The sequence below is a fragment of the Oncorhynchus nerka genome, linkage group LG20, assembly GCF_034236695.1.
Source record: "Oncorhynchus nerka isolate Pitt River linkage group LG20, Oner_Uvic_2.0, whole genome shotgun sequence".
NCBI lineage: Eukaryota > Metazoa > Chordata > Actinopteri > Salmoniformes > Salmonidae > Oncorhynchus > Oncorhynchus nerka.
The window spans coordinates 87632464-87704552 of NC_088415.1; the positions used below are offsets into that span (position 1 = coordinate 87632464).

General features: G+C 43.5%; 3 protein-coding genes across 4 annotated transcripts in view; 1 reads left to right on the plus strand and 2 right to left on the minus strand.

The window, feature by feature from the left end:
* Positions 1-1552, minus strand: part of anxa13l (annexin A13, like) — a 10320-nt gene extending 8768 nt beyond the window's left edge. For both annotated transcript variants that reach the window (XM_029643776.1, XM_029643777.2), the window contains exons 1-3: positions 1440-1552; positions 564-639; positions 1-52 (exon numbers count right to left, since the gene is read on the minus strand). The exon at positions 1-52 is cut by the window's left edge and continues 43 nt beyond it. In XM_029643776.1, coding sequence (XP_029499636.1) covers positions 1-52; positions 564-639; positions 1440-1454 — 143 coding nt within the window. In that variant the 5' untranslated portion in view covers positions 1455-1552. The remainder of the gene's footprint in view (positions 53-563; positions 640-1439) is intronic.
* A 4205-nt stretch (positions 1553-5757) lies between these two features.
* On the minus strand, positions 5758-53695 carry LOC115115260 (metabotropic glycine receptor-like). The gene is made up of 6 exons (XM_065006096.1): positions 53676-53695; positions 42499-42737; positions 28364-28502; positions 11332-11437; positions 10858-11004; positions 5758-9735 (listed from the first exon to the last, which is right to left on the minus strand). Exons 1-6 carry the CDS (start codon positions 53693-53695, stop codon positions 7936-7938), a joined length of 2451 nt encoding a protein of 816 aa, XP_064862168.1. The 3' UTR covers positions 5758-7935.
* LOC115115273 (macrophage mannose receptor 1-like) lies at positions 12152-15763 on the plus strand. Its single transcript, XM_029643779.2, has 2 exons — positions 12152-13507; positions 14040-15763. Exons 1-2 carry the CDS (start codon positions 12244-12246, stop codon positions 14429-14431), a joined length of 1656 nt encoding a protein of 551 aa, XP_029499639.1. The 5' UTR covers positions 12152-12243; the 3' UTR covers positions 14432-15763.
* Positions 53696-72089: the final 18394 nt, after the last annotated feature.

The following is a 72089-nucleotide window of genomic DNA, read 5'->3' on the forward strand; positions in this document are numbered from 1 at the left end:
TGTGCTGATGAACGATTGGCCAGGATCTCAATGATGGCCTCCTCATCCGTCCCTGTGGAGAGGAATCAGAAAGACAATTAAAATCATATAAGGTTACAAACAGTTGATCCGTGAATGCTCAAAACTATCCATTGATGGAGTGTCAATAAATAAAATGTATATTGTTCATTATCATTGTATAATCCGTTGATCATTACAACCCTGCATAACTGACTCATATTGGTGGATACATAGTGATCAGGTCACTTTATTTCTAATCAGATGGATGATGTCATGAATCTATCTGATGTGCAAGAAAAAAAACACATCCATGACCCTATGCAAGGGACTACAGACACTAATGACAAGTTCCTGTACTGATCCTCAGTACTGCTAGTCTACATTCTGGCCCTTCTAATCAGGAACGGATTCAGACCTAGACGTAGCTCTGACCAATCACTGACATGGATTAATCAATTCATTAGGGAGACAAGAAAAACGATCCTTACTATCAACCTCAAGGCTCGGATTTGAGAATCCTATAGCCTTCGGCCTAAATTAATGCTTGAATGGAATACACTTACCCAAACCTTTGCAGGATTTGCGAATGGCCTTGATATCAGCCACAACATCAAAATCCTCATAGGGGGTAATAGTTGGCTATGGGAAAACATTCAGAATCAGGACACCCAAATGACACTAATATAACATACAGAAATATGCTCTCCCATGATATCATATCTGTCTCAAATAATCATAGGTCTATGGCACATACTTCATCCTAAAAATGAAACAGTCTTTTCGGTATAGATCATGCGAGAAAGACTTCTCCTTCATGGTTGAGTACAGTAGACTAGATTCCCCTCCGTCCCTAGTCTAGCAAAAGGGTGCAGTCTCTGTGCGCTGAGTCATGGGGCAATTGCATATTGCTACAAAGCTACTTAGGCGGCAGCCTCCCTCCTCCTCGCTCAGCCTCCCCAAAGACAATGCAACCGTATTGATCATTGAGTGGGGAGCATTTCTGAGAAATTCCAGAGAGAAGCAGCCTACTCAAGCTGCCACGCTCCTAACACGCATTTGATATACAGTCGGGTTGACATATGAATGGTCCTGCTGCATAGCTTACGTTTATAACAGGCTATGATAAACAGCAGGCAATTTAATGGATACATACATTTTCTAAAAACGGACATTTTAAAAGCTTTAAAATGATTTGATAAACAATAGCAGTGTGATGGGCCATTTAGCTTAATTGTTCTTACATTGTAACATAATATAAATAACTATATCTTTGACATGTAGATTGAGTCAGTCGAGTGGTACCTAGACGCATTTAAAATGAGCGTTTATTTTCGTTTACTTTCCGGCTACAGTAGCATCAAATAGGCTACTAGGCATAGAAAGTCAACAAAAGCTGATAACGCACTTAAAAAGAAAATTGTCCAAAACTTGACACTCACTTGGACGTTGCCCATGTTGCAGATCTTGTTTTCAACCCAGCGAAGATGATGTACAGTGTCGGGTCAGTCAACGCCCTCCTCGCTAGTCACCCTTTAAAGAAGTCGCTTCTGCACACGAAGGACCAGCCCTGCCAGTATAGCTGACGTCACCAGCCTGTATCAATTTGGTAGGCTAATTACGACACTGCTGAAAGCGTTTAGTGATCATCCTATCTAGCTACTCAATTTGAATCATTTCGGTTTGTGTACTATGATTTAGTGAATTAAAACCATTGATTTAAACTGTATAACATAAGAAGTATAGGCTACTACTTTTATATTGAATTGAAATCAACTAATGGTGTTAAGAATGAACAAAAATTCAGGCGATAGGACAAGACTTGAACGCTGTTCCCTACTAACTCAACTAGCACAGCTGCAACACATTGCTAATCAGCCTCCACACCTGTCCTCACTCTCCTTAATCACCACTGCCACCCTACTTAAACCTGGTCAAACTAACGTTCCCCCTCTGTGTTCTGTAATGCACGTCACTGTGTGTTACTAGCATGAGCAAGTTTTGCATGACCCCTTCTGTCTAAAATATCTTAGGTTCCTCCAAGGATTTAGGCTTCATCTGACCCAATTCTCATTCCCTTCCTGAATCCTTCTGACATCCATTACATTTCTTCATATTAATATTCTAAACCCATTTCAATCTATGGTCCTTAAACTTGTCAAATCAAAAAATAATCACAGCTGAATTGGATTTATTTTATATTTCTTAATGTGCTTTCAGGTTACTCCAGACAGACTAGAATCTATATAATCTATCTTCAGACTATGGCATTATTTGGAATGTTTCATGAGTTGAAATAAATAATCACAAATGTTCCATATGCACGAGAAAATTTCTCTCAGATGTTGTGCACACATTTGTTTATATCCCTGTTATTTCTCCTTTGCCAAGATAATCCATCCACTTTACAGGTGTGGCATATCAAGTTGATATCAACAAGCTGATTAAACAGCATGATCATTACACAGGTGCACCTTGTGCTTGGGGAAAATAAAAGGCCATTTTAAAAATGTGCAGTTTTGTCAAACAACACAATGCCGTAGATGTCTCAAGTTTTGAGGGAGCAATTGGCATGCTGACATTAGGAATGTCCACTAGAGCTGTTGCCCGATAATTAAATCTTCATTTCTCTATCATCAACGTAGTTTAAGATCATTTGTCAGTACGTCTCCAACCAGTCTCACAGCCACAGACCATGTGTAACCACACCAGCCCGGGACCTCCACATCCGGCTTCTTCACCTGCGGGATCATCTGAGGGGGGGAGGGGGTAGAAAAGTCCTTTTGTGGGGAAACACGAATTGTGCTTGGCTGGGACCTGGCTCCCCAGTGGGTTGGCCTATGCCCTCCCAGGCCCACACATTGCTGCACCCTTGCCCAGTCCATAGATTAGGGCCTAATTAATTGATTTAAATTGACTGATTTACTTGTTTTAATTGTAACAGTAAATATTTTGAAATTGTTGCATGTTGCATTTATATTATAACAAAGAATTAACATCTGTCAAGGTGAGACGAAACCTTAGCAGCAATCGTTATACGATACATGTATTTCTGTTCTGGAGATAAAATGTAAGATTTTTATTACAAAAAAAAGAAAGGGTTAGTGTATGAATATGACAGGAGTTTACAGTAGTTTTCAGGCAGTCAAATGTAGTATTTCATATTACAGTACACCTACTGTAATATAAATATGGTATCAAAGCAAGTACTGTATAATGACACACACTACAAAAACCCTAAAACGGACTGTATTTTCCTGTAAAAAAAAGTAAACACTACCGTAATCAGAATGAATCAATGAAATTCATTGATGAGAGGGATTTGTATTTCACAGTATTTTACTGTATTGACAAGGGATTGGTGCAAGCAGGTTGGTTTGCTAAGTAGAGTGTTTACAGCATATGAATGAATATTTGGAGGCACTTTTAAAGGCCTTTAACAAAGGCTTCCAAACTGGCAACGACCACAAGGCAAAACAGACCAAAAAGACATGGCAAAATGCTCAACCATTTAAGGTTCAAGACTGGCTGCCACTTCAATCTGTCCCCTATACATTTTCTAATGATGGGGGCACTGTAAACATATAAAAGATAAATTGGTACAGCATTCTCACTCACGGATGCAACAAATATAGCTTCTTACGAATCACGCTTCAAAATACCTTGCACCCACTAGTGATCAAAAGGCTCTCCAAAGATACGGTATGCTACTTGTATTAGATGTGGTTGAATTACAGCACCATTCAAAATACAGCAAGTCTTTCCCCGCCCACAACATTTTCCCACAATGCACCTTAATTTACAGCATGCTGGAGTAAAATGTTTCAAAGTATTTTACTGTTGATAATGCCCTAAATTACTCTATTAATAAAATTTAAAAAATCTGTTACGGTGTAGATTATGTAATAAAATGGACTAACTCCTAATAAACAAATAACCCTAACCACCATCATTTACACACAAGTAGAAAAGACAAAGCCTCTGGTGTTTATTGTCAGAACACAAAGTAACTACAGTCTCTCTCTGTAATCACCTTTGACCCTGCACTACAGCCCACAGTCTGTCTCTGTAATCAGCGTTGACCCTGCACTACAGTCCACAGTCTCTCTCTGTAATCAGCTGTGACCCTGCACTACAGCCCACAGTCTCTCTCTGTAATCAGCTTTGACCCTGCACTACAGCCCACAGTCTCTCTCTGTAATCACCTTTGACCCTGCACTACAGCCCACAGTCTCTCTCTGTAATCACCTTTGACCCTGCACTACAGCCCCCAGTCTCTCTCTGTAATCACCTTTGACCCTGCACTACAGCCCACAGTCTCTCTGTAATCACCTTTGACCCTGCACTACAGCCCCCAGTCTCTCTCTGTAATCAGCTTTGACCCTGCACTACAGCCCACAGTCTCTCTCTGTAATCACCTTTGACCCTGCACTACAGCCCCCAGTCTCTCTCTGTAATCACCTTTGACCCTGCACTACAGCCCACAGTCTCTCTCTGTATTCAGCTTTGAACTAGTACTGACCAGATGCATGTCATTCTCTGAAATATAGTATTTTTTATTATATTATAATATCAACACATATTCAATATATGTTCAGTATATTCAATAGTATATTCAATATTTAATAATTCAATGCGCTGGATTAAATGTCTAAAAATGTAAGGGTTTTTACAAGTTAGCCATCTGTTAGGCTCAAGTATAATTTATTATGTTGGGACTTCATTAGTTTGATATTAGACACCTAATAAAATTGTAATCTGTACAATAATTTATGGATTGTGAGAAAGTGCCATTATAAGACTTGTCATAAGCATGTATGAGCCCCTTAAAGGGGGCTCATTCAAACAAATTACAAATGAACACATTTGTTTCCTTATTGATAGCAGTCTATCGTCAAGGAGAGATTGCTATCCACCCAGTAGCCTTGTTTACTTTGTCACTGCCAAAAATATGAGAATTTTATAACCAAAAGTCAATGTTCCCCAAAGTACCATCCTTCAGATTCCATTTCCCAAATCATCTCAAACTAACTTCAAACAACAACACAATCACTTTCAGAGACTTTGAAATGACTTGGGATTGAAATACAGGCCCTGCATAAAATAGGTATACACTGAGTGTACAAAACCTTAAGAATACATTCCTAATTATTGATATGCACCCCCGTTTGTCCTCAGAACAGCCTCAACTCGTTGGGGTATGGACTACAAGGTGTCAAAAGTGTTCCACAGGGATGCTGGCCCATGTTGACTCCAATGCTTCCCACAGTTTTGTCAAGTTTGGCTGCATATCATTTGTGTGGCGGACCATTACTGATACACACAGGAAACCCAGCAGCATTGCGGTTCTTGACACAAACCGGTGCGCCTGGCACCTACTACCATACCCTGTTCAAAGGTACTTAAACCTTTGTCTTGCCCATTCACCCTCTGAATGGCACACATCCACAATCCATGTCACAATTGTCTCAAGGCTTAATTTTTTAAATGGTCTCCTCACCTTCATCTACACTGATTGAAGTGACATCAATAAGGTATCATAGCTTTTCATCAGGTGAAAAGAGCAGGTGTTCCTAATGTTTTGTACTCTCAGTGTACATTGGTTATTGTCAACAGTTTGGTTATGTATGCTCATCACCACCAGGGTGTAGTGTTGTTCTGTGTTATGAAACAGTAGGTTTTCTCTCCCAGAACAGGGTTTGGTCAGCACTGTTCGACACTACCTATCAAATAACAACAGAAAAAGACATTGAGTTTTATTATAAATATTTATTGCAGGTTTAAGGGGGGGAGTTATGTACATGCGATTACAACAGAACACAATATAAATGTACAATATAAATATTCCTATGTGGGATGCAACAGCAGTGTTACCAAGCATTATAGTAATAAGACGACAGCGGTACAAGTTCACTCAACAAACAGGTTATAACAGAGCAGAGTTTGCTAAGAGCAGTGAGACGTTGGGCCAATATGTTTACTGTCATGCAGAAGTCACTGTAGCATTAATGGATACAGCGGAATCAGTGGTGTGAAGTACTTAAAGTACAAATACTTCATAAAGTACTTACTTAAGTCATTTTTTGGGGGATATCTATACTTTACTATTTATGTTTTTGACAATTTGTACTTTTACTTCACTATATTCCTAAAGACAATAATTTACTTTTTTTTACTCCATACATTTATCCAGAAACCCCACAAATACTTGTTACATTTGAATACTTAGCAGGACAGGAAAATGGTCCAATCACACACTCATCAAGAAAATCTCCCTGGTCATCCCTACTTCCTCTGATCTGGCGGATTCACTAAACATAAATGTTTCATTTGTAAATTATGTCTGAGTGGTGGAGTGTTCTCCTGGCTATCCGTAAATAAATAAAAACAAGATATTGTGTCGTTTGGCTTGCTTAATATAAGCAATTTGAAATTATTTATACTTTTTACTTTTGATACTTAAGTATATTTAAAACCAAATACTTTTAGACTTTTACTCAAGTACTGTTTTACTGGGTGACTTTCACTTTTACACGAGTCATTTTCCAATAAGGTATCTTTACATTTACTCAATTATGACAATTGGGTACTTTTTCCAAGAAGAACTGTGTTACGGATTAGCTGGGTTTTACTCACTAGGAAGCCAATTGGAGAAAAACAGACTGAAACAGGGGAGGGACTAAGTTGAACTTGTCCAATAAGAAATGTTTGTTTCTGTTGCAAAAAAATGTCCATTACCAAATGCTGTAGCATTTTGGATGTAAATTAATGAATTGACAACAAAGCAATTTCTGGAAGTGCTCTGTCACATTCTATAGCAGTTTTACAAAATGTATGCATCAAAGATAAACTTTAGTTCGTTTTTTTGTACGAACACAAAGCATATTTGACTGGAAGGAGACCAAATAGATACACTTCCTTAATGGGATGCATCCTCGTGTTGCTACGCAAGTGGTAACTATGTATGGTGCACCAATGTAGCTATTTCTCCTACTCAACACTTCAAATTGTATAATCTATAAGGCCCCAGAATTAACAGTATACTTATCTGTGCACTGTGCTTCATATGGAAGTTATATTATACACTTCCCGATGACCAACACTACTTGACAAGAATGACCCAGGTGCAGGATACAGACAAAAGAGGACTCCAGTTTAGAATATTGGAATGACCCAGGTGCAGGATACAGACAAAAGAGAACTCCAGTTTAGAATATTGGAATGACCCAGGTGCAGGAAACAGACAAAAGAGAACTCCAGTCTAGAATATTGGAATGACCCAGGTGCAGGATACAGACAAAAGAGAACTCCAGTCTAGAATATTGGAATGACCCAGGTGCAGGATACAGACAAAAGAGAACTCCAGTCTAGAATGTTGGAATGACCCAGGTGCAGGAAACAGACAAAAGAGAACTCCAGTCTAGAATATTGGAATGACCCAGTTGCAGGATACAGACAAAAGAGAACTCCAGTCCAGTATAATGGATCATGTGGCAACATCATCAATTAGTTGTTTACAAAAATGGACTGGTTAAATCAGTCCCACGTTCTTGTACAAACCTGTCTAAATCAGATTGTTGTCTGTAATTCATTCAGTGTAAATTCCCTCACAGGTAGTAAGGACGTGTTTAATGTATTAAAGAGTGTGACAAATGGAGCAAAACTGCAAACTGAGCAAATGTACAAGCAAATAGTGCTGACTAAACATTTCTCTACATTGCGGATAGTGACTTTAAGCTGCACAACTAACAACAGGACTTTGTATTTGAACAAATACTTTGTTTGGAATGCTTTAACAGACCGTATTGCATGTTTTACTTCACAAAATGATTTAGTCATAACCACAGTACAACTGTTTTTCCCACCCTTATCTTTAAAACCCAGTTTGCAAAGCATTTGTGTCGTGAATACAAAACACATAGTCTATCATTTTGATTATCATGCACTTTTCTCTGACCCATTGTCTTCAAAATCCCAGGGGCAAACGTCAACCCTTTTAGCAGTGCTAACAGGTTGTTTGTTATTAGAACTCAAAGAGTTTTCTTTCGCTGGAGAAGGCTTTGTCTGTGCTACGCTGGCATGCGTGTCCTCTACCTCCCACGGGCACGTCTCTACCCTCTTGTTCTTCGACGCCTCCGGGTCTCTCGTTGAGCTCCTCCGTCTCCCAGATGTTGGCATGGTGACCGGAACACCCTCTGAGGATTGGCTGACACGTGGTCTTTCCGAGGGCCTGCTGGAGGAGCTCTCCTTGCTCTTTGACCTGTGCTGCTTCTCCTCCTCCTTGTCCCTCCCTCCTTTCTCTCTCTCACCCCTCTCTCCCCTTTCTTTGGAGGAGCACGAACCTTTTCGTTTCCGCTTGGAGTGAGCCGTGGGACTGGAGCAGGTCTTCTCCTGGCTGGGGGAAGGCGGGGCTGGGGCTTCATTGTAGTCCCAGGGACAGATGTCCAACATCAGGGTGGGCGGCTGCAGCAGACTCCCTGTGGATTTGGAGTAGTCTGAGTGGAGGATCTTGGGCTTCCCATCAGTTGGTGTGACGCTCCTCTTACGTCTGATCCTCTCTGGAGAGATGGAGTCTGAATCGCCTCCCAACATCGGCTGCACCTCAAAGGCCCAGGGGCACACCTCCGGTTTGAGCAGGAGTGGAGATCTGGGAGACCTGGGCTTCCTTGTTTCTCTGGGCTCATCTCGTTCACACCCCTTGTCTTTGGAGCGCTGTCGGCCTGCAGGCGATTGTCCTGCGGTTCTCTGCTGCTTCTGTTGGGAGCGACTGCCCTTGGTGGTACCCGTGCCACCACCACCATCACCCCTGTGGACCGTGGTGGTCTCTCCCGGAGCAATGGACACATGCTTCTGGGACCTTCCATCCGATGGGGTTGGGGGGTCCTCCACATCCCAAGAGCACACCTCGGAGAGGTCATACAGGTTCCTCTCTGTATTGATGGACGGCTGGCTGCCACTCACCTGCTGCTTCATGATGCCCATCTTGGCCATGGGTGTCCTGGAGTACTCTACCGACTGGCTGATGATCATCTTAGGATAACACTCCATCTCGTCCACCTCAGACAGCATCCTCCCATCGCGCCCCTTGAGTCCCTTCTTGCTGGCATCCTCTGCGCTATGGGTCTTGCTGGTGAGCCCGGGCATCTTCTCTTTGGCACTGGTGATGACACTCAGTGACTTCTGCATGATGGACGTCCTCAGCTGAATGGGCTTTTTGTCCGCTGTGAAGTTGTGCGCGCTGGCCGACTTGCAGACCAAGGGCACTGACTCGGCAGGTTCCACCTTTGGGGCAGGCTCCGGTGACTTTTTAACCTGCCTCCTAATGAGAGATCCCAGCAAGGGACCATCGCCGGTGTCCATTTTGTCAGCACCCAAGCCCTCTCCGCCGGCAGTTTCCTTAGCTTGGTCACAAACGTGGTCGTAGCTGTGTGACTTATTCAGGCCCAGAACTTTGTTCTTCAAAGAGTCTTCCCTGGACTTGTGACCTGAATGGGACGAGTCGAAGGGATTCCGTCGAAGGGTGCTGCGGTTGCTCCCGTGCTCGCTACCCTCACGTTCCTCACGGCTGCCATAGCTGCCATGTCGGTGCAAGGTCTCCGGGATCTCAGTGAGGCGCCTCATGAGAGAGCGGCCCAGGCCCTTCTTGGAGCTGCGCTTCTTCTGCAGGTGTGGGTTGTTGGCCAGCATCTTCTTGCGCTTGTAGACTTCCAGTTGGGCGTAAAGCTTCTTGAGCTCGTCCTACAATGATGACACAGAGGATGGGTTGGGATAGAGAGAGAGAGAGAGAGAGAGAGAAGGAAGGAAGTGGATGAGAAAACAATGCTTGATCAATGCAAATATTTTGTTGTTGCTCTAGAGACATAAATTGACATCACAGACACATCACAGACACAACCCAAACTAACCATGATCCATTTCCTTGACAGACCGGAATGTTGCCACAAGGTAGCGACTTCCCACAGGGTTCAGTGTTGGGGCCAATCCTGTTTTAATCTACACGCTCCCACTCACCTAACTCCTCAGACATTAAATCATCAACTTTCACTGCTTTGCTGATACTCAAGTATACATCAAAACCAAATCGGACACCATCGCCCTTTTATCAAATCTAGGAAGCTGCATATTTCTTTGTAATGAAAAGCGTTATACAAATTACATTTGAATGACTAATTATTACAATTCTGAATGTTCCCAAACAAAACAGCAAATGGGTGCTTAATCTAAACAGTCTCTACACTGTAAAGATGTGAAAATCTTGGCGCCATACTGGATGGCTGCCGTTTGTAAGCTCCGACCAGACTTTGCTATTTTGTGATTATTTTGTTGTTTATTTTTACTTTATTTTCTCTAAAAGTATCCGCTATCATTTCTTAAAACCGACAATACCTTTTTAACATCAGATCGGCAGTTAATTACCTCAATTCAGGCTTTAACTTCCCCTCATCTGCTCTGGAACCTTTCTGTGACCTTTCTGTGACCCAATTTCCAGGCTACCCAAGAGGAAACGCCGACGTTACAGAGGCAAGAGAGGGGGGAAACTGGCGAGATTAAAGGGAAGGGAGAACCGGCCACCTCTCCACCCTCCATTCTACTGGCCAATCACTTGATAATAAGATGGATGACATCCGATCGCGGATTTGCTACCAACGGGACTCTCAAAACTGCAATATTCTCTGCTTTTATGAAACACGGCTCTCGGACAAGATCCAACTCGATGGATTCTCCATTCACCATTCTCCATTTGCCATTCTCCATTCACTATGGGAGTCTTTCACCCATGACATTAAAACTTGAGAACTTGAAAACCAGAACAAATGAAGTTTACAGAACAGAGAAAAAAAAGTGAGGGACCCTGCTCACCCGTATGTCTTCGGGGTCCAGGCTGTGTTCGCTCCAGGCTGAGGTGATGCTGCTGTTGAGGTAGGACCCGGACCGGCCCATGTCCAGCTCCTCTTCATAGGTTTCAGTGGCAATGTCATCACTCGCCTGGGTCACTGTGGACAGACACTAACGAGAGGGGGAAAAAACAGACAGAGTGATATTATTTCAAATGTTCTGGTGCACTTTCCCACAGTGTGTGTGTCTTGGAGAGACATGTCGCCCACAGACAAGATTGATCCCATTGTTTTCTACTTCTGAGGATTCTAATTAAGACTTTAGAAATGAACGGTTTATTCCCCACTCAGCGAAAGTGTTTAAAAGTTCTCCCACAGGACTGAAGAGATGAAATACCCAGAAGTGCATTTAAATTACAGTACGATAACCACTATCGAAGCTGTTTAATGTACTGGTTATGTATTCAGGGAAAAGTGACAGGAGAGAGAGCAGGGTTACCTTTGGTACAAACAGCAGCCCCAAAGACACAGTCACGGTGAGGTGTGTGTGAGTGAAGACCAACATGAGCATCCAGTCAGGGTGCCACTGAGGAGCCAGAGTGAACCTGCCGATAAAGACCAACAGGTTTTATTAGGACACTATTATCTAAGTGTAACAGAGTACATTATATTCTGCCACGAGCTGTGGCTGGAACTCACAACCTTCTGCACAAAAAGACGCCACTCAAAGCCAACTGTCTTAGCCAACAGAGAAAGAGACTCTGGGAGCAACAGTTGGCTTCTAAATCTCCGGTTAGGTGATGTGACCGATGTACTCCAGTCAACATTCTACGGAGGAGTTTCACATCCACTACACAAGATCTTCACTATCTGACATGAGTAGCCAGGAAGCTCAGGGACGAAGAGCTACCACCCTCACTACGAAGACATAAGATTGGACTTGATCCCTTTTTTCCCCATTTTTTTTAGCTTATGGATTTATCTTTCTTTACAAAGTGTCTTTCTATTCTGTTGTTCTCCCCGACTCAATGAGTTTCGGTTACTGAGTATCGGTCATTGGTTAAATGATTTGAAAGAGGAAGAGTAGAAATCTATTTGAATAGGAGAGGGACGCATACTCTCACCCTGTTACCACAAACAAAACCTAAAATATCCATTATTTGCATGGAGCAACCAACGGCGTGGAAAACCAAAGGAAAACAGCATGTACTCAAACTACCAAACATTGCTTTGCATAGCATAGATAAAGGTCTGGCTAGGTACAGCAGGCTGTATATTCCAGGATATGAATCATGAAAGAGTTTCATTGTGTACAAAGGATGATATATCGGCAAGTAAAGGTGACGGATGTACAGAACGAGTGAGAGAGACACAGAGAGAACTTCAAATCGAACAGAGGACAGATGATTGAATGAAGCCTCCACCACTAACCATGCAGTGGAGTCTATCTCTCTGCTCTTTAATGGGAGTTGCATTATTAGCCCAGATGAGCAGCACCTCAACAGTAAACGTTGCGTTACAAGGAGTGGCCACTCAGTCATCACAGTACTCTGCTGTTAATACTAATGTTAATGATGTGAAAGCTTGTAATGCCATTGACGGGAACAAAGACCCAAACGCCGACAATGGATCCTGCACCCACACAATGTCGGAGACCAACCCCTGGTGGAGAGTGAACCTGCTGGATGTGTACAAAGTGACTCGTGTTGTAATCACCAACAGAAACAGCAATCCTGAGAGGCTCAATGGTTCAGAGATTCATATTGGTAATTCACTGGAGAACAACGGCAACAACAACCCCACATGTACAGGCATCTCCAGCATCTCAGCAGGACAGAACCAGACCTTCCAGTGTAAAGAGATGGAGGGACACTATGTCAGTGTGATCATCCGTGGCAATAATAAAATTCTCACTCTGTGTGAGGTGGAGGTATATGGCAGTCTAGCGGGACACTGTTCATCTGAAACATGCCTCTCTCATGACGAGTATCAGTTTGTGAACCAAAATAAGACCTGGACTGAAGCACAGAGTTACTGCAGACAGTGGTACACGGACCTGGCCACCATAGACAACGTGGAGGACTTGGACAGACAGATGAAAGCTGTACACAGTGATTATACTGAAGCAGCCTGGATAGGGTTAAAGAAGGGAGACGGGAAGGGAGAGTGGCAGTGGTCAGACAATGATTGCAGTGAGGGATATTTCAACTGGAGCCGAGACGAACCAAATAACAGGGAAGGGAACGAGGACTGTGTGATGATGAGCAGCGGTGGCCAATGGAATACATCTGATTGCAACAATTCACATGCATTTATCTGCTATGACAGACTGAACAGTTCTGGTACGAAATTCCATTTTATTAATAATACTCAGATGACTTGGAGAGATGCTCAGATGTACTGTAGGGAGAATCACACAGACCTGGCCAGTGTGAGGAACCAGACTGAGAACGAGGAGATAATTAGAATGGCTAGTGGTGATAGTGTGTGGATTGGCCTGTTCAGAGGCTTCTGGAAGTGGTCGGACCAGAGTAACTGCTCATTCAGAAACTGGCATGAGAGACAACACGATAACACCGGAGGGAATCAGACCTGTGCTGTGACATTTATGAACTATTCCGGGCGTTGGGGTTTTCAGAAGTGTGATGAAAAACAACCTTTCTTCTGCTACCACAGTGAGTGACCCCCTCCTCTGTTTATTTATTATATATATATTTTTTTACCTTTAATTAACTAGGCAAGTCAGTTAAGAACAAATTCTTATTTTCAATGACGGAACAGTGGGTTAACTGCCTGTTCAGGGGCAGAACGACAGATTTGTAACTTGTCAGCTCGGGGATTTGAACTTGCAACCTTCCGGTTACTAGTCCAACGCTCTGACCACTAGGCAACCCCAATGGCATCTCTAATGTTGCTGAGTTATAGCATGGAGTAAACTACAGCTACACCACTGAATGTGTGTTATAACAAGATTTTACACACCTCTCCTCTGGGACCTCTAGACATTTAAACTATTTTGTTTTAACCCTTAACTAGTTCACCTGATTCACCTGATTCACCTGATTTAAGGGCTTGATGATTAGTTGACAAGTTGAATCAGGTGTGCTCGATCTAGAATAAATCAAATGCATGGTATGGCTGGGGTCCCCGAGGAGAGGTTTGAAAAAGGTTGTGTTATAATATCACAAACTCGTTTTTTTTCCTCAGATAAGGTGATCTTGATCCATCAGAATAAGACGTGGAAAGACGCCCTGGCCTACTGCAAAGAGCACCACAGCGACCTGGTCTCTGTCTACTCTCACAAGGTCCAGAGATGGGTGGAGGCCCAGGCCAAGAGAGCCTCCACTCCTCATGTGTGGCTGGGCTTGCGCTTCACCTGCACTTTGAACATCTGGTTCTGGGTCAGTGGAGAGTCCACCTGCTACAACAACTGGGCTTCGGGAAACGGGACCGTCATGGAGGACTGTATGAAAACCGGAGTGAGGAGAACCGGGGCGGTAGAGAAAGATGGAAGACACCAGTGGGTCAGGCTGCCTGACACAGAAGAGCTCAACTTCATCTGCACCTCTAAGAAAAAACTAGAATCTGGACCACGGTAGTAGAATCTGGACCAAGGTAGTAGAATCTGGACCAAGGTAGTAGAATCTGGACCAAGGTAGTAGAATCTGGACCAAAGTAGTAGAATCTGGACCAAGGTAGTAGAATCTGGACCAAGGTAGTAGAATCTGGACCAAAGTAGTAGAATCTGGACCAAGGTAGTAGAATCTGGACCAAGGTAGTAGAATCTGGACCCAGCTCTAGCAGGGTACCATTCCCAGACATGGGTTTGGCCTAGTCCTGGACTAAAAAAAGCAGAGAAAAATCTCCATTTAGAATTATTTTTAGTCCATGTCTAGGCTTAATCTGTGTCTGGGGAAACCGACCCTCAGTCTTCAGATCTATATATTTTCATTCATAGAACTTTCTGGAAGCATGTTGCTGTCGTAGCTTTTGAAAAAGAAAAGCATCACACTCTAGGAGCTCAGATGTAATAATTTAATAACCAACGTTTGGACAGACAAGCTGTCTTCATCAGGGTATAATGACAAACACTGCGTGTCACTAGTTGTCTCTGTAATCATGGCTGGGTGTGGCTTGATATCATTGGTCGATTTACAGATATAAATAGAACATGTAAAAAAATGGATATACGATCATAGATACAATTCAGCTACATCAGCCAACAAACGTTTTACAATGAACAGAAAAATCACAATAATCACAAGAATGGCTTCAGATTAAAAGTCTATGTTGAGACCGAAGGGAGTGAGGGTCTTTAAAGTTCCGGGAGGCCTCTTGTTTTAACAATACATTTTCACGATTGTAACTTTACAACTTTTTTTGTTTGACATTATGTTGTATTGTGTGTGTGATTTAATAAATTATTAGATTTTTATAGATTATGTTTAAGGTTAAAAAAATATATAATAATCTTGTTATACTGTTTTATCTTTTGAGGTTGTTTATTCACATCCTTTTCACATATTTGTCTAAACATTTTATTAGTCTTTCAATCACATATAGACCTGGATGATCATTGTTGATGTTCAATTTGACTGTCCTTTTAGTGTCAATTGTATTGGTGTGTGTGAGTATGTGACGTTTGATTGATTCAATGTCATATTTTGATGCTGTTTTGAACTCTTTATTTTTGGTTAAATGATTGTTTTACTGTTTTGTTGATTATTGATCCATCGCCAATGTGGCAAAAAATATATAAATATATATATCTGTCAAGTTGCTGTGTAATAAAAAAAAATATTTCATAGATTGTTAAAAATGTATTTAAAGGTCATGTTTTATATTAAATTGGATGATATTTGAAGGAAGCCAGATCAAAGTATGAAAAATGACTGTTGCTTCTACATTGATAAAGTCACTCAAAACTCCAACGCAGTTGTCAAGTCAACACATTCGTCAGTGCTGCTGTTTATTTATTTATTTATTTCACCTTTATTTTACCAGGTAGGCTAGTTGAGAACACCTTTATTTTACCAGGTAGGCTAGTTGAGAACAAGTTCTCATTTGCAACTGCGACCTGGCCAAGATAAAGAGTAGCAATTCGACACATACAACAACACAGAGTTACACATGGAATAAACAAAACATACAGTCAATAATACAGTAGAACAAAAGAAAACAAAAAGTCTATATACAGTGATTGCAAATGAGGTAAGTTAAGGAAATAAATAGGCCATGGTGGCAAAGTAATTACAATATAGCAATTAAACACTGAAATGGTAGATCGGCAGAAGATGAATGTGCAAGTAGAGATACTGGGGTGCAAAGGAGCAAAATAAATAAATAAATACCAGTATGGGGATGAGGTAGGTAGATAGATGGGCTGTTTACAGATGGGCTATGTACAGGTGCAGTGATCTGTAAGCTGCTCTGACAGCTGGTGCTTAAAGCTAGTGAGGGAGATGTGAGTCTCCAGCTTTGGAGATTTTTGCAATTCGTTCCAGTCATGGGCAGCAGAGAACTGGAAGGAAAGACGACCAAAGGAGGAATTGGCTTTGGGGGTGACCAGTGAGATATACCTGCTGGAGCGCGTGCTACGAGTGGGTGCTGCTATGGTGACCAGCGACGAGTATGAAGCGAGGGCCAACCAACGAGAGCGTACAGGTCGCAATGGTGGGTAGTGTATGGGGTTTTGGTGACAAAACGGATGGCACTGTGATAGACTGCATCCAGTTTGTTGAGTAGAGTGTTGGAGGCTATTTTATAGATGACATCACAGAAGTCGAGGATCGGTAGGATGGTCAGTTTTACGAGGGTATGTTTGGCAGCATGAGTGAAGGATGCTTTGTTGCGATATAGGAAGCCGATTCTACATTTAATTTTGGATTGGAGATACTTAATGTGAGTCTGGAAGGAGGGTTTACAGTCTAACCAGACACCCAGGTATTTGTAGTTGTCCACGTATTCTAAGTCAGAGCCGTCCTGAGTAGTGATGCTGGATGGGCGAGCAGTGATCGATTGATCGATTGAATAGCATGCATTTAGTTTTACTTGCGTTTAAGAGCAGTTGGAGGCCATGGAAGGAGAGTTGAATGGCATTAAAGCTCGTCTGGAGGTTAGTTAACACAATGTCCAAGGAGGGGCCAGAAGTATACAGAATGGTGACGTCTGTGTAGAGGTGGATCAGAGAATCACCAGCAGCAAGAGCAATATCATTGATGTATACAGAAAAGAGAGTCGGCCCGAGAATTGAACCCTGTGGCACACCCAGGGTTCACGACTTGACACACTGAACTCTATCAGAGAAGTAGTTGGTAAACCAGGCGAGGCAATCATTTGAGAAACCAAGGCTGTCGAGTCTGCTAATAAGAATGTTGTGATTGACAGAGTCGAAAGCCTTGGCCAGTTCAATGAATACGGCTGCACAGTAATGTCTCTTATCGATGGCGAATATGATGTCGTTTAGAACCTTGAGCGTGGCTGAGGTGCACCCATGACCAGCTCTGAAACCAGATTGCATAGCGGAGAAGGTATGGTGGGATTCGAAATGGTCAGTAATCTGTTTGTTAACTTGGCTTTCGAAGACCTTAGAAAGACAGGGTAGGATAGATATAGGTCTGTAGCAGTTTGTGTCTAGAGTGTCTCCCCCTTTGAAGAGGGGGATGACCGCGGCAGCTTTCCAATCTTTGGGAATCTCAGACGATACGAGAGAGGTTGAACAGGCTAGTAATAGGGGTTGCAACAATTTCGGCAGATCATTTTAGAAAGAGAGGGTACAGATTGTCTAGCCCGGCTGATTTGTAGGGGTCCAGATTTTGCAGCTCTTTCAGAACATCAGCTATCTGGATTTTGGTAAAGGAGAAATGGTGGGGGCTTTGGCGGGTTGCTGTGGAGGGTGCCGGGCAGTTGACCGGGGTAGGGGTAGCCATGTGGAAAGCATGGCCAGCCGAAAAGAAATGCTTATTGAAATTCTCAATTATAGTGTATTTATCGGTGGTGACAGTGTTTCCTAGCCTCAGAGCAGCGGGCAGCTGGGAGGAAGTGCTCTTATTCTCCATGGACTTTACAGTGTTCCAGAACTTTTTTTGGAGTTAGTACTACAGGATGCACATTTCTGTTTGAAAAAGCTTGCCTTAGCTTTTCTAACTGCCTGTGTATATTTGTTCCTAACTTCCCTGAAAAGTTGCATATCACGGGGGCTATTCAATGCTAATGCAGAACGCCACAGGATGTTTTTGTGCTGGTCAAGGGCAGACAGGTCTGGAGTGAACCAAGGACTATATCTATTCCTAGTTCTACATTTTTTGAGAGGGGCATGCTTATTTAAGATGGTGAGGAAGGCACTTTTAAAGAATAGCCAGGCATCATCTACTGACAGGATAAGGTCAATGTCATTCCAGGATACCCCGGCCAGGTCGATTAGAAAGGCCTGCTCGCAGAAGTGTTTCAGGGAGCGTTTGACAGTGATGAGGGGTGGTCGTTTGGTCGCAGACCCATTACGGATGCAGGCAATGAGGCAGTGATCGCTGAGATCTTGATTGAAAACAGCAGAGGTGTATTTGGAGGGCGAATTAGTTAGGACGACATCTATGAGGGTGCCCGTGTTTACTGATTTGGGGTTGTACCTGGTAGGTTCATTGATCATTTGTGTGAGATTGAGGGCATCAAGCTTAGTTTGTAAGATGGCCGGGGTGTTAAGCATGTCCCAGTTTAGGTCACCTAGTAGCACGAGCTCAGAAGATAGATGGGGGGCAATCAATTCATATATGGTATCGAGGGCGCAGCTGGGGGCAGAGGGAGGTCTATAGCAAGCGACAACAGTGAGAGACTTGTTTCTGGAAAGGTGAATTTTCAAATTGTTTGGGTACAGACTTAGATAGCCTTCAGAGTTCTGTATTACTATCTTTGCAGTAGATTGCAACACCACCCCCTTTGGCAGTTCTATCTTGGCGGAAAACGTTATAGTTAGCAATGGAGATTTCAGGGTTTTTGGTGGTTTTCCTAAGCCAGGATTCAGACACGGCTAAGACATCTGGGTTGGCAGAGTGTGCTAAAGCAGTGAATAAAACAAACTTAGGGAGTAGGCTTCTAATGTTAACATGCATCAAACCAAGGCTTTTACGTTTACAGAAGTCAACAAATGAGAGCACCTGGGGGGTGGGAGTGGAGCTAGGTGCTGCAGGACCTGGATTAACCTCCACATCACCAGAGGAACAGAGGAGAAGTAGGATAAGGGTACGGCTAAAGACTATACGAACTGGCCGTCTAGCACGTTCAGAACAGAGAGTAAAAGGAGCAGGTTTCTGGGCACGATAGCATAGATTCAAGGCATAGTGTACAGACAAAGGTAAGGTAGGATGTGAGTACATTGGAGGTAAACCTAGGCATTGAGTAATGAAGAGAGAGATATAGTCTCTAGAGATGTTTAAACCAGGTGATGTCATCACATATGTAGGAGGTGGAACAACATGGTTGGTTAAGGCATATTGAGCAGGGCTAGAGGTTCTACAGTGAAATAAGACAGTAATCACTAACCAGGACAGTAATGGACAAGGCATATTGATATTAGAGAGAGGCATGCGTAGCCAAGTGAACATATGGGTCCAGTGAGTGGTTGGGCTGGCTGGGGACACGGCGATTCAGACAGTTAGCAGGCTAACAAGCTAACAGTTAGTAGGCCGGGGCTAAACAAGCTAGCAGCTAGTAGACCGGGGGAAAGCTAGCAGTTAGCAGGCCGGGTTAGCAAGCAAGCAGTTAGCATGGGCTAGCAGTTACAGACCGGGCAGGTAAGCTAGCAGTTAGCAGGCCGGGGCCGGCAGCTAGCAGTTAGTAGACCGGGGCAAGCTTGCAGTTAGCAGGCCGGGTTAGCAAGCAGTTAGCAGGGGCTAGCAGTTAGCAGACCGGGTTAGCAAGCAAGCAGTTAGCAAGGGATAGCAGTTAGCAGACCGGGCAGGCAAGCTGAAGGTTAGCTGATGACCGCTGGCAATGGTTTGCTGACTGATAGCTGGTAGTTAGCTGGCTAGCTTCAGTTGAGGGATTCCGGATCCGAAGTAAATATAAATACTTTAGGGGGAAAAAAGCAGATCCACGCTACATTGGGTGAGGCGGGTTGCAGGAGAGTATTTAGATATTGAGGTTTAGCAAAATATTTTAAAGGATATGCGACGAAAAAGATGTAAAACGATATATACAAGCGACACGACAGGACAAAGACGTCTGACTGCTACGCCATCTTGGAATAGGAACTGTGAACCGTGTCACAAGAGAAATACTAAACGGGAGATCATATCACTGATGCAATTTCAATGTTGCTCGAGTTGCTTTGTGTATCACCAAATTTGCTTGAGATGATTTTACTACAACACTGCTCACTGTATCCAAGTTGTTTGACATGAATATATCCTCCCCGCCCACTCAACCTGTCTTTTCAAACTTCCTGGTAGTTAGCCATGTGAAAAAGTAAATACTTTTCAGAGTTACTTTTCAGGACCTTTCAAACTTCTTAACTATAATATATGATGCTTAGCTTATATTGTATCCACTTTGTTTCCCCTGAATAAAAAATAAAATAAATCATAAAAAAATTGAAATGAGAATGGAAGAATGTGATCATATCAAATACTCTTGAGTATACTAAACATTAGGAACACCACAAAACACTGCAACAAAAACTATTTATCGTTACAAAGTCCCATTAAATTTGCTGGGTGGAGTGAGTGACTTAAGTGGTCTATGAAATATTAATCATCATCAAACTTCAAACGAGGCAGGTGAATTTTCATATCCTCGACTAATTCAATGGGGGATCACAACGCTGAGGGATGGCGGTCAAGGTCCCGGGGAGGTCGATGTCCCACCACCCCTCCGTCAACTGTTCCCCCTGATAATGAGATTCAACCTCATTAATCACATTAGTCATCCCAAAAGGATGTTTTTGGCACGGGGTTGAAAAATAAACATCACGACTCTCTCGCTCTCTCCTTCCCTCTCTTAGACAAACTCAGCCAGCTCTTATCGCTGGGCTCCAGCAGCCTGGCTGCTCTCTGATGCCTCTGACGCGGTTCTCTGAAATAAGCATGGCAATAGACTCTCTGGACTTTTTTATGGTCATACTGTACATACTCCAGCCTCATTTCCTTTCACTGGGTTTTGTTCAAAGTTATTTATTGGCGCCACCTGTTGGTGATGATCTTAAGTACTACAGACACATTCTACATTCAGCTTCGAGGTGAATGTTCTAGGTACCACTTTACATACCAGTGTCATGACGTTGGCCTGGGGGGTAGGCTTATGACAGTCATAAATACCTCTTCCCCCCCTTTTTCCTCTCTCTACCCTACTGAGGTTACATTTGCAAATCCCTTGGTTAACATAGAGATTCTGGGAACATCAGTAGGTGGGGGGGAAATGAACTATATTCTGGTAATCCGAACAATTGACCATATGCGGTGGTACTTAATGAATATGATGTCAGTTCGGTTGTCATCTGAGACATTCTTATCAATGATAAGATGACATAAACTCTACAGTGGAAAGTCTACACATCAGAGTTATCGGATTCACATGGAATTGTTGTTCAATTTAAATGTTTGAATATGAAATTATTCGTGATGGGATGAAATGGGATTTTAGCTTCTAAAATGTGAGATTTGGGTTTTCATAAGGTATGGCTCTGCTCAATCAGTGGCCCTCCCCTGTGAAGGGACATGGGCTATAAAACTTTTCAAACACGCCCTCCTCTCCCTTCCTATATAAGCCCTTGACGACAATATAACTTCCTGTTTCGAGGATGTAGGACGACGGTCCTATGTCAGAATGGTTCATATAATAACTAGAGAAGTGATACCTCCTAGCCGTTGAGTTAGCAACAGCAGATGCAACGAGGGTTAGGAAGGAACAGACAGAGTATCCCGTCTATCACCCAATGACTTTACTACAACGTATCCAATTGACAACCAAAGACATTCTTCAAAGGACTCGGTTGGGCAACACGGCCTTCCATCTACCACCAACCTACCGAAGCGCAGCTCAGAGTAAATATTTATTGCATTTTCCTTTTCCAAATGGGCGATAATTTAGAATGCATAAGATACTGTATTTACGATAGCACAGCTTCGCCTTTGTTCCTCAGTGTTCCCGCTCCTTTACTCAAACCCAGCCCCTTTTCTTTTGTGTAACAAGCTATCATATCTGTTCCGCCCGCTAGAGACGTTTTCCTTTATGACGTCATTTGCAATCAAGTTATGATTTAATTATGTGTATGTGTAATTCTGTGTGATTAGTTAGGTATTTAGTAAATAAATAATTAAACCCAATTTTGTATAGCTGATTCAAATTGTTAGCCAGGGTTCGTGCAGATAACCAAGAATTTACAACTTTCAGATGAGACTGAATTAAGATGACGATTGATATTGACTGCTATTGATGTAAAATATTACTAGGCCTTTAAGAGTTTATTCGGAAGATAACAGCTCTATAAATATTATTTTGTGGTGCCCGACTCTCTTGTTACTTACATTTACATGATTAGCTCAATCAGGTGATATTAATTTTTATAGAATAGCATGTCATATCACTTAATCTGGCATAGCCAAAGACACAACACTATAATGATCCTACAGTGATTCTATAGTGATCCTGTAGTGATCCTATAATCCTATAGTGATCCTACAGTGATACTCCCCAATTAAAGTGCCACCAACCTCCTGTGCAGTGAATACCATTTTTTATGTCTCTGCATGCAGTTTGAAGAAATTTGCTAACTTGCGTTAGCACAATGACTGGAAGTCTATGGTAACTGCTATCATGCTAGTAGATACCATAGCCAAAGACACGACACCGGATACATGCTGAGTGACAAGTTGATACATTGAGGGAATGACTGCTACCAACAAAAAACAGCGCACACACACACACTTGTAGTTTTCCTAGTTGTCAAATGGGAAGGAGGCTCATCAAGCCAGTGTCAGCGCCTCCAGCAGATAACCGTAGAGAGACAGTTACATACAGGGTATAAGGAGTTTATTTTAAGCCTTGGCAGATTTTTTTTGCACCGTCTGCCTGGTGCAGAATATTATCCACCTCCTTTCAAGGGGCTTATCCGAGTTGTCCTGCTGACACTATTCATTTGTTTGATGGGAAGGAGCGCTCTACTCTGCCTTTTAACTGGGGGTGTTCTGCTCCTGTTATTCTCCTGCCTATATCTCTTCTTGATTATGGTTATAAACTATAAGAGCAAAAAGTTGCAAGGGCATATACAGTTCTCTCTCTCCCCCTCTCTCTCCCTCTCTCTCTCTCCCTCTCTCTCTCTCTCCCCTCTCTCTCTCTCTCTCTCTCTCCCCCTCTCTCTCTCTCTCTCTCTCTCTCTCCCCTCTCTCTCTCTCTCTCTCTCTCTCTCTCCCCTCTCTCTCTCTCCCCCTCTCTCTCTCTCCCCCTCTCTCTCTCCCCCTCTCTCTCTCTCCCTCTCTCTCTCTCCCCCTCTCTCTCTCTCTCTCTCCCTCTCTCTCTCTCTCTCCCCCTCTCTCCCTCCCTCTCTCCCCCTCTCTCCCTCCCTCTCTCTCTCCCCCTCTCTCTCTCCCCCTCTCTCTCTCTCTCTCCCTCTCTCTCCCCCCCCCTCTCTCTCTCTCTCTCTCACTCTCTCTCTCAAATAGTCTTCACATTCAATTATATTCCCCCTACAGATCTATACAACCTACTCTACATTTTAAAAAGTGAAAGGAAATTCTAGAAAATGTTCAAAATTATTATGATATACATTTTTTTTTACAAAGATTGCGTATCTCTTCACACTCCAGAGATAATATTTGTTGGAAGCACTGTTGGCAGCCATTACAGCTGTGAATCATTTGGAATAGGATTCTACATTTACATTAAATTTAAGTCATTTAGCAGACGCTCTTATCCAGAGCGACTTACAAATTGGTGCATTCACCTTATGACATCCAGTGGAACAGCCACTTTACAATAGTGCATCTAAATCTTTTAAGGGGGGTGAGAAGGATTACTTTATCCTATCCTAGGTATTCCTTAAAGAGGTGGGGTTTCAGGTGTCTCCGGAAGGTGGTGATTGACAGACATGCTTAGGCCAAGAAACACAAGCAATGGAACATTAGATCAGTGGAAATCTGTCCTTTCGTCTGATGAGTCCAAATTTGAGATTTTTGCATCCAACCGCTGTGTCTTTGTGAGACAAAGTATAGGTGAACAGATTATCTTTGCCTGTGTGGTTCCCACCGTGAAGCATGGACGAGGTGGTGTGACAGTGCTTTGCTGGTGACAGTCAGTGATTTATTAAGAATTCAAGGCACGCTTAACCAGCAGGGCTACGACAACATTCTGCAGCAATACGCCATCCTATCTGGTTTGTGCTTAGTGGGACTATCATTTGTTTTTCAACAGGACAATGACCTCCAGGCTGTGTAAGGGCTATTTGACCAAGGAGAGTGATGGAGTGCTGCATCAGATGATCTAACTTTGCATTACACTATGTCATTGGATGTAGGTAAAAAGTAGTGTGAAAAAATTTAAATTCTCTTATGTTGATGACTTTTTACAAATCCAATCAGTTTTCCACATTGATTCAATGTCATCACATATCATTTTTGTTGTTGATGTGACCTGGAAACAACGTTGATTAAACCTGTCTTTGCCCATTGGGAATATTGCAACCTCGTCTCTACATTTTCAAGCAGATTTAAGTCAGGACTGAGACTGGACTATTCAGGAAAACTCACCACCTCAGCAGGGTCCTCCTGCCATCTGGCCTCATCTGCATATAGAATCCCTGGCATCCAATGAGAATACATTTAGGAATCCATGTTATTCAATTATTGCACCCACAATGCTCGCGCACGCCAACGAGCGTCTGCGTTGCCAAGGGCTAAAATAGAAGTCATTGTCACGTTCTGACCTTAGTTCTTTTGTTATGTCTTCGTTTTAGTATGGTCAGGGCGTGAGTTGGGTGGGTTGTCTATGTTCCTTTTTCTATGATTTGGTATTTCTGTGTTTGGCCTGGTATGGTTCTCAATCAGAGGCAGCTGTCATTCGTTGTCCCTGATTGAGAACCATACTTAGGTAGCCTGGTTTCACTTTTGAGTGGTGGGTGATTGTTTCCTGTGTCTGTGTTTGTACCACACGGGACTTGTTTGTTCATTCACGTTGTTATTTTGTATTTCTGTAGTGTTCAGTTTTATATATTAAAATGGACACTTACTGTACCACACTGCGCATTGGTCCTCCGATCCTTCCTACTACTCCTCTTCGTCAGAAGACAATCGTTACAGTCATTCCTATTTCTGACGCAGATCGGGCTGCAAGTCCTGCCTCTCCCATCTCCTCATTGGTTTATAGAAGCAGGTACCCACGTGACATATCCTCATTGGTTATACCCATGTGGGTGATTGAAAGACAAACTGTTTTGCTGGTTGTCGTGGTAATACTATGAAAGTGTAGATGCCAATCACCATATAAGTCCAAAGATGAAAAAGCCTGGAAGGAGGAGAGATGACTAGAAACGATTTTATGTGTGGATTAATTGTCGGAGTAGAGGACCTTGTGCATTTCAGGTAAAATAACAACTCAATGTTTATATCCCAGGACAAATTAGCTAGCAACGACAAGCTAGCTAAATAGGACAAATTAGATAGCAAGTGCAAGCTAACTAGCTAAATTGCCATACATGTTTAATGCTTTTCGACCTGTCCCCAAATTAATGTAATTGGTTCAGAGTTTGTTTTGATATTTTAACCTGCGTGTCGTGATCGCGTTTGCGGTAGGGGGACAAAATAAATGCATGCACGATAGTGCACGATCGCGCAGCCAGTTTGGGTTCTGTGTTAGAAAGCGATCTTTGACATTACAATTAAATAAAGTTAAATGAAGGTTAAATAAATGTGTGTAATTGTCTCGATGAAAAATACAACTCTATCCCAGGGTTAGGTTTTCAGAAGACTACGGTGAGTTTCCCTCTAACTTTTTACTATCAATGACTTCCAACAAAATGTACTGAGCAATTTTGATAATTTGGAAAGTATTCAGACACTTTGACTTTTTCCACATTATATTACATTATGTTACATTACAGCCTTATTCTAAAATGTATTAAATAAATGATTTTCCTCATCAATGTACACACAACGCCCCATAATGACAAAGTGAAAACAGGTTTTTAGTCATTTTTTAAAATAAAAACAGAAATACCTTATTTACATAAGTAGTCAGACCCTTTGCTATGAGACCCGACTATTGAGCTCAGGTGCATCCTGTTTCCATTGATCATCCTTGAGATGTTTCTACAACTTGATTGGAGTCCACCTGTGGTAAATTGAATTGATTGGACATTTGGAAAGGCACACACCTGTCTATATAAGGTCCCACAGTTGACAGTGCATGTCGGAGCCAAAACCAAGCCATGAGTCCGAAGGAATTATCCGTAGAGCTCCAAGGTCTTGGGAAAGGTACCAAAAAAATGTCTGTAGCATTGATCAGGTAGGTGACCAAGAACCCGATGGTCACTCTGACAAAGCTCCAGAGTTCCTCTGTGGACAACCATCTCTGCAGCACCCCACCAATCAGGCCTTTATGGTAGAGTGGCCAGACTACTCCTCAGTAAAAGGCAGCTGACAGCCTGCTTGGAGTTTGCCAAAAGGCACCTGAAGGACTCCCAGACCATGAGAAACAAGATTCTCTGGTCTGATGAAACCAAGATTAAACTCTTTGGCCTGAATGCCAAGCATCACATCTGGAGGAAACCAGGCACCGCTCATCACGTGGCCAATACCATCCCTACAGTAAAGCATGGTGGTGGCAGCATCATGCTGTGGGGATGGTTTTCAGTGGCAGGGTCTGGGAGACTAGTCAGGATCGAGGAAAAGATGAACGGAGCAAAGTATAGAGAGATCCTTGATGGACCTCAGACTTGGGTGAAGGTTTACCTTCCAACAGGACAATAACACTAAGCACACAGCCAAGACAACGCAGGAGTGGATTCGGGACAAGTCTCTCAATGTCCTTGAGTGGCCCAGCCAGAGCCCAGACGGGAACCCGATCGAACATCTCTGGAGAGACCTGAAAATAGCTGTGCAGCGACACACCCCATCCAACCTGACAGAGCTTGAGATGGGATCTGCAGAGAAGAATGGGAGAAACTCCCCAAATACAGGTGTGCCAAGCTTGTAGAGTCATACCCATGAAGACTCAAGGCTATAATTGTTGCCAAAAGTGCTTTAATAATAACTTCTTAGGGCTAGGTGGGACGCTAATAACCCACCTCGACAACATCCGGTGAAATTGCAGAGCGCGAAATTCAAAATACAGAAAACGTAATATTAAACATTCATGAAAATACAAGTGTCTTACATCGCTTAACTTCTTGTTAATCCAACAGCATTGTCAGATTTCAAAAAGGCTTTACGGAAAAAGCATAACGTGATTATCTGAGGACAGCGCCCCGCCTACACCAGCATTAAAAACATCTTCCAAACCAGCGGAGGCATCACAAAAATCAGAAATAGTGATAAAATAAACCCCTTACCTTTGAAGATCTTCCTCTGTTTGCAATTCCAAGGGTCCCAGCTACACAACAAATGGTTGTTTTGTTCAATAAAGTCCTCATCCACGCGCGCCACAAGACTACAGTCAAAATGAGAGCCACCTTGAAAAACTACAACTACTAATTCATTTTTCAAAACACAAGCCTGAAACCCATTCTAAAGACTCTTGACATCTAGTGGAAGCCATGGGAACTGCAATCTGGGAGGAATTCCTTTGAATATCTCATAGACAAGCATTTGAATGGACTGTGACCTCAAAAAAATAAATTTCGGATGGATTCTCCTCGGGTTGTCGCCTGCCATATCAGTTCTGTTATACTCACAGACATTATTGTAACAGTTTTAGAAACTTCAGAGTGTTTTCCATCCAATGCTACCAATTATATGCATATCCCAGTTTCTGGGCCTGAGTAACAGGCAGTTTACTTTGGGCACGTCAGTCATCTGAAATTACGAATACTGCCCCCTAGCCTTAAGAAGAAAGTACTGAGTAAAGGGTCTGAATACTTTTATTTAATTATACATTTGCAAAAACTTCTAAAAACTTGGTTTTACTTTTTTCATTATGGGTTATTGTGCGTAGATTAATGAGGGGGGAAAACTATTTAATCCATTTTGGAATAAGGCTGTAACGTTAACAAAATTTGGAAAAGGGGAAGGTCTGAATACTTTCTGAATGCATTGTATGATGCCCTAAGTGTTGTGCAAGGTTGGTAGAATCTTATTCAAAATTAATCACATCTAGAACGACTGCAAAAGGTGCTTCCATCAAATATTAACTCAGGCGTGTGAAGACATATGCTATCAAGACATCGTAATTTTACATTTGTATTATTTAGGACATTTTTCTATAATCTTTCTTTAACTTTAAAAATGTGGAGTAGGGTGTGTAGGTCGTTAGGATTTTTTTTGAATGTAATCTCTTGATAGATTAAATTTTATGGCAGCTAAATGTGAAGACAAGGTGACCATATTACTTACCTAATGGTGTGGAATACTGCCGATATGAGGAGTTCATTGTATATGGCAACAGTCATGTAGCGTGGTTCATGGAAGGCTGACGGTACGGTCCAGACAGCATAGCAGAGGTACACTCCCCACAGAAGAAACAGGACCTCGGCTAGATAAGGAGAGGTCAACAATACAGGTGGGTTAGACCAATGGCCTTAACTATAAAATAACTCTAAATGCCCTTAATTCTAAATGCCCTTAACTCTACATTTACATTTACATTTAAGTCATTTAGCAGACGCTCTTATCCAGTGCGACTTACAAATTGGTGCATTCACCTTATGACATCCAGTGGAGCAGCCACTTTACAATAGTGCATCTAAATCTTTTAAGGGGGGGAGGGGTGAGAAGGATTACTTTATCCTATCCTAGGTATTCCTTAAAGAGGTGGGGTTTCAGGTGTCTCCGGAAGGTGGTGATTGACTCCGCTGTCCTGGCATCGTGAGGGAGTTTGTTCCACCATTGGGGGCCAGAGCAGCGAACAGTTTTGACTGGGCTGAGCGGAAACTGTACTTCCTCAGTGGTAGGGAGGCGAGCAGGCCAGAGGTGGATGAACGCAGTGCCCTTGTTTGGGTGTAGGGCCTGATCAGAGCCTGGAGGTACTGAGGTGCCGTTCCCCTCACAGCTCCGTAGGCAAGCACCATGGTCTTGTAGCGGATGCGAGCTTCAACTGGAAGCCAGTGGAGAGAGCGGAGGAGCGGGGTGACGTGAGAGAACTTGGGAAGGTTGAACACCAGACGGGCTGCGACGTTCTGGATGAGTTGTAGGGGTTTAATGGCACAGACAGGGAGCCCAGCCAACAGCGAGTTGCAGTAATCCAGACGGGAGATGACAAGTGCCTGGATTAGGACCTGCGCCGCTTCCTGTGTGAGGCAGGGTCGTACTCTGCGGATGTTGTAGAGCATGAACCTACAGGAACGGGCCACCGCCTTGATGTTAGTTGAGAACGACAGGGTGTTGTCCAGGATCACGCCAAGGTTCTTAAGCGCTCTGGGAGGAGGACACAGTGGAGTTGTCAACCGTGATGGCGAGATCATGGAGCGGGCAGTCCTTCCCGGGAGGAAGAGCAGCTCCGTCTTGCCGAGGTTCAGCTTGAGGTGGTGATCCGTCATCCACACTGATATGTCTGCCAGACATACAGAGATGCGATTCGCCACCTGGTCATCAGAAGGGGAAAGGAGAAGATTAATTGTGTGTCGTCTGCATAGCAATGATAGGAGAGACCATGTGAGGTTATGACAGAGCCAAGTGACTTGGTGTATAGCGAGAATAGGAGAGGGCCTAGAACAGAGCCCTGGGGGACACCAGTGGTGAGAGCACGTGGTGAGGAGACGGATTCTCGCCACGCCACCTGGTAGGAGCGACCTGTCAGGTAGGACGCAATCCAAGCGTGGGCCGCGCCGGGAGATGCCCAACTCGGAGAGGGTGGAGAGGAGGATCTGATGGTTCACAGTATCGAAGGCAGCCGGTAGGTCTAGAAGGATGAGAGCAGAGGAGAGAGAGTTAGCTTTAGCAGTGCGGAGCGCCTCCGTGATACAGAGAAGAGCAGTCTCAGTTGAATGACTAGTCTTGAAACCTGACTGATTTGGATCAAGAAGGTCATTCTGAGAGAGATAGCGGGAGAGCTGGCCAAGGACGGCACGTTCAAGGGTTTTGGAGAGAAAAGAAAGAAGGGATACTGGTCTGTAGTTGTTGACATCGGAGGGATCGAGTGTAGGTTTTTTCAGAAGGGGTGCAACTCTCGCTCTCTTGAAGACGGAAGGGACGTAGCCAGCGGTCAGGGATGAGTTGATGAGCGAGGTGAGGTAAGGGAGAAGGTCTCCGGAAATGGTCTGGAGAAGAGAGGAGGGGATAGGGTCAAGCGGGCAGGTTGTTGGGCGGCCGGCCGTCACAAGACGCGAGATTTCATCTGGAGAGAGAGGGGAGAAAGAGGTCAGAGCACAGGGTAGGGCAGTGTGAGCAGAACCAGCGGTGTCGTTTGACTTAGCAAACGAGGATCGGATGTCGTCGACCTTCTTTTCAAAATGGTTGACGAAGTCATCTGCAGAGAGGGAGGAGGGGGGAGGGGAGGGGGATTCAGGACGGAGGAGAAGGTGGCAAAGAGCTTCCTAGGGTTAGAGGCAGATGCTTGGAATTTAGAGTGGTAGAAAGTGGCTTTAGCAGCAGCGACAGAAGAGGAAAATGTAGAGAGGAGGGAGTGAAAGTATGCCAGGTCCGCAGGGAGGCGAGTTTTCCTCCATTTCCGCTCGGCTGCCCGGAGCCCTGTTCTGTGAGCTCGCAATGAGTCGTCGAGCCACGGAGCGGGAGGTGAGGACCGAGCCGGCCTGGAGGATAGGGGACATAGAGAGTCAAAGGATGCAGAAAGGGAGGAGAGGAGGGTTGAGGAGGCAGAATCAGGAGATAGGTTGGAGAAGGTTTGAGCAGAGGGAAGAGATGATAGGATGGAAGAGGAGAGAGTAGCGGGGAGAGAGAGCGAAGGTTGGGACGGCGCGATACCATCCGAGTAGGGGCAGTGTGGGAAGTGTTGGATGAGAGCGAGAGGGAAAAGGATACAAGGTAGTGGTCGGAGACTTGGAGGGGAGTTGCAATGAGGTTAGTGGAAGAACAGCATCTAGTAAAGATGAGGTCGAGCGTATTGCCTGCCTTGTGAGTAGGGGGGAAGGTGAGAGGGAGAGGTCAAAAGAGGAGAGGAGTGGAAAGAAGGAGGCAGAGAGGAATGAGTCAAAGGTAGACGTGGGGAGGTTAAAGTCGCCCAGAACTGTGAGAGGTGAGCCGTCCTCAGGAAAGGAGCTTATCAAGGCATCAAGCTCATTGATGAACTCTCCGAGGGAACCTGGAGGGCGATAAATGATAAGGATGTTAAGCTTGAAAGGGCTGGTAACTGTGACAGCATGGAATTCAAAGGAGGCGATAGACAGATGGGTAAGGGGAGAAAGAGAGAATGACCACTTGGGAGAGATGAGGATCCCGGTGCCACCACCCCGCTGACCAGAAGCTCTCGGGGTGTGCGAGAACACGTGGGCGGACGAAGAGAAAGCAGTAGGAGTAGCAGTGTTATCTGTGGTGATCCATGTTTCCGTCAGTGCCAAGAAGTCGAGGACTGGAGGGAGGCATAGGCTGAGATGAACTCTGCCTTGTTGGCCGCAGATCGGCAGTTCCAGAGGCTACCGGAGACCTGGAACTCCACGTGGGTCGTGCGCGCTGGGACCACCAGATTAGGGTGGCCGCGGCCACGCGGTGTGGAGCGTTTGTATGGTCTGTGCAGAGAGGAGAGAACAGGGATAGACAGACACATAGTTGACAGGCTACAGAAGAGGCTACGCTAATGCAAAGGAGATTGGAATGACAAGTGGACTACACGTCTCGAATGTTCAGAAAGTTGAGCTTACGTAGCAAGAATCTTATTGACTAAAATGATTAAAAATGATACAGTACTGCTGAAGTAGGCTAGCTGGCAGTGGCTGCGTTGTTGACTTTGTAGGCTAGCTGGCAGTGGCTGCGTTGTTGATTCGGGGGCTAGCTGGCTAGCTAGCAGTGTTGATTACGTTACGTTGCGTTAAAAGAACGACAATAGCTGGCTAGGTAACCTAGAAAATCGCTCTAGACTACACAATTATCTTTGATACAGAGACGGCTATGTAGCTAGCCGGCTATGTAGCTACAGTACAACAAACCGTTGTACTGTAATGAAATGAAATGAAAATGTGATACTACCTGTGGAGCGAGGCGGAATGCGACCGGGTTGTTGAGTTCTAATCGGTAGACGTTGGCTAGCTGTTGGCTAGCTAGCAGTGTCTCCTACGTTAAGGACGACAAATAGCTGGCTGCGTTGTTGATTCAGGGGCTAGCTGGCTAGCTAGCTAGCAGTGTTGATTACGTTACGTTGCGTTAAAAGAACGACAATAGCTGGCTAGGTAACCTAGAAAATCGCTCTAGACTACACAATTATCTACACAATTATCTTTGATACAGAGACGGCTATGTAGCTAGCTATGTAGACGGTGGGCGTTAGCTAGCTGGCTAGCTGCTGGGCAGATACGTTAGGACGACGAAATACGATAATTACGCAATTATCTTTGATACAAAGACGGCTATGTAGCTAGCTAAGAAGAAATTGCTAAGATTAGACAAATCAAACCGTTGTACTATAATGAAATGTAATGAAAAGTTATACTACCTGCAGACCGAAGTGCAGACCGAAGTGCGGATGCGACTGCTCGCTCCAACCCGGAAGTCTCTAAATGTCCTTAACTCTAAATGTCCTTAACTCTCCCAAATAAATAGCAGAGATACAGTATATACTGTATACAACACACAATGACTACTGACTGAAATTAGATTCTGGAAGTTCTGTATTATTTACGGCAACCATTGTTGCTTTGGTTTGTACAAAATGGCAGCAATACGATTCAAGGGTGTCCTCATGTTGCCTTCAAAGAATATGCAGTGTGCACTCCGGGACAGGGCACTGCTTTGCGGAAACTTTGGCCTATTGTATTGTTGGGTTTGTACATTGGATTGTTGCATTTGCCTATTAGATTGTTGGGTTTGCCCATTGGATTGTTGGGTTTGCCCATTGGATTGTTGGGTTTGCCCATTGGATTGTTGGGTTTGCCTATTGGATTGTTGGGTTTGCCCATTGGATTGTTGGGTTTGCCCATTGGATTGTTGGGTTTGCCCATTAGATTATTGGGTTTGCCCATTGGATTGTTGGGTTTGCCCATTGGATTGTTGGGTTTGCCTATTGGATTGTTGGGTTTGCCCAATGGATTGTTGGGTTTGCCTATTGGATTGTTGGGAGCAAATTCGGTTCCTCCCCAAAATGTTTGTGTGTGCTCCAGCTCATGCTTTTTTCTAGACCCTTCAAAGAATATGAAAAACGATTCCATTTTTAATGAAGCAGCCTTGAATTTTTTACCTGTTATACCTGTTAAACATTCACTGTAATTGTATAAATAATGAATCAATCAGAAGTGTCAATGGTGCTATATCTAAGTACTAAAAACGAGAGACACACTCTAAAAATCCTTCCCTCAAGTTTATTTTGTTTTAATTTCAAACAAAGTTACAAAAGAAAATTCAGTCGGCCAAAATGAGACCTCTCTCACCATTGGGAAGTATACTGGCCTCACATCACTAATCTCCACTCACACACCTTTCCAAAGGCACAATTCACTGGGGGACAAGTGGCCAAATGTACGGCCCTCCGCCTGTCGTTTGATGCACAATGTGTTGATGGCTGCACATCATGTAGTTACTAGCCACTGACATTTGCTAAGGAGAGTTCCCTTTCTGCCAAAATTGATTTCCCAGAGCTTGACTGCCAACCCACTGCCTTGTTGCCAAATCTGCTGATTGCCAGCCCACTGCTTTGTTGACAGATCTGCTGATTACCAGCCCACCACCTTGTTGACAGATCTGCTGATTGCCAGCCCACTGCCTTGTTGACAGATCTGCTGATTACCAGCCCACTGCCTTGTTGCCAAATCTGCTGATTGCCAGCCCACTGCCTTGTTGACAGATCTGCTGATTGCCAGCCCACTGCCTTGTTGACAGATCTGCTGATTACCAGCCCACTGCCTTGTTGCCAAATCTGCTAATTGCCAGCCCACTGCCTTGTTGCCAGATCTGCTGATTACCAGCCCACTGCCTTGTTGCCAAATCTGCTGATTACCAGCCCACTGCCTTGTTGACAGATCTGCTGATTATCAGCCCACCACCTTGTTGACAGATCTGCTGATTGCCAGCCCACTGCCTTGTTGCCAAATCTGCTGATTGCCAGCCCACTGCCTTGTTGCCAAATCTGCTGATTGCCAGCCCACTGCCTTGTTGCCAGATCTGCTAATTGCCAGCCCACTGCCTTGTTGCCAGATCTGCTGATTGCCAGCCCACTGCCTTGTTGCCAGATCTGCTGATTGCCAGCCCACTGCCTTGTTGCCAGATCTGCTGATTGCCAGCCCACTGCCTTGTTGACAGATCTGCTGACTGCCAACCCACTGCCTTGTTGACAAATCTACTGATTGCCAGCCCACTGCCTTGTTGACAGATCTGCTGATTACCAGCCCACCACCTTGTTGACAGATCTGCTGATTGCCAGCCCACTGCCTTGTTGACAGATCTCCTGCTGGAGAGGGATCCTCTCTAGTGTTCCAAGGTCGCTGGGGATTAGCAGACTGTAAGGCAGTCCAAGTCTCTCTTCTCTCCTTTATTCTATGTTCTCAGAACTGTTCTCAGAACTGCTCTCTGTTGTCTGACTTAATGTTATTTGGGAGCGCATAACTGTGACACTAATTTACATTCCTTTCTAAAAACTGTTCTCAGAACTGTACAGTAGTCCGTGTCTCTCCTTTATTCTACATTCTCAGAAATAGATCATATTCATTCGACACCAAATGGAAGAAAACGTACTGAAACAGGGAGGGACTACTTGGACTTATGGTTTTCTGCATGCCCCAGTTTTCAGAACTGTCGACTGTCTGACTCACCGTTACTCAGGAACCCATAACATTGACCCTAATTTACATTCCTTTTCCAAGAACTGTTCTCAAAACTGTAAGGCAGTCTCATGTTTCCTTTCTTCTATGTTCTCAGAACTGTTCTCAGAACTGCACCCCGTTGTCTGACTCACTGTTAGTTTGGAGCCCATAACAGCAAGCCTGATTTACATTCCTTCAATAATTAACACCAAAGACAACATGGGAATCATGTCGGATTGCAGATTATAATTTATAAATAGTGATTAGAGTGTATTATTATTCATGAATATTCATAAATCACGACGATTATTATAAGATACTTAGTATTTAACCAGTATGCATGGTGAGCTGTTTGTAAATGCTGGTAGGAGGGATAATTCATTTGAACTGACACAGACATGATCAACACTTTTTTTAAATTAACTACAAAATAATTAATATAATTATTATAGAGCCCCAACCTGATAGCACCTTAGATGAGTGGGTATTGCCCTTCAGCCTACTCCCAACCCACACTGCCCTCCGCTATCCTGCACCGCAGACCGACCTCTCCACCATGTATATGTACAGGTTCACTAGCTGTCTCTGCCTTCCCTGCGAAGATGCACAATGTTCTTATTATGCCTTATGTCAACAGCGACCTGAGCTGTCCTCCTCCTCCTTTACCTGAGCTGTCCTCCCCCTCCTTTACCTGAGCTGTCCTACCCCCTCCTTTACCTGAGCTGTCCTCCCCCTCCTTTACTTGAGCTGTCCTCCTCCCTCCTTTACCTGAGCTGTCCTCCCCCTCCTTTACCTGAGCTGCCCTCCCCTCCTTTACCTGAGCTGTCCTCCACCTCCTTTACCTGAGCTGTCCTCCCCCTCCTTTACCTGATTTGTCCTCCCCTCCTTTACCTGAGCTGTCCTCCCCCTCCTTTACCTGAGCTATCCTCCTCCCTCCTTTACTTGAGCTGTCCTCCTCCTCCTTTACCTGAGCTGTCCCCCCTTTATCTGAGCTGTCCTCCCCCTCCTTTACCTGAGCTGTCCTCCCCCTTAACCTGAGCTGTCCTCCCCCCTTTACCTGAGCTGTCCTCCCCCTCCTTTACTTGAGCTGTCCTCCCTCCTCCTTTACCTGAGCTGCCCCCTCCTCCTTTCCCTGAGCTGTCCTCCCCCCTTTACCTGAGCTGTCCTCCCCCTCCTTTACTTGAGCTGTCCTCCCTCCTCCTTTACCTGAGCTGCCCCCCTCCTCCTTTCCCTGAGCTGTCCTCCCCCTCCTTTACTTGAGCTGTCCTCCCTCCTCCTTTACCTGAGCTGCCCCCTCCTCCTTTACCTGAGCTGTCCTCCCTCCTCCTTTACCTGAGCTGCCCCCTCCTCCTTTCCCTGAGCTGTCCTCCCCTCCTTTACTTGAGCTGTCCTCCCTCCTCCTTTACCTGAGCTGCCCCCCTCCTCCTTTACCTGAGCTGCCCCCCTCCTCCTTTCCCTGAGCTGTCCTCCCCCTCCTTTACCTGAGCTGTCCTCCCTCTCCTTTACTTGAGCTGTCCTCCCCCCTCCTTTACCTGAGCTGTCCTCCCTCCTCCTTTCCCTGAGCTGTCCTCCCCCTCCCTTGTTTCCCTTTCCATTTTTCCTCGTTGAAAAAACTCTCCGCATCGCTGTCCATATCTCTCTCAGGGTCCTCAGACAGAGCAGAGCTCACCGCCTCTCAGAGATCCATCCACTTAAACAGGGATTAGATGATATGTCCTGATCCTCAGCTGCCTGTCACATTCCACTCTAGAAGAGGCTCGGCATTTCTCCTATTTTAACTGGTTATTTAGACTGATTAGAGTCCATTTGAGTTTCCACCGATAATCTGGCATCAGGAATGATGAAACAAACAACAACAACAACAACAATAGCAGCAGCAGTGGCGATGATATTATTTTAATTTTACGTTTGTTTTACCAGGGAAGACATATTTAGACCTAGGTCTCTTTTTGAAATGTGCCCTGCATGATACAAATATACACATTATACATAAAATATATATATATATATATATATATATACACATTAAAAATTATGGCCTAGTCTGATGAGTACAGGGCAAACCCGTCTTGGTGATTCCTGGTATATGATCAAAATAAATCAAATCACAGCACATTTTTGGACTCATTCAGCAGTTTTTACCTGATCAAGTACAATACCATTGGAAATGATTGCTAAACTTAAGTTGAAAATTATGCTGTAGCTGCTTCCTGTTGGCAAGACATTGATAAATAGCCCAATGTCAAAACTCAGTTTTAAAGTGTCCAAATCAATAACCAATATACAGAAACTGTTTTGTGATATATTGAAAACCAAAACATTTGCTATCTACACATCATATTACTTGTATTTAAAAAAAAAACAAGTATCTTACCTTATTTTTTAAAACTTAGAGACATTTTAAACACTGTTGTTTTGTCAAGTGGCAATAAATCAGTCATCGATTAGGGTGGGATACTGTTCAAACTACCACAACTCAAAAACCACACGCTGAAATCAAAAGAACAGCAGGCAAAGGTGTGGGGTGTAGCTATGTTTAAACTAACATTATTCAAGGGTCGGCAGGTAGCCTAGTGGTTAGAGCGTTGGACTAGTAACCGAAAGGTTGCAAGATCAAATCTCTGAGCTGACAAGGTAAAAATCTGTTGTTCTGCCCCTGAACAAGGCAGTCAACCCACTGTTCTTAGGCCGTCATTGAAAATAAGAATTTGTTCTTAACTGACTTGACAAGTTAAATAAAGAATGAAACTTGGAAGAAACCTATACATGGTTAGTTAGATGAGAACTATAAGGAACAGACCCATTTTTCTGTTAGTATCACACCCTGATCTGTTTCACCTGTCTTTGTGCTTGTTTCCACCCCCCACCAGGTGTCTCCAATCTTCCCTCATTATCCCCTGTGTGTTTGTCTGTGGCCAGTTTGTCTTGTCAAGTCCTACCAGCGTGTTTCCTGTCTTCCCAGTTCTGACCTTTCTGCCTGCCCTGTTCCTGCCTGACTGAAAGTGATATCACAACTTAAAATCGAGAAGGCAGGTTTATCTCCACCACCTTCTTCAAAAAAGAATTTAATAACATATCTGAAGAACTGCAAGCTATTGTTAATCTCTCCCTGTTCACAGGAACGAAAAACGGAATAATTTTGCACGCACAATATTTCAGTTTTTGATTTGTTAAAAAAGTTTGAAATATCCAATAAATGTCGTTCCACTTCATGGTTGTGTGCCACTTGTTGTTGATTCTTCACAAAAAAATACAGTTTTATATCTTTATGTTTGAAGCCTGAAATGTGGCAAAAGGTCGCAAAGTTCAAGGGGGCCGAATACTTTCGCAAGGCACTGTACCTTTGGGAGCCATTACAGCCTCAAGTCTTCTTGGGTATGAAGCTACAAGCTTGGCACACCTGTATTTGGGTAGATTCTCCCATTCTTCTCTGCAGATCCTCTCAAGCTCTGTCAGGTTGGTTGGGGAGTGTTGCTGCACAGTTATTTTCAGGTCTCTCCAGAGATGTCTGATCGGGTTCAAGTCCTGGCTCTGGCTGGGCCACTCAAGGACATTCAGAGACCTGTCCTGAATCCACTCCTGCGTTGTCTTGGCTGTATGCTTAAAGTCGTTGTGCGCTCTGGAGCAGGTTTTCATCAAACATCTCTCTGTTCTTTGCTCTGTTCATCTTTCCCTTGGTCCTGACTAGTCTCCCAGTTCCTGCTGCTGAAAAACATCCCCACAGCATGATGCTGCCACCACCATGCTTCACCGTAGGGATGGTGCCAGATTTCCTCCAGACGTGACGTTTGGCATTCAGGCCAAAGAGTTCAATCTTGGTTTCATCAGACCAGAAAATCTTGTTTCTCATGGTCTGAGAGTCCTTTAGTTGGCTTTTGCCAAACTCCAAGCGGGCTGTCATGTGCCTTTTACTGAAGAGTGGCTTCTGTCTGGCCACTCTACCATAATGGCCTGATTGGTGGCATGCTACAGAGATGGTTGTCCTTCTGGAAGTTTCTCCCATCTCCACAGAGGAACTCTAGAGCTCTGTCAGAGTGACCATCAGATTCTTGGTCACCTCTCTGACCAAGGCCCTTCTGCCCAGATTGCTCAGTTTGGCTGGGCGGCCAGCTCTAGGAAGAGTCTTGGTGGTTCCAAACTTCTTCTATTTAATAATGATGGAGGCAACTGTGTTCTTAGGGACCTTCAATGCTGCAGAAATGTTCTGGTACCCTTCCCCAGACCTGTGCCTAGACAAAATCCCGTCTCGGAGCTCTATGGACAATTCCTTCGACGTCATGTCTTGGTTTTTGCTCTGACATGTATTGTCAACTGTGGGACCTTATATAGATAGACAGGTGTGTGCCTTTCCAAATCATGTCCAATCAATTGAATTTACCACAAGTGGACTCCAATCAAGTTGTAGAAAACATCTCAAGGATGATCAATGGAAACAGGATGCACCTGAGCTTCGAGTCTGACCTTCGAGAAATTCCGAGTCTCATAGCAAGAGGTCTGAATTCTTATGTAAATAAGGTATTTCAGTTTTAATTTTTTGTACATTTGCAAAAATTTCTAAAAACCTGTTTTCCCTTTGTCATTCTGGAGAATTGTGTGTAGATTGAGGAGGATATTTTTTCATTGAATACATTTTAGAATAAGGCTGTAACGTAACAAAATGTGGAAAAAGTCAACGGGTCTGAATATTTTCCAAAGGCACTGTGTCTGGATGTATGATCTCTATGCAAATGTTTGTTTATGTTTATGGTCCAGGAATTCTGTCTTATTTCCATTGGTCTCATCCCCCACCACAAGCCTTTAAATGCTGTGACACCCTGTGGAGATTGGGCCAGGAAGTGTTGAGGTGTTTTTTGACTGGTTAATGGTGGTTGGGTTTGGGTTGAAAGGTTACACCGTCAGATGTTATAAATGGAATTACATGCCTTTGTTCTTTCTCTTATCGTGTTTCCAGTCATGGAGGAAGGCTGTATGATCAATTCATCATCAAATCCAAATCAAATAAAATGTTATTGGTCACATACACATATTTAGCAGATGTTATTGCTTGTAGCAAAATGCTTGTAGGAATTTACTAGGCTTCTAGGACTCTGGCCTAGTAAGCATTTCTTTATTTGTGCTTCATGCTTCTTAATGCGTATCTTAATTTATGCCTTGCATGTGAATCCATGAATTGTACAATGTTAATTAAATATTTGTCTTTGATATAGACAATTCCCAGACCAATTGTTGCTAGTCAACGTCATCTCATTGCCTAACGCTTGTTTATATTAATTATCTTTATGGAGTCAGATAAACATTTTAATAGGCTAATTGCTTCGTCTTTTTACGAGTGACCGTGAGGTACTTATAATTTCATATATGATAACAATGACTGTACACTGCACCCTCAGGTCCTCTGTCACTGGCCTTTTAACTCTCCTAAAGCCTGGGACCAAGAGGCATGGAGAGACAGCCTTTAGTTACTATGCCCCCAGCCCTCTGCCAGAGAACCTGAGGAGACCAAGAGGCATGGAGAGGCAGCCTTTAGTTACTATGCCCCCAGCCCTCTGCCAGAGAACCTGAGGGGACCAAGAGGCATGGAGAGACAGCCTTTAGTTACTATGCCCCCAGCCCTCTGCCAGAGAACCTGAGGGGACCAAGAGGCATGGAGAGACAGCCTTTAGTTACTATGCCCCCAGCCCTCTGCCAGAGAACCTGAGGAGACCAAGAGGCATGGAGAGGCAGCCTTTAGTTACTATGCCCCCAGCCCTCTGCCAGAGAACCTGAGGGGACCAAGAGGCATGGAGAGGCAGCCTTTAGTTACTATGCCCCCAGCCCTCTGCCAGAGAACCTGAGGGGACCAAGAGGCATGGAGAGGCAGCCTTTAGTTACTATGCCCCCAGCCCTCTGCCAGAGAACCTGAGGGGACCAAGAGGCATGGAGAGGCAGCCTTTAGTTACTATGCCCCCAGCCCTCTGCCAGAGAACCTGAGGGGACCAAGAGGCATGGAGAGGCAGCCTTTAGTTACTATGCCCCCAGCCCTCTGCCAGAGAACCTGAGGAGACCAAGAGGCATGGAGAGGCAGCCTTTAGTTACTATGCCCCCAGCCCTCTGCCAGAGAACCTGAGGGGACCAAGAGGCATGGAGAGGCAGCCTTTAGTTACTATGCCCCCAGCCCTCTGCCAGAGAACCTGAGGGGACCAAGAGGCATGGAGAGGCAGCCTTTAGTTACTATGCCCCCAGCCCTCTGCCAGAGAACCTGAGGGGACCAAGAGGCATGGAGAGGCAGCCTTTAGTTACTATGCCCCCAGCCCTCTGCCAGAGAACCTGAGGAGACCAAGAGGCATGGAGAGGCAGCCTTTAGTTACTATGCCCCCAGCCCTCTGCCAGAGAACCTGAGGGGGGGCCAAGAGGCATGGAGAGGCAGCCTTTAGTTACTATGCCCCCAGCCCTCTGCCAGAGAACCTGAGGGGACCAAGAGGCATGGAGAGGCAGCCTTTAGTTACTATGCCCCCAGCCCTCTGCCAGAGAACCTGAGGGGACCAAGAGGCATGGAGAGGCAGCCTTTAGTTACTATGCCCCCAGCCCTCTGCCAGAGAACCTGAGGGGACCAAGAGGCATGGAGAGGCAGCCTTTAGTTACTATGCCCCCAGCCCTCTGCCAGAGAACCTGAGGGGACCAAGAGGCATGGAGAGGCAGCCTTTAGTTACTATGCCCCCAGCCCTCTGCCAGAGAACCTGAGGAGACCAAGAGGCATGGAGAGGCAGCCTTTAGTTACTATGCCCCCAGCCCTCTGCCAGAGAACCTGAGGGGACCAAGAGGCATGGAGAGGCAGCCTTTAGTTACTATGCCCCCAGCCCTCTGCCAGAGAACCTGAGGGGACCAAGAGGCATGGAGAGGCAGCCTTTAGTTACTATGCCCCCAGCCCTCTGCCAGAGAACCTGAGGGGACCAAGAGGCATGGAGAGGCAGCCTTTAGTTACTATGCCCCCAGCCCTCTGCCAGAGAACCTGAGGGGACCAAGAGGCATGGAGAGGCAGCCTTTAGTTACTATGCCCCCAGCCCTCTGCCAGAGAACCTGAGGGGACCAAGAGGCATGGAGAGGCAGCCTTTAGTTACTATGCCCCCAGCCCTCTGCCAGAGAACCTGAGGGGACCAAGAGGCATGGAGAGGCAGCCTTTAGTTACTATGCCCCCAGCCCTCTGCCAGAGAACCTGAGGGGACCAAGAGGCATGGAGAGGCAGCCTTTAGTTACTATGCCCCCAGCCCTCTGCCAGAGAACCTCAGGGGGGCTGAAACTGCAGACATATTTAAAAGAGATCTTAAAACACACCTCTTTAGCTTTGCTTTTCCTTTGGGTACTTTTTAGTCTTTCAGTTTTTTTTATTATTATTTTGTTTTTTTATCCTCCTAAATTTGTTGTTTAGTAAATATTTCAGTTTTCATTTTCATTGTTTTTTTTAATCATTTATTTTCTGTGAAGCACATTCTGTTACGTTCCATGTCTGAAATGTGCTGTATAAATAAAGCTTGATTTGATTTGATAATTTCAATAATTTTTTTGCTTTAACAATGTCATTTCAACTAGTTTGCCCAGTTGGTAATTGACTAGGGGTATTGACAAGTGGTCCACACTTCTGTCACAACTCACCAACTGCCATCATGTAATCCCAGCGGTCCAGCAGGCACATGCTGAACTGCAGCCCGTCGGGGGTGAGGCCCACATCGATGAGGGCCGACGTCCGGTCAGGTGTCTGACACACGGCCGAGGTCCAGGCCACCAGAAACCACAGCACCACCAGCAGGATGACCCCCAGCAGACGCAGCAACCGCCAGCTGGTGATGTAGGGTGTCCGCTGTGCCGTACGGGACAGGAATACCTTCAGCACCCTGGAGGAGAGAAGAGTGAGAAGGGTTGTTTCTGTTCTCAAATTTGGCACGTGACGTCTAATAGTGTCATTTGAGGGTTTTATGGTTCTCGTTGAGAAGACGTCATATAACCAGACTACAAACAACTGGTGGCTGTTATAACAAGACTACAACCAACTGGTGTCTGTTATATATAACCAGACTACAACCAACTGGTGTCTGTTATATATACCCATATTACAACCAACTGGTGGCTGTTATATATAACCAGACTACAACCAACTGGTGTCTGTTATATATAACCAGACTACAACCAACTGGTGTCTGTTATATATAACCATATTACAACCAACTGGTGGCTGTTATAACCAGACTACAACCAACTGGTGGCTGTTATAACCAGACTACAACCAACTGGTGGCTGTTATAACCAGACTACAACCAACTGGTGGCTGTTATAACCAGACTACAACCAACTGGTGTCTGTTATATATAACCAGACTACAACCAACTGGTGTCTGTTATATATAACCATATTACAACCAACTGGTGGCTGTTATAACCAGACTACAACCAACTGGTGGCTGTTATAACCAGACTACAACCAACTGGTGGCTGTTATAACCAGACTACAACCAACTGGTGGCTGTTATAACCAGACTACAACCAACTGGTGTCTGTTATATATATAACCATATTACAACCAACTGGTGTCTGTTATATATAACCATATTACAACCAACTGGTGTCTGTTATATATAACCAGATTACAACCAACTGGTGTCTGTTATATATAACCAGATTACAACCAACTGGTGTCTGTTATATATAACCAGATTACAACCAACTGGTGTCTGTTATAACCAGATTACAACCAACTGGTGTCTGTTATATATATAACCATATTACAACCAACTGGTGTCTGTTATATATAACCAGATTACAACCAACTGGTGTCTGTTATATATAACCAGATTACAACCAACTGGTCTCTGTTATAACCAGACTACAACCAACTGGTGTCTGTTATATTTAACCAGATTACAACCACCTGGTGTATGTTATATATAACCAGATTACAACCAACTGGTGTCTGTTATATATAACCAGATTACAACCAACTGGTGTCTGTTATATATAACCAGATTACAACCCACTGGTGTCTGTTATAACCAGATTACAACCACCTGGTGTCTGTTATAACCATATTGCAACCAACTGGTGTCTGTTATATATAACCAGATTACAACCAACTGGTGTCTGTTATATATAACCAGATTACAACCAACTGGTGTCTGTTATATATAACCAGATTACAACCAACTGGTGTCTGTTATAACCAGATTACAACCAACTGGTGTCTGTTATATATATAACCATATTACAACCAACTGGTGTCTGTTATATATAACCAGATTACAACCAACTGGTGTCTGTTATATATAACCAGATTACAACCAACTGGTCTCTGTTATAACCAGACTACAACCAACTGGTGTCTGTTATATTTAACCAGATTACAACCACCTGGTGTATGTTATATATAACCAGATTACAACCAACTGGTGTCTGTTATATATAACCAGATTACAACCAACTGGTGTCTGTTATATATAACCAGATTACAACCCACTGGTGTCTGTTATAACCAGATTACAACCACCTGGTGTCTGTTATAACCATATTACAACCAACTGGTGTCTGTTATATATAACCAGATTACAACCAACTGGTGTCTGTTATATATAACCAGATTACAACCAACTGGTGTCTGTTATATATAACCAGATTACAACCAACTGGTGTCTGTTATAACCAGATTACAACCAACTGGTGTCTGTTATATATATAACCATATTACAACCAACTGGTGTCTGTTATATATAACCAGATTACAACCAACTGGTGTCTGTTATATATAACCAGATTACAACCAACTGGTCTCTGTTATAACCAGACTACAACCAACTGGTGTCTGTTATATTTAACCAGATTACAACCACCTGGTGTATGTTATATATAACCAGATTACAACCAACTGGTGTCTGTTATATATAACCAGATTACAACCAACTGGTGTCTGTTATATATAACCAGATTACAACCAACTGGTGTCTGTTATAACCAGATTACAACCAACTGGTGTCTGTTATAACCAGACTACAACCAACTGGTGTCTGTTATATATAACCAGATTCCAACCAACTGGTGTCTGTTATAACCAGACTACAACCAACTGGTGTCTGTTATAACCAGACTACAACCAACTGGTGTCTGTTATATATATAACCATATTACAACCAACTGGTGTCTGTTATATATAACCAGATTACAACCAACTGGTGTCTGTTATATATAACCAGATTACAACCAACTGGTGTCTGTTATATATAACCAGATTACAACCAACTGGTCTCTGTTATAACCAGATTACAACCAACTGGTGTCTGTTATATATAACCAGATTACAACCAACTGGTGTCTGTTATATATAACCATATTACAACCAACTGATGGCTGTTATAACCAGATTAGGTAAAAATATATGGTTCTACCCCTGAGCAAGGCAGTTAACCCACTGTTCCTAGGTTGTTATTGAAAATAAGAATTTGTTCTTAAAACTGACTTGCCTGGTTAAATAAAGGCAATAGTAAAACACACAGCTGCATAAGACAAAGACATGGATCCTCCAGTGGTAGTATATATATATACACCCCAATTTGGGTGGAGTCTCCTCCTTCTCTCTAAACATCACATCTTTACTAGGCAGGAAGTTAAGTGATGCGGGCAACAAACTGTTCCTTCTCCATTAATGTGACCTGACCTCGACACCCTTTCTCACAAAAACCACATCTCTCCACCATTATCAGTGGCTGCCAACATGTGGTTGTTTTTGCCTCCACCATATCCATTCCTCCTACAGATACCCATTAACTTCTGGTGTAGACCCTAAACTATGGCACCCCTCATGTCTCTATTATAAATCTCTGATGATTAACAATATTTAAAGTTGAGAAATCTGAACCCATCAAGGTAAAGATATATTTTTCATTAAGTGATCAAGACATCATGGGAAACTATTGCTATTCATCCCTTTCATTATTGATTCTTCTAATTATGTAACTGACACAAGCAACACTACTTTTACTGAAACCACTTTTTATCTTCTACCACTGCTAGCATTCATTACACTGCATTATTCCTTCTACCACTGTTAGCATTCATTACACTGCATTATTCCTTCTACCACTGTTAGCATTCATTACACTGCATTACTCCTTCTACCACTGTTAGCATTCATTACACTGCATTACTCCTTCTACCACTGTTAGCATTCATTACACTGCATTATTCCTTCTACCACTGCTAGCATTCATTACACTGCATTACTCCTTCTACCACTGTTAGCATTTATTACACTGCATTATTCCTTCTACCACTGCTAGCATTCATTACACTGCATTACTCCTTCTACCACGGTTAGCATTCATTACACTGCATTATTCCTTCTACCACTGCTAGCATTCATTACACTGCATTATTCCTTCTCCCACTGCTAGCATTCATCAGTGTTATGGCTTCCGTTATTACTTCTCCTATACTACTGCTGAAAGACCCTTGCAAGAGCTAGCAACAGTGTGTTCTCTGAAGTGTTGTCTAGATTAGCATAGATATAAGGAGCTATTTCAACCTCTGGGGTCTCTGAGGGACAGACCATGATTGATCCTGCCTCATCTTTGATATCTGTGTGGGATTATCCTATATTGAACTGACACTAAGGTTAGGTTTCAAGCCCATCACACCACGAGGAACTTAAATTGTAATTTTGTCAGGGGAAGTAGCAGGCTGCCCTTTGGCCCCCTATTTTCTGCACTCACAAAGCTATATTAACTGAAGTGGGAGTGGACAATACACACACACACACACACACACACACACACACACACACACACACACACACACACACACACACAATTTCTTACACACACTTGATCAGATTGAGTTGTTTCTCTGCTGTCTCTGCGAAATGTAAAAAGGCCAACATGAAAGCCAAGTCATTTCCAGAGGAGCGTGGAGAGAACTCTATGCTACGGTAGGTAGTGATTGAGAATGTAAAGTGCTACCTATGCCACTGTCCACCCACTTTGACTACTAAGTAGCAAAATAGAACAATGGCAAACCAGGACCAATCCTGAGAGGAACCTGTTTATTGGAGGGCACTCTACAGGGCAAACTCATTAAGGGGCATCTTTGGGAAAAATCGTTGGGAGAAAAGACAGGAAGTTCTAGGCAGAACACTGCAGAAGTTATCTAATTTGGCCAAATCACATTTTATTTGTCACATGCCCCGAATACAACTGGTGTCGTCTTTACCGTGAAATTCTTGTTTTATACGAGCCCTTCCCATCAATAAAAATGAAACACTAACACAAGAGTAATACAATTAAATACAGAAGAATGGAACTACAGTATAGTTGGAGCTATATACAGGGAGTACCAGATCAACGTGGAGCTATATACAGGGAGTACCAGTACAAGATCAATGTGGAGGTATATACAGGGAGTACTAGATCAATGTGGAGCTATATGCAGGGAGTACCAGATCAATGTGGAGCTATATACAGGGAGTACCAGTACAAGATCAATGTGGAGCTATATACAGGGAGTACTAGATCAATGTGGAGCTATATACAGGGAGTACCAGTACAAGATCAATGTGGAGCTATATACAGGGAGTACTAGATCAATGTGGAGCTATATACAGGGAGTACCAGATCAATGCTTTTCCGGGTTGGAGCGAGCGGTCGCATCCGCACTTCGGTCCGCAGGTAGTATAACTTTTCATTACATTTCATTACATTTCATTATAGTACAACGGTTTGATTTGTCTAATCTTAGCAATTTCTTCTTAGCTAGCTACATAGCCGTCTTTGTATCAAAGATAATTGCGTAATTATCGTATTTCGTCGTCCTAACGTAGTCTACACTGCTATCTGCCTAGCAGCTAGCCAGCTAGCAAACGTCCACCGTCTACCGAATAGCAGCACTGTAGAAACCATTACACTCAACTGAACGACTTGATTAGTGTAGTGTTAGCTAGCTACATAGTTGTCTTTGCTGTCTTCGTATCCAAGATAATTGTGTAGTTTAGAGTGTGTAGTTTTAGAGTGATTATCTTAATTTACCGAGGTTAGCTAGCCAGCTATTTGTCGTCCTTAACGTAGGAGACACTGCTAGCTAGCCAACAGCTAGCCAACGTCTACCGAATAGAACTTCCGCACTTAACAACCCGGTCGCATTCCGCTTCGCTCCACAGGTAGTATCACATTTTCATTTCATTTCATTACAGTACAACGGTTTGATTTGTTTGATCGTAGCTAGCTACATAGCCGTCTTTGTATCAAAGATAATTGTGTAGTCTAGAGCGATTTTCTAGGTAAGCTAGCCAGCTATTGTCGTTCTTTTAACGCAACGTAACGTAATCAACACTGCTAGCTAGCCAGCTAGCCCCCGAATAGCAGCACTGTAGAAACTTTTACACTCAACGGAACGACTTGATTAGTGTAGTGTCAACAACGCAGCCACTGCCAGCTAGCCTACAAAGTCAACAACGCAGCCACTGCCAGCTAGCCTACTTCAGCAGTACTGTACCATTTTAATCATTTTAGTCAATAAGATTCTTGCTACGTAAGCTTAACTTTCTGAACATTCGAGACGTGTAGTCCACTTGTCATTCCAATCTCCTTTGCATTAGCGTAGCCTCTTCTGTAGCCTGTCAACTATGTGTCTGTCTATCCCTGTTCTCTCCTCTCTGCACAGACCATACAAACGCTCCACACCGCGTGGCCGCGGCCACCTAATCTGGTGGTCCCAGCGCGCACGACCCACGTGGAGTTCCAGGTCTCCGGCAGCCTCTGGAACTGCCGATCTGCGGCCAACAAGGCAGAGTTCATCTCAGCCTATGCCTCCCTCCAGTCCCTCGACTTCTTGGCACTGACGGAAACATGGATCACCACAGATAACACTGCTACTCCTACTGCTCTCTCTTCGTCCGCCCACGTGTTCTCGCACACCCCGAGAGCTTCTGGTCAGCGGGGTGGTGGCACCGGGATCCTCATCTCTCCCAAGTGGTCATTCTCTCTTTCTCCCCTTACCCATCTGTCTATCGCCTCCTTTGAATTCCATGCTGTCACAGTTACCAGCCCTTTCAAGCTTAACATCCTTATCATTTATCGCCCTCCAGGTTCCCTCGGAGAGTTCATCAATGAGCTTGATGCCTTGATAAGCTCCTTTCCTGAGGACGGCTCACCTCTCACAGTTCTGGGCGACTTTAACCTCCCCACGTCTACCTTTGACTCCTTCCTCTCTGCCTCCTTCTTTCCACTCTTCTCCTCTTTTGACCTCACCCTCTCACCTTCCCCCCCTACTCACAAGGCAGGCAATACGCTCAACCTCATCTTTACTAGATGCTGTTCTTCCACTAACCTCATTGCAACTCCCCTCCAAGTCTCCGACCACTACCTTGTATCCTTTTCCCTCTCGCTCTCATCCAACACTTCCCACACTGCCCCTACTCGGATGGTATCGCGCCGTCCCAACCTTCGCTCTCTCTCCCCCGCTACTCTCTCCTCTTCCATCCTATCATCTCTTCCCTCTGCTCAAACCTTCTCCAACCTATCTCCTGATTCTGCCTCCTCAACCCTCCTCTCCTCCCGTTCTGCATCCTTTGACTCTCTATGTCCCCTATCCTCCAGGCCGGCTCGGTCCTCCCCTCCCGCTCCGTGGCTCGACGACTCATTGCGAGCTCACAGAACAGGGCTCCGGGCAGCCGAGCGGAAATGGAGGAAAACTCGCCTCCCTGCGGACCTGGCATCCTTTCACTCCCTCCTCTCTACATTTTCCTCTTCTGTCTCTGCTGCTAAAGCCACTTTCTACCACTCTAAATTCCAAGCGTCTGCCTCTAACCCTAGGAAGCTCTTTGCCACCTTCTCCTCCCTCCTGAATCCTCCTCTCCCCCTCCCTCTCTGCAGATGACTTCGTCAACCATTTTGAAAAGAAGGTCGACGACATCCGATCCTCGTTTGCCAAGTCAAACGACACCGCTGGTTCTGCTCAAACTGCCCTACCCTGTGCTCTGACCTCTTTCTCCCCTCTCTCTCCAGATGAAATCTCGCGTCTTGTGACGGCTGGCCGCCCAACAACCTGCCCGCTTGACCCTATCCCCTCCTCTCTTCTCCAGACCATTTCCGGAGACCTTCTCCCTTACCTCACCTCGCTCATCAACTCATCCCTGACCGCTGGCTACGTCCCTTCCGTCTTCAAGAGAGCGAGAGTTGCACCCCTTCTGAAAAAACCTACACTCGATCCCTCCGATGTCAACAACTACAGACCAGTATCCCTTCTTTCTTTTCTCTCCAAAACTCTTGAACGTGCCGTCCTTGGCCAGCTCTCCCGCTATCTCTCTCAGAATGACCTTCTTGATCCAAATCAGTCAGGTTTCAAGACTAGTCATTCAACTGAGACTGCTCTTCTCTGTATCACGGAGGCGCTCCGCACTGCTAAAGCTAACTCTCTCTCCTCTGCTCTCATCCTTCTAGACCTATCGGCTGCCTTCGATACTGTGAACCATCAGATCCTCCTCTCCACCCTCTCCGAGTTGGGCATCTCCGGCGCGGCCCACGCTTGGATTGCGTCCTACCTGACAGGTCGCTCCTACCAGGTGGCGTGGCGAGAATCTGTCTCCTCACCACGTGCTCTCACCACTGGTGTCCCCCAGGGCTCTGTTCTAGGCCCTCTCCTATTCTCGCTATACACCAAGTCACTTGGCTCTGTCATAACCTCACATGGTCTCTCCTATCATTGCTATGCAGACGACACACAATTAATCTTCTCCTTTCCCCCTTCTGATGACCAGGTGGCGAATCACACCTCTGCATGTCTGGCAGACATATCAGTGTGGATGACGGATCACCACCTCAAGCTGAACCTCGGCAAGACGGAGCTGCTCTTCCTCCCGGGGAAGGACTGCCCGTTCCATGATCTCGCCATCACGGTTGACAACTCCATTGTGTCCTCCTCCCAGAGCGCTAAGAACCTTGGCGTTATCCTGGACAACACCCTGTCGTTCTCAACTAACAACAAGGCGGTGGCCCGTTCCTGTAGGTTCATGCTCTACAACATCCGCAGAGTACGACCCTGCCTCACACAGGAAGCGGCGCAGGTCCTAATCCAGGCACTTGTCATCTCCCGTCTGGATTACTGCAACTCGCTGTTGGCTGGGCTCCCTGCCTGTGCCATTAAACCCCTACAACTCATCCAGAACGCCGCAGCCCGTCTGGTGTTCAACCTTCCCAAGTTCTCTCACGTCACCCCGCTCCTCCGCTCTCTCCACTGGCTTCCAGTTGAAGCTCGCATCCGCTACAAGACCATGGTGCTTGCCTACGGAGCTGTGAGGGGAACGGCACCTCAGTACCTCCAGGCTCTGATCAGGCCCTACACCCAAACAAGGGCACTGCGTTCATCCACCTCTGGCCTGCTCGCCTCCCTACCACTGAGGAAGTACAGTTCCCGCTCAGCCCAGTCAAAACTGTTCGCTGCCCTGGCCCCCCAATGGTGGAACAAACTCCCTCACGACGCCAGGACAGCGGAGTCAATCACCACCTTCCGGAGACACCTGAAACCCCACCTCTTTAAGGAATACCTAGGATAGGATAAAGTAATCCTTCTCACCCCCCTTAAAAGATTTAGATGCACTATTGTAAAGTGGCTGTTCCACTGGATGTCATAAGGTGAATGCACCAATTTGTAAGTCGCTCTGGATAAGAGCGTCTGCTAAATGACTTAAATGTTAAATGCAATGTGGAGCTATATTCAGGGAGTACCAGCACCAGATCAATGTGGAGCTATATACAGGGAGTACCAGATCAATGTGGAGCTATATTCAGGGAGTACCAGCACCAGATCAACGTGGAGCTATATACAGGGAGTACCAGTACAAGATCAATGTGGAGGTATATACAGGGAGTACTAGATCAATGTGGAGCTATATACAGGGAGTACCAGATCAATGTGGAGCTATATTCAGGGAGTACCAGCACCAGATCAATGTGGAGCTATATACAGGGAGTACCAGTACAATATCAATGTGGAGGTATATACAGGGAGTACTAGATCAATGTGGAGCTATATACAGGGAGTACCAGATCAATGTGGAGGTATATACAGGGAGTACTAGATCAATGTGGAGCTATATACAGGGAGTACCAGATCAATGTGGAGCTATATACAGGGAGTACCAGCACCAGATCAATGTGGAGCTATATACAGGGAGTACCAGTACAATATCAATGTGGAGCTATATACAGGGAGTACCAGTACAATATCAATGTGGAGCTTTATACAGGAAGTACCAGTACCAGATCAATGTGGAGCGATATACAGGAAGTACCCGTACCAGATAAATGTGGAGCTATATACAGGAAGTACCAGTACCAGATCAATGTGGAGCTATATACAGGAAGTACCAGATCAATGTGGAGCTATATACAGGAAGTACCAGTACCAGATCAATGTGGAGCTATATACAGGAAGTACCAGTACCAGATCAATGTGGAGCTATATACAGGAAGTACCAGTACCAGATCAATGTGGAGCAGTACCAGTCCAAAGTTTGGACACACCTACTCATTCAAGGGTCTTTCTTTATTTGTACTATTTTCTACATTGTAGAATAATAGTGAAGACATTAAAACGATAGAATAACACATATGGAATCATGTAGTAACCAAAAAAGTGTTAAACAAATCAAAATATATTTGATATTTGAGATTCTTCAAAGTAACCACCCTTTGCCTTGATGACAGCTTTGAACACTCTTGGCATTCTCTCAACCAGCTTCATGAGGTAGTCACCGCGAATGCATTAAAATTAACAGGTGTGCCTTGTTAAAAGTTCATTTGTGGAATTTCTTTACTTCTTAATGTGTTTGAGCCAATCAGTTGTTTTGTGACAAGGTAGGGGTGGTATAAAGAAGATAGCCCTATTTGGTAAAAGACCAAGTCCATATTTTGGCAAGAACAGCTCAAATATGCAAAGAGAAATGACAGTGCAGTCGCAAAAACCATCAAGCGCTATGATGAAACTGGCTCTCATGAGGACCGCCACAGGAAAGGAAGACCCAGAGTTACCTCTGCTGCAGAGGGTAAGTTCAATAGAGTTAACTGCACCTCAGATTGTAGCCCAAATAAACGCTTGACAGAGATCAAGTAACAGACACATCTCAACATTAACTGTTCAGATGAGACTGTGTGAATCAGGCCTTCATAGTCGAATTTCTGCAAAGAAACCACTACCAAAGGACACCAATAATAAGAAAAAACTTGCTTAGGCCAAGAAACACAACCAATGGACATTAGACCAGTGGACATCTGGCCTTTGGTCTGATGATAGTCCAAATGTGAAATTGTTGGTTCCAACCTCTGTATCTTGGTGAGATGCAGAGTAGGTGAACGGATGATCTCCAAGTAACCAGTGCTGTACTGCACCGCTGTAGCTCTGCGTTGTGTGTGGTTGATTGAGACTTCGGAAATCAGGTTGTTTTAATGAATCCGAATTCACTCTCTGCATCCCCACCCAAAAATACAAAACATTTGCAGAGCACAAATATGTTCTGCGAATCGTTGCCTCTTTCTACAACAGACGCACATTACAGTGGACTGGAATCAGTTGTGGAGCAAGCCATCGTTCACACATACAGTATCTTAGCTAGCTAGTAACCACGTGTTGAATTCAGAATGTTAATATCATCCTAAAAAAGTACAATTACAATTGCGTCTTGACAACACCATCCACTTATGAGTGACCTCTAAATATACATCATTATTCATGAACAAAACACTGTGTGTGTGACTTTGTACTTACAGGAATCTTTTCTGAAGACAACAGACAAAGCGTGCCTACCTCTCATAGTGCATCAACATTATCTGAGCACGAGCACGCAGGGCAGAACATAAGTAAACACGACTCTATTCTCAGGATGCAAGGCAAAATGTAAGTAAATACTACTCTATTCCCAGGATGCAAGGCAAAATGTAAGTAAACACGACTCTATTCCCAGGATGCAAGGCAAAATGTAAGTAAACACTACTCTATTCCCAGGATGCAAGGCAAAATGTAAGTAAACACGACTCTATTCCCAGGATGCAAGGCAAAATGTAAGTAAACACGACTCTATTCCCAGGATGCAAGGCAAAATGTAAGTAAACACTGCTCTTCTCCCAGGATGCAAGGCAAAATGTAAGTAAACACGACTCTATTCCCAGGATGCAAGGCAAAATGTAAGTAAACACTGCTCTTCTCCCAGGATGCAAGGCAAAATGTAAGTAAACACGACTCTATTCCCAGGATGCAAGGCAAAATGTAAGTAAACACTGCTCTTCTCCCAGGATGCAAGGCAAAATGTAAGTAAACACGACTCTATTCCCAGGATGCAAGGCAAAATGTAAGTAAACACTGCTCTATTCCCAGGATGCAAGGCAAAATGTAAGTAAACACTACTCTATTCTCAGGATGCAAGGCAAAATGTAAGTAAACACTGCTCTATTCCCAGGATGCAAGGCAAAATGTAAGTAAACACGACTCTATTCCCAGGATGCAAGGCAAAATGTAAGTAAACACGACTCTATTCCCAGGATGCAGGGCAAAATGTAAGTAAATACTGCTCTTCTCCCAGGATGCAAGGCAAAATGTAAGTAAACACGACTCTATTCCAAGGATGCAAGGCAAAATGTAAGTAAACACTGCTCTATTCCCAGGATGCAAGGCAAAATGTAAGTAAACACGACTCTATTCCCAGGATGCAGGGATGCATAATAACACATCAACATTCTATATTAATATATGAACCTGGTGAAATTCACAATGTATTTTAACAACTGTTACATCCACATGTGTGGTTCCCACCGTGAAGCATGGAAGAGGAGGTGTGGGGGTGCTTTGCTGGTGACACTGTCTGTGAAGGCACACTTAACCAGCATGGCTACCACAGCATTCTGCAGCGATACACCATCCCATCTGGTTTGCGCTTAGTTGGGACTATCATTTGTTTTTCAATAGGACAATGACCCCAAACACACCTCCAACCTGTGTAAGGGCTATTTGACCACAAAGGAGAGTGATGGAGTGCTGCATCAGATGACCTGGCCTCCACGATCACCCGACCTCAACCCAACTGAGATGGTTTGGGATGAGTTGGATCGCAGAGTGAAGGAAAAGCAGCCAAAAAGTTCTCAGCATATGTGGGAACTCCTTCAAGATTGTTGGAAAAGCATTCCAGGTGACTACCTCATGAAGACGGTTGAGAGAATGCCAAGAGTGTGTGAAAGTGTCATCAAGGCAAAGGGTGGCTACTTTGAAGAATCTCAAACATAAAATATATTTTGATTTGTTTATTTTTTATAATTTGTTTATTTAACCTTTATTTAACTAGTCAGTTAACAAGTCAGTTAAGAACACATTTTTACTTACAATGATGGCCAACCAAACACCACTTTTTTTGGGATACTACATGATTCCATATGTGTTATTTCATAGTTTTGACGTCTTCACTATTATTCTAAAATGTAGAAAATCCAAACTTTTGACTGGTACTGTATATACATGGAGTACCAGTACCAGAAAAATGTGGAGCTATATACAGGGAGTACCAGTACCATATTATGGGATTGATTTCTGCATTATACAGCTTGGGTATATTCACTAGGAACAAAACAGGCCGAAACAGAGAAGAACCTACCCGAATATGCAGTTGCAAAACATTTTGCATACGGCATGTACTAATGAATACACCCCACGTGAAAGACCTGTACTAGAAAGTAGACCTGTAGCAAACCTGTAAAGCTTCAGGATCACTGTTCCGTAGGCCGTGGCAAAGCCCAGGAGACGCACCCATCTCAGGAGGATACAGCGCAACACGCTGGGGCTGAAGTACAGTATCAACACCTAAACAGAAGGGGAGATCCACATTACTCTCATTATACTCTACTTCCCTTCTTTTTTTTTTACAGAAGTAGTCCTACTTCTTTAGTAATGTTCCTGTTTATTAGACAGGGTAGAGAAACAGGAGCTGTTTATTAGACATGGTAGAGAAACAGGAGCTGTTTATTAGACAGGGTAGTGAAACAGGAGCTGTTTATTAGACAGGGTAGTGAAACAGGAGCTGTTTATTAGACAGGGTAGTGAAACAGGAGCTGTTTATTAGACAGGGTAGTGAAACAGGAGCTGTTTATTAGACAGGGTAGTGAAACAGGAGCTGTTTATTAGACAGGGTAGAGAAACAGGAGCTGTTTATTAGACAGAGTAGAGAAACAGGAGCTGTTTATTAGAGAGAAACAGGAGAGAGTTTAGACCCGTGTAGCTCAGTTGGTAGAGCATGGTAGTTGCAGGGAAGGGTTGTGGGTTTGATTCCCATGGGGGAACAGTAGAAAAGTAAGTTTTAAAATGTATTCACTCACTACTGGATAAAAGAGTACTAAATGTCTAAAATGTAAACGCTAGAGCAGTGGGTTGGATTCAAACCCATGTTCACAGCGGTGCAGAGTAAATGTGATCCAGAGGCTGGACCACCCTAGGCCACTACATTATAACCGTAGGTTTATGTGACAGGGAAAACGCACATTAATCAAGTTTTTTGTGAAGGTGCCAGATGTTGTGCCAGACAGCTAATTTTCAACTGTCATCTCTCCCTAGGCAGATAGAACTAAACATCACTGAGGCATCGGGCGCCCTCATTTCTCTTTCTGCCTTGCTGACAAAACTTTAGCTTTTGTTAATAGTTGGATGGAGGCACCAGGTCATGCATGGTGAACTGAACCAAGGGAAACGTGTATTTGCTTTCAGCTTCTGTATGTTTACAGACTTATTTCATGATATATTCCAGCAGCTGCAGAATCACAAATATCACAAATATCTCACATGATTAAAATAGATTTGTGTTATAAACCCCATACTGAATATGCAATGTATTGTGACAATTTGAACTGTTTGGGTTTAACCCTCAAGACGGAGAACTGGTATGTCAACCATGCAACTAGTATGTCAACCATGTAACTAGTATGTCAACCATGCAACTAGTATGTCAACCATGTAACTAGTATGTCAACCATGCAACTAGTACGTCAACCATTCAACTAGTTTGTCAACCATTTAACTAGTATGTCAACCATGCAACTAGTTTGTCAACCATTTAACTAGTATGTCAACCATGTAACTAGTATGTCAACCATGTAACTAGTATGTCAACCATGCACCTAGTACGTCAACCATTCAACTAGTATGTCAACCATGTAACTAGTATGTCAACCACTCAACTAGTATGTCAACCATGTAACTAGTATGTCAACCATGCACCTAGTACGTCAACCATGTAACTAGTATGTCAACCACTCAACTAGTATGTCAACCATGTAACTAGTATGTCAACCATGTAACTAGTACGTCAACCATGTAACTAGTATGTCAACCATGCAACTAGTACGTCAACCATTCAACTAGTATGTCAACCATGTAACTAGTATGTCAACCAAGCACCTAGTACGTCAACCATTCAACTAGTATGTCAACCATGTAACTAGTATGTCAACCACTCAACTAGTATGTCAACCATGTAACTAGTATGTCAACCATGTAACTAGTATGTCAACCATGCAACTAGTATGTCAACCATGCAACTAGTATGTCAACCATTCAACTAGTATGTCAACCATGCAACTAGTATGTCAACCATTCAACTAGTATGTCAACCATGCAACTAGTTTGTCAACCACACAACTAGTATGTCAACCACGCAACTAGTATGTCAACCATGCAACTAGTATGTCAACCATGCAACTAGTATGTCAACCATGTAACTAGTATGTCAACCATGCAACTAGTTTGTCAACCACACAACTAGTATGTCAACCACTCAACTAGTTTGTCAACCATGTAACTAGTATGTCAACCATGTAACTAGTATGTCAACCATGCACCTAGTACGTCAACCATTCAACTAGTATGTCAACCATGTAACTAGTATGTCAACCATGCACCTAGTACGTCAACCATTCAACTAGTATGTCAACCATGTAACTAGTATGTCAACCACTCAACTAGTATGTCAACCATGTAACTAGTATGTCAACCATGCACCTAGTACGTCAACCATTCAACTAGTATGTCAACCATGTAACTAGTATGTCAACCACTCAACTAGTATGTCAACCATGTAACTAGTATGTCAACCATGTAACTAGTACGTCAACCATGTAACTAGTATGTCAACCATGCAACTAGTACGTCAACCATTCAACTAGTATGTCAACCATGTAACTAGTATGTCAACCAAGCACCTAGTACGTCAACCATTCAACTAGTATGTCAACCATGTAACTAGTATGTCAACCACTCAACTAGTATGTCAACCATGTAACTAGTATGTCAACCATGTAACTAGTATGTCAACCATGCAACTAGTATGTCAACCATGCAACTAGTATGTCAACCATTCAACTAGTATGTCAACCATGCAACTAGTATGTCAACCATTCAACTAGTATGTCAACCATGCAACTAGTTTGTCAACCACACAACTAGTATGTCAAACACGCAACTAGTATGTCAACCATGCAACTAGTATGTCAACCATGCAACTAGTTTGTCAACCACACAACTAGTTTGTCAACCACACAACTAGTATGTCAACCACTCAACTAGTTTGTCAACCATTTAACTAGTATGTCAACCATTTAACTAGTATGTCAACCATGCAACTAGTATGTCAACCATGTAACTAGTATGTCAACCATGCAACTAGTATGTCAACCATGCAACTAGTATGTCAACCACTCAACTAGTTTGTCAACCATTCAACTAGTATGTCAACCATGCAACTAGTATGTCAACCATGCAACTAGTATGTCAACCATGCAACTAGTATGTCAACCATGCCAGGGCTAGTCTACATATTTGAGAATCCTCAAGTTGAGCTGTTGTCCCAGCTCCACAGACTAAACTGCTTTGCTTTCAGCATAATAACAAAACAAACAAAACAAAACAGGATTTGGACTATTCTACGATACTCACAACCTATCCCTGAAATAAAATGTGATGGCCTTTCCAAAACTTGGGGGGGGCCCAAATAAAACCACCCGAGGGCCAAATTCGTCACGCTGACCGCCAGTTGGGGAACCCTGCTCTATGGTATACCTTTGCAATTTATCCACTTCCAAGTCCCATGGTGCACTGTGGCAGTTTGAGAGATGGCAAGTATCCTCTATAATTAAGCAGAGCGACAGACACCTATCCCATGCGGCGAGACGACAGAACATCTGTCGCTGATCGTCAACCAGCCCGCTTAAACTCGCAAACAGGGGAAATGTCACTCCCCGGATGGGATGAAACAATGGCTCAGTGCCAAGCAATGCTTGAAGCACATATCACACTTCCATGATATGAGAGGAGGACTCATTAAGCTGCAGAATTCACTGGGAGAAAATGTTGGTTACTTTCGCTGAAGGGTACCTGCGTAAGGACTTCATAACACATTAGTACCCCATACATACCACATTCATAAGCAGTACATAGACCATTCATAAGCAATACATAAGCCATTTATAAGCCATTCATAAGCCATACCTAGGCCATACCTAGGCCATTCATAAGCCATACCTAGGCCATTCATAAGCCATACATAGGCCATTCATAAGCCATACCTAGGCCATTCATAAGCCATACCTAGGACATTCATAAGCCATACATAGGCCATTCATAAGCCATACCTAGGCAATTCATAGGCCATACATAGGCCATTCATAAGCCATACCTAGGCCATTCATAAGCCATACATAGGCCATTCATAAGCAGCACAGGCTTTTCATAGATGCAACAACAGAAGTTGCCTGCATTCTTAATCCTCTACCAATGTGTGCAAAGCTTTGAGTCACGTGTCTCTCATCTCGCAGAGTCAGGTGTGATAGCCGAATAGGTACACCCACAGTCTAGGGATTTAAATACGCAGTGTATGAAAGATCCACAGTTACTACTAGTATGACCTAACTGCAGCCACATGTCATGGCTCATGGCCAGAAGCAAAGAAAGCAGCCCAAGACTGGCAGCTTTGGATACATTTAGTTTGTTGATTTTCCTCCAGGAACCAATAAGTAAGTAAGTATGGTAAGTATACCCTAATTGTCCAATATGTATTTGCATGTAATACCATGCATATATTTTTAGAATGGACTGTCGGTTTTCCTCCCATGAAAAACAAGGTTCCCGCATCATGACTGTAGATGTGATGGACTGTGGACTTGACAGGAAAAAGCTATGAGTCTAACTCCTGTGTATCATACTGCCATTTTGGTGTCCTTCAAAGTAACATACATGTAGTATCTGGGGAATAGAGAGGTGAAGGCTTTGATTTTGACTAAGGAGCGAAAAATTTGGGAAGTGTCCTAAGTGTACCATGCACACACGCACACGCACGCACACACACACGCACACACACACACACACACAACATCACGACATCACGATATCACAACCTCTTCTCCATAGACTGGCCCTCTCACTGTACTGATGGCCTCTGGCTAGTTTTAGTTGTATGTGTTGTAAACAAGCCCTGTCCACACAGCACAGCACGTCCCACAGTCCTCCATGACAGGCTAAAATACACCATGTCCCAAACAAGAGGTAAAACAAGGACACACACACACACACAATATCCAGTGGAGACTAACTGGCATGGGATCCTGAAACGAGCGAACGGAAGGGGGGCTACATGTTTGTTTCCAGCATCACCCAGCTAAGGTGGATCCCTCTTCTTTCCCCTTCCATATACCCCCAACTCCGCCCAATAAATTAATCAGCAGATTTATTTTTAAAACAAGTTGCGCTAGAACTTGATGGACTCTTTAAAAATGCATTGAGCGCCACAGTGGAGCAGCTGCACCAAGCTGAGGTGAGAGTAACAGCAGCAGCAAGAGGAGGGTACATCACTGTGGAAGAGAGAGAGAGAGAGAGAGAGAGAGAGAGAGAGAGAGAGAGAGAGAGAGAGATAGAGAGTGGGAGAGCAAGAGAAAGAGAGATGGGGGAGTGAGAGAAAGAGAGAGAGAGAGATAGAGAGTGGGAGAGCAAGAGAAAGAGAGATGGGGGAGTGAGAGGAAGAGAGAGAAAGAGGGAGGGAGAGTGAGAGAGAGATAGAGAGTGGGAGAGCAAGAGAAAGAGAGATGGGGGAGTGAGAGAAAGAGAGAGAGAGATAGAGAGTGGGAGAGCAAGAGAAAGAGAGATGGGGGAGTGAGAGAAAGAGAGAGAAAGAGGGAGGGAGAGAGAGAGAGAAAGAAAGAGAGAGAGAGGGGGAGTGAGATAAAACAGAAATAGTGAGAAAGAGAGAGGGAGAAGAAGACAAAGAGAAAGAGAGAGGGGGGAGGAGAAAGAGGGGAAGTGAAAGAAAGAAAGATAGATAGATAGATAGATAGATAGATAGATAGATAGATAGATAGATAGATAGATAGAAAGATAGAAAGAAAGAAAGCGAGAGAGAGATATCCTCAGCTCTGGCATCTTCCCCAATATTTGTAACCAAGGACTGATCACCACAATCCACAAAAGTGGAGACAAATTTGACCCCAATAACTACCATTGGATATGTGTCGTGTCAACAGCAACCTTGGGAAAATCCTCTGCATTATCATTAACAATAGACTCGTACATTTGCTCAGTGAAAACAATGTACTGAGCAAATGTCAATGTGGCTTTTTACCGAATTACCGTATGACAGACCGTGTATTCACCCTGCACACCCTAATTGACAAACAAACAAACAAACAAACCAAAACAAAGGCTAAGTTTACACATGCTTTGTTGTTTTCAAAAAAAGGTCTGCAATACAAATTGATGGAAAGCGGTGTTTGGGGAAAAACATACCAAATTATGAAATCCATGTACACAAACAACAAGTGTGCAGTTAAAATTGGCCAAAAACACAGATTTCTTTCCGCAGGGCGAGAAAGGGATACAACTTGAGCCCCAAACTCTTCAACATACATCTTCAGTGCTTTGGGAAAGTATTCAAACCCTTCGACTATTTACACATTTTGTTACGCTACAGCCTTATTCTAAAAATTATTAAATAGTTTTTTTCCCCCATCATCAATCTGCTCACAATACCCCATAAACAGGTTTTTAGAAATGTTTGCTAATTAATCAAATTAACAAAATGGAATTTACATAAGTATTCAGACCCTTTACTCAGTATTTTCTTGAAGTACCTTTGGCAGAAATTACAGCCTCGAGTCTTCTTGTGTATGACACTACAAGCATGGCACACCTATATCTGTGGAGTTTCTCCCATTCTTGTCTGCAGATCCTCTCAAGCTGTCAGGTTGGATGTAGAGTGTTGCTGCACAGCTATTTTCAGGTCTCTCCTGAGATGTTCGATCGGGTTCCAGTCCGGGCTCTGGCTGGGCCACTCAAGGACATTCAGAGACTTGTCCCGAAACCACTCCTGCGTTGTCTTGGCTGTGTGCTTAGGTCGTTGTCCTGTTGGGAGGTGAGCCTTCGTCCCAGGTCTGAGGTCCTGTGCGCTCTGGAGCAGGTTTTCATCAAGGATCTCTCTGTACTTTGCTCCGTTCATCTTTGCCTCGAACCTGCCGCTGAAAAACACCCCCACAGCATGATGCTGCCACCACCATGCTTCACTGTAGGGATGGTACCAGGTTTCCTCCAGATGTGACGCTTGGCATTCAGGCCAAAGAGTTCAATCTTGGTTTCATCAGATCAGAGAATCTTGTTTCTCATGGCCTGAGAGTCTAAAGTGCCTTTTGGCAAACTCCAAGCAGGCTGTCATGTGCTTTTTACTGAGGAGTGGCTTCCGTCTGGCCACTCTACCATAAATGCCTGATTGGTGGAGTGCTACTGAGATGGTTGTCCTTCTGGAAGATTCTCCCATATCCACAGAGGAACTCTAGCGCTCTGTCAGAGTGACCATCAGGTTCTTGGTAACATCCCTGGACCAAGGACCAAGGCCCTCCGATTGCTCAGTTTGCCCGGGCAGCCAGCTCTAGGAAGAGTCTTGGTGGTTCCAAACTTCTGCCATTGAAGAATGATGGAGGCCAATGTGTTCTTGGTGACCTTCAATGCTGCAGAGATTTGTTGGTACCCTTCCCCAGATCTGTGCCTCGACACAATCCTGTCTCGGAGCTCTACAGACATTACCTTAATTTTTTTTGTATTTAATACAATTTTAGAAAAAGGCTATAACATAAAACAGAAAATATAGAAAAAGTCAAGGGGTCTGAATACTTTCCAAAGGCACTGTATATCAACAAATTGTCGGGCACTAGAACAGTCTGCGGCACCCTGCCTCACCCTACTAGAATCTGAAGTAAAATGTCTACTGTTTGGTTATGATCTGGGGCGTCTGTCCCCAACCAAGTAGGGCCTACAGCAGCACCTAGATCTTCTGCACAGATTCTGCCAGACCTGGGCCCTGACAGTAAATCTCATTAAGACAAAAACAATGGTGTTCCAAAAAAGGTCCAGTTGCCAGGACCACAAAATACAAATTCCATCTAGACACCGTTCCCCAAGAGCACACAAAACAACTATACATACCTCGGACTAAACATCAGCGCCACAGGTAACTTGCACACAGCTGTGAACAATCTGAGGGACAAGGCAAGAAGGGCCTTCTATGCCAACAAAAGGCATACCAATTAGGATCTGGCTAAAATGACTTGAATCAGTTATAGAACCCATTGCCCTTTATGGTTGTGAGGTCTGGGGTCACCTCACCAACCAAGAATTCACAAAATGGGACAAACACCAAATTGAGACTCTCAAAAATATCCTGTGTACAACGTAAGACACCAATAATGCATGCAGAGCAGAATTAGGCCGATACCTGCTCATTTTCAAAATCCAGAAAAGAGACGTTAAGTTCCACACCTACAGAGAAATGAACCCAAAAAAGAGTCCCCTAAGCAACCTGGTCCTGGGACTCTGTTCACAAACACAATCAGACCCCACAGAGCCCCAGAACAGCAATACAATTAGACCCAACCAAATCATGAGAAAACAAAAAGATAATTACTTGACACATTGGAAAGAATTAACAAAGAAACTGAGAAAACTAGAATGCTATTTAGCCCTGAACAGTGGCAGAATACCTGACCACTGTGACTGACCCAACAGTAATGAAAGCTTTGACTATGCACAGACTCAGTAAGCATAACCTTACTATTAAGAAATGCCGCAGTAGGCAGATCTGGCTCTCAAGAGAAGGCTATGTGCACACTGCCCACAAAATGAGGTGGAAACTGAGATGTACTTCCTAAACTCCTGCCAAATGTATAACCATATTAGAGACACATATTTCCCTTAGATTACACAGACCCACAAAGAATTTGAAAACAAATCAGTTTTGATAAACTCCCATATCTACTGGGTGAAATACCACAGTGTGCCATCACAGTAGCAATAGTTGTGACCTGTTGCCACAAGAAAAGGGCAACCAGTGAAGAACAAACACCATTGTAAATACAACCAATATTTATGTTTATTTATTTTCCCTTTTGTACTTTAACTATTTGCACATCGTTACAACACTGTATATATACACTATAATATGATATTTGAAATGTCTTTATTCTTTTGGAACTTCTGTCAGTGTAATGTTTACTGTCTATTTTATATTGTTTATTTAACTTTTTCTTATTATCTATTTCATTTGCTTTGGCAATGTGAACACACTTTTCCCATGCCAATAAAGCCCTTTGAATTAAATGGAATATAGAGAGAGCAATTCAGAGAGAGAGACAGAGATACCCAGGGTGCAATGAGGACATTGGAGTGAGAAGTTCCTGGGACCTGTGGCAGATGAGGTGAAAAGGGGAATGGGATATTTTAGGGGGGACAGTCACTCCACTTCAGTGCAGGAATAGCCAAGACAGAGCCGTCATCTTTGTGATGTTTTTCAGAAACATTGAGAACTGGAGCTGGCCACCCCTGGTCTAAAAGAGTAGGTCACCCCTGGTCTAAAAGAATAGGCCACCCCTGGTCTAAAAGAGCTGGCCACCCCTGATCTAAAAGAATAGGCCACCCCTGGTCTAAAAGAGTAGGCCACCCCTGGTCTTAAAGAGTAGGCTACCCCTGGTATAAAAGAATAGGCCACCCCTGGTCTAAAAGAGTGGGCCATCCCTGGTCTAAAAGAGCTGACTACCCCTGGTCTAAAAGAGTAGGCACCCCTGGTCTAAAAGAGTAGTCCACCGCTGGTCTAATAGAGCTGTTCACCCCTGGTCTAAAAGAGCTGGCCACCCCTGGTCTAAAAGAATAGGCACCCCTGGTCTAAAAGAGTAGGCCACCCTTGGTCTAAAATAACTGGCCACCCCTGGTCTAAAAGAGTAAACCACCCTTGGTCTAAAATAGTAGGCCACCCCTGGTCTAAAAGAGTGTTGGACCCCTGGTCTAAAAGAGTAGGCCACTCCAAGTCAAAAAGAGTAGGCCACCCCAAGTCGAAAAGAGCTGGCCACCCCTGGTCTAAAAGAGTGTTGGACCCCTGGTCTAAAAGAGTAGGCCACCCCTGGTCTAAAAGAGTAGGCCACCCCTGGTCTAAAAGAGTAGGACACCCCTGGTCTAAAAGAGTAGGCCACCCCTGGTCTAAAAGAGTAGGCCACCCCTGGTTTAAAAGAGTGTTGGAACCCTGGTCTAAAAGAACTGGCCATGTAATGTTGTTACCATGTAACGTTGTTACCATGTAATGTTGTTAATATATAACGTTATTGCTATGTAATGGTGTTACTATGTAATGTTGTTTCCATGTAGCGTTGTTGCCATCATATAATGGTGTTACCATGTAATGGTGTTACCATGTAATGTTGTTACCATGTAACGTTGTTCCCATGTAATGTTGTTACTATGCAACATTGTTACCATGTAATGTTGTTAATATATAACGTTATTACCATGTAATGTTTTAACTATATAATGTTGTTACTATGTAACTGTAACGTTGTTACCATGTAATGTTGTTGCCATCATATAATGTTGTTACTATGTAACATTGTTACCATGTAATGTTGTTAATATATAACGCTATTACCATGTAATGTTATAACTATGTAATGTTGTTACTATGTAATGTTGCTACAATGTAACGTTGTTGCCATCATGTAATGTTGTTACTATGTAACGTTGTTACCATGTAATGTTGTTAATATATAACGTTATTACCATGTTTTGGTGTTACTATGTAACGTTATTACCATGTAATGATGTTAATATGTAATGTTGTTACTATGTAACGTTGTTACCATGTAACGTTGTTGCCATCATATGTTGTTACTATGCAACATTGTTACCATGTAATGTTGTTAATATATAACGTCATTACCATGTAATGTTATAACTATGTATTGTTGTTACTATGTAATGTTGCTACAATGTAACATTGTTGCCATCATGTAATGTTGTTACTATGTAACGTTGTTACCATGTAATGTTGTTAATATATACCGTTATTACCATGTTTTGGTGTTACTATGTAACGTTATTACCATGTAATGATGTTAATATGTAATGTTGTTACCATGTAACGTTGTTACTATGTAACGTTGTTGCCATCATGTAATGTTAATATATAATGTTATTACCATGTATTGGTGTTACTATGTAACGTTGTTACCATGTAATGCCGTTACCATCATGTCATGTTGTTACCATGTCATGTTGTTACCATATAATGTTGTTACCATGTAACGTTGTTGCCCTCATGTAATGTTGTTACCATGTAACGTTGTTACGATGTAATGTTGTTTCTATGTCATGTTTTTACTATGTCATGTTGTTACTATATCACGTTTTACTATGTTATTTTGTTAATATGTAATGTTGTTACTATGTCATGTTGTTACCATGAAAACTGTGTTATTATGTCATGTTGTTACCATGAAAACTGTGTTACTATGTGATGTTGTTACTATGTAATGTTGTTACCATGTCATGTTGTTACTATGTAATGTTGTGCCTACGTTACATTGTTACTATGCCATATTGTTACCACGTCATGGTGTTACTATGTAATGTTGTTACTATGTCATGTTGTTACTATGTAATGTTATTACTGTGTAATGTTGTTATTATGTAATGTTGTTACCATGAAAACTGTGTTACTATGTGATGTTGTTATTACTATGTGATGGTGTTACTATGTAATGTTGTGCCTACGTTACATTGTTATTATGCCATATTGTTACCATGTCATGGTGTTACTATGTAATGTTGTTACTATGTCATGTTGTTACTATGTAATGTTATTACTATGTAATGTTGTTATTATGTAATGTTGTTACCATGAAAACTGTGTTACTATGTGATGTTGTTATTACTATGTGATGTTGTTTCTATGTAATGTTGTTGCCATGTCATGTTGTTACTATGTAATGTTGTGCCTACGTTACATTGTTACTATGTCATATTGTTACCATGTCATGGTGTTACTATGTAATGTTGTTACTATGTCATATTGTTACCATGTCATGGTGTTACTATGTAATGTTGTTACTATTTAACATTGTTGCCATGTACTGTTGCTACTGTGTAACGTTTGTGCCTACGTTACGTTGTTACTATGTGCACTGTAAAACCGGATAAATTCTGGATACACAAACATTAAAAAATGAAGAAACTGAAATCACTGACGTGAGCTGTACTACCTTCATAAGAGTACTACAAATACAAATGCAGTTTTTTTGAGTAAGGTATACTTTAATTTAACGCCCCTACTAAGCCACTTCTCAAATAATTTACCAGTGTGCCTTTTCGATTGAATTGTTTCCACACATGCATGACTGTATTTGTAAGTGACAGAGACACGGTTGTTGAATTTATTCATTTTCAGTCCTGTGGCCTTCACCAAGTGAGTTCCTAGGGCGAATATGATCATTCTAATTTAACCATGACATATGTCATAAGGCCTTATACAGTGGCCTGAAACCCATAGTTTTACATGCCACATCAGGCCTGCAAGTAGGGTTGCAAAATTCCACTAACTTTCTCAACATTTTTTCCAGTAATCTTCCAACCAGGATTTCTGGAAAACCTGTAAAATGTACAAGAATTTTGCAACCCTAACTATAAATCACATTGTGCTGGCAAAGTGATGTGTAACTCCTATTGGAATCTAGCCAGAGTTAGGAAATCCAGCATTTTATATGTGTATTCACCCACAACCTGTATTCGTAACGACTGCCAAGGTTACGAATGGTGGAAGGAAACTGCCTAAGCTGTTGAAACTGGAACAACCATTTCAGTAACGGGTGCAAAAATGTAATGATTGGATTAGTATATAATTAGTATATAATATATATGTATATATATGTATCTTTGTGTAGCATTACATTTAATCATTCAATGTACATGCAAAAACAACAGATATTAAAAACTACTCCAAAAAATCTACCTGCAGTAGCGCATGCTGGGAAAAAAAGTTAATTTGTTACCATGTCTTTAAAACATTTAGTTGGTGTGAGTTCTCATGTAGTTTGAGATAGTACAACATAAAGATTTTTAGTAATTATGACTGTTCATTGACTTTGAGTAAAAATGTTACAGTTCCAACTCTAGACTCAGAGGAAAAGCCCAATCCACAGTGACATTGTTCCAACTCTAGACTCAGAGGAAAAGCCCAATCTACAGTGACATTGTTCCAACTCTAGAGTTGGATCACTTTAGATCACCCAACCTCGCCCTTGGCAACAAGGACTTCTATATAGTCCCTCCTGAGTGGTTGATTTATATGGCCTTGTTTCCCCTCTTTCTTTCTGTGTGTATTGATGTTGGGCGCCATTGGAGGTACTTGAAGTGAGTGAATTTGAAATCCCTGTAGCTCCATAAGAATGCCATGTAATGTTGGCTATAAGCTCCCCCCAATCCCCGTCTGTTCCAACTCTGTGGCACTCCAGGTTGGACTGTACCACACACTTGGAAGCATTACTCACACATACCAGCTGTGTTGTCGTCCAGAATTTCTGTGTCTTGTTTTTGGGTCCGTTTTTAATAAATAGCTGTGATATATCCATTTGGAAGGTTTGACACAAGCAATTGAGGGACAGATGGACGACGGACAGAGAGGCATACAGGCAGACAGACAGACAGACAAACACAAATGCATGCACACATGCACAGACACAGAAACACACACACACGCGTTTGGAGACTTACGGGAAAGTAGAGAAGCAAGGCTCCAAACAAGATGGCCTCCAGGAGGACGAGACCAGACGCTCGGATCCTCTACAAGAAAGAGACAGAGAGAGAGAGAGAGAGAGAGAGAGAGAGAGAGAGAGAGAGAGAGAGAGAGAGAGAGAGAGAGAGAGAGAGAGAGAGAGCGAGAGAGAGAGAGAGAGAGAAAGAGAGAGAGAAAAAAGAGAGAGAGAGAGAGAGATAACATAACATCAATCAAACACAGAGTTATTAGGATGACATCTACACAATCATTATCTACTGAGTGCAATTGTCAGCAATTCAAATAATTGACTCAATGTCACAACAAGATGACTATGAATTACCAAGATGATCTCTTAGTTGAGCTGCTCTGCTACCAATGACGTTAGTGAAAAAAAAGAGAGGACGGCGGGATATTTCTGGGACAAATTTAATTACTCATTATAGCCTAGAAGGTTAGGTCTTTTATGTCAATATGTAAATTTACTCTCCTCGGGGGACATCTCCTCTGAACTGTATTTCTGTAAGATTCTTATAGGAAACAACACGACTAGTCAGTTTCACACCACAAGTACAGACAGTTAGCTCATATTTCGGAACACAATTTACAGGTATGTTTAGCTTTAAAGAAACATTACACTCCAAAATCTGGATGTAGTTCCTGTATAATGACTTGCTTGACCCCTAACCCCTGACTCCCCCCAATGAGTCCTTACCTTGTTCCTGCGGAAGTGGTAGACCAGCACCATGGCCACTAAGTCCAGCAGCATACAGAGGCCCTGGAAGGAGGCTACGGAAAGCCGAAGGGCTCCGTCCTCCTGAGCCAAGCAGGGCGTGTCATCCCGGCAGTAGGGGCAGCCCTCACGACATGGCAGACACCTACTGGACCCCTCCGAGGGGTCCTCACCGTGAGCGTGACCACCGCTCTCTTTCCCGGGAAAGGACAGACGGAAGGAACACAGAAAAGATAGAGGATGACGTGTTGTGACATCAATGGGGAGGTAATTACAATGTACCAAAAAAATACTATTTGTCTTAATGTCGTTGTTTCTGTGGTTAATTTGTACTGAGCCCAGTAAGAGTAACTGTTGCTGAAGTAAATGCTAATAAGGACCGATATAAACAAACTGTCAATGTAAACAGCTGGTAACTACTAGCCTTACATTTGATCTACAGTGAAACATTCCAGCCAAGACATTTAGAACAGCATTTTGGAAATTGGCCATGTGGCAGCAGATGGATTGACAATTAGCAGGGTGTCAGGGTGCAACCGTTTCACAACACATTGTCATAAAACTTCAAATAACTCCGATGTGCGGGTAGCAAAAGCTCCAGTACAGAGTAGGTTCACTAGCTCTGTAGCTACTAGATGTGTTGAGTTATTGTGGTCCACTACAGGGCTGAGGCTAGATGTGTTGAGTTATTGTGAGGTATGTAATACTTAGTATCACAGTCACACAGATGTTATTCATCCCCTCAGTAAAAAGTGTCTAACAAGCCTGTAATTACTCCACCGGTCCCAATATGCACATACTCTATACGTCTCAAATGTACATACTTCATAGTATGTACTTCATAGTGCACTACTGTTGACCAGAGCCCTAAAGCAGAGCCTCATGAAGTGGTAGAGCTCTAGCAGACAGCCTCAGGAAGTGGTCGAGCTCTGGCAGAACCTCATGTAACGGTAGAGCTCTAGCAGACAGTGGGTGACGTGTCTTCTCAGTGGGTTATGTGTCTTCTCAGTGGGTTATATGTCTTCTCAGTGCAGTGGGTTATGTGTCTTCTCAGTGGGTTATATGTCTTCTCAGTGCAGTGGGTTATATGTCTTCTCAGTGCAGTGGGTTATATGTCTTCTCAGTGCAGTGGGTTATGTGTCTTCTCAGTGGGTTATATGTCTTCTCAGTGCAGTGGGTTATATGTCTTCTCAGTGCAGTGGGTTATTTGACTTCTCAGTGGGTTATGTGTCTTCTCAGTGGGTTATGTGTCTTCTCAGTGGGTTATGTGTCTTCTCAGTGGGTTATGTGTATTCTCAGTGGGTTATGTGTCTTCTCAGTGGGTTATGTGTCTTCTCAGTGGGTTATGTATCTTCTTAGTGGGTTATGTGTCTTCTCAGTGGGTTATGTGTCTTCTCAGTGGGTTATATGTCTTCTCAGTGGGTTATATGTCTTCTCAGTGCAGTGGGTTATATGTCTTCTCAGTGGGTTATATGTCTTCTCAGTGCAGTGGGTTATATGTCTTCTCAGTGTAGTGGGTTATATGTCTTCTCAGTGCAGTGGGTTATTTGACTTCTCAGTGGGTTATGTGTCTTCTCGCAATTTGTTGTTCTGAGTCATGTTTGAAGAACCACCAGGGTCGTGTTGAGTGGGGCACTCTGAAGCAAAACCTGTTAACAAAATACTTTACTTAATAAAGCCTGTCCTTAAGGTACTATTATTTATATCTTGTTATAATCATGTAAGATTTAAGCCTTTATAATGTCTTATAAAGGCTTAAACAAGGTGTCGGTTCCAGGTGTGTAGGTAAAATGACAATACTGGAGAATACTGCACACTGTCGAAAAAGAGGGAAAAAATCCAAAACTGAGGCTTAAATGCAAAAAAAAAACATGTTTCATTTAGACATCATAGTGCAGAAAGGTTAGTAATTTAGTAATGACCAATATGAGATGACACCCAACCAATTGTGCTATTTTGTGTTTTTTTTCCCCGTGTTATTTGTACATAATGTTTCTGCAACCGTATCTTATGGCAAAAAAAGTCGGACTAGACTAAGATTTCTTCTTCAACAAGCAGGACACACAGGACATTCTCCGAACACCCAACATCCCAGTTATTTGCAAGAGGAAGAGACGCAGGTACAGAGGACACAGAGCGGGGTGCCTCGTAAGGATCCGCAGAAGGCGAGTGGGAAAGCTGCCGTTACCGCAAATATTACTCGCCAACGTGCAATCATTGGACAATAAATTAGACAAGGTACGATCACGTATATCCTACCAACAGGACATCAGAAACTGTAACATCTTATGTTTCACGGAATCGTGGCTGAATGATGACATGGATATTCAGATAGTGGGATATACGCTGCATCGGCAAGATATAACAGCACACTTCGGTAAGATGAGGG

Coding starts and splice junctions, on each gene's coding strand:
- LOC115115273 (XM_029643779.2), top strand. CDS start 12,244: ATGAAGCCTCCACCACTAACCATGCAGTGGAGTCTATCTCTCTGCTCT. Junction 13,508..14,039: donor ACCTTTCTTCTGCTACCACA/GTGAGTGACCCC, acceptor TTTTTTCCTCAG/ATAAGGTGATCTTGATCCAT.
- LOC115115260 (XM_065006096.1), bottom strand. CDS start 53,695: ATGTTGATGCACTATGAGAG. Junction 28,503..42,498: donor GGATTACATGATGGCAGTTG/GTGAGTTGTGAC, acceptor CTCCTTATCTAG/CCGAGGTCCTGTTTCTTCTG. Junction 11,005..11,331: donor GGCTGCTGTTTGTACCAAAG/GTAACCCTGCTC, acceptor CCCTCTCGTTAG/TGTCTGTCCACAGTGACCCA.